Genomic DNA, 72,089 nt, shown 5'->3' on the forward strand with positions numbered 1-72,089 from the left:
TTGTCAATGCTTCAATGGTTACATTAATAAAATGGATTCCTCAATTACTAACCAATTCTTTCGAACAACCAAAACGAGTGATAATGTTCTCATATAAAAATGTTGCTATAGTAGTGGCATTATCAGTTTTTGTTGCCGTAGCCTCCGCCCATTTGGTAACATAATCGGTGGCTACTAAAATATAATGTTTCTGTCCATTCCGAGAAGCAAGTGCAATTGGTCCGACGAAATCAATACCCCATTTTTTGAATGGTGCCTGCGCCAAAACTGGTACCAATGGCATTGCAAAAGTTCCAGTACATCGACCAATTCGTTGACAAGGGTCACAATGATGAACATATTTGTGAGCATCCGAAAATATTGTTGGCCACCAATAATCAGCCATTAAAGCTTTACGCGTGGTGCTATCACCGGCAAAATATCCTCCACAGCTATCCAAATGACATCCTTTCAATATGGTACACACTTCACTTGAAAATATGTAACGTCATAAAATACCATCCCGTCCTTGTTTGTATAATGCGGCTCCAATCATGGTATACGGTGCACTTCTTATAATCAGATGCTTCTTTAATTTTTCATTATAAGAAATTGGAAAAGTCTGAAATGTGAGATATTGGATCAGGTCACTATATTCGGGTGTAATAACCTCCACATCAAATAATTGTGCATCCGGAAGGGCGTCGTTTATCGGCTCATTACCCAGTATATTAGATAAATGGGACAAGTGATCTGCATTGGCATGTGTCTTGCTAGGGTGAACATTAATTGTAAAATTGAATTCCTGGAGAAGTAACACCCAGCGAGCAATTCGTCCGCTCAATTGAAATTTATTTATCATATACTTAAGCGCATCATGATCAACGTGGAACACAAATGGGTAGCCCAGTAGATAATGGCAGAATTTTTGTACAGAATAAATCATGTTGAGGGCTTCTCGCTCGATAGTATTATAATTGCGTTCGACCATAATCAATTGTCGACTCGCAAAATATATTGGATGATCACGATTATTGTCATCCTTCTGACTCAATATTGATCCAATCGCGACATTGGATGCATCGACATAAACCTGAAATGGTTTCGTCCAGCATGGGGCAACCAGTATTGGTGCAGACACCAATTTTTGCTTTAAGGCCTCAAAGGCAACACTACATTCTATCGTCCAAACAGAACTAGATCCATCCAGTAGTGGTTTCTTTAGCAAATTTGTCAATGGCTGACATAGTACTGCAAAGGAGTGAATAAAACGCCGATAATAGCTGACATGGCCCACAAAGCCACGTACTTCTGACACTATTTCTGGCTTTGGTAAAGCCAATATTCGAGTTACTTTATCTGGGTCCGTAGCAATACTGCAGCTGGACACTATGTGGCCCAAGAGTCTTCCAGAGGGGATCCCAAATTGACACTTCTCTGAATTCAACGATATATCGAACTTATCGCATTGGTCCAGATATCGTCCCAAGCAGTTCAAATGATCAGTTGTCGTACTGAATGTGCAAAAATCATTTAAGAATATTTCTATTGACACTCGTAAATAATCTTGAAAGGCCTGTGTCATCACTCTTTGAAATGTGGCTGGTGCATTGCATAATCCAAATGGCATCACTTTGTATACAAATGTATCCCAATCTGTCGTAAAAGTAGTCTTGGACTGATCTTCCTTGGCAATTTTGACTTGATTGTAACCCGAAAAACCATCCAGAAATGAATAACATTTGTGTCTTACTACGGCATCCAATATACTATCCGTAAAAGGTAGAGGAAAATAGTCCTTCTTGGTAGCAGCATTGAGTTTCCAAAAATCTTGACAGATTCTAATCTTGCCATTTTTCTTAGGTACCATTACCATTGGTGAGATCCATTCGCTATACGGAACCCGATAAATGAATCTCACGCGCAATAATTTGTCCAATTCTTCCTTTACCATCAAGCAATATTTTGGGTTGAGACGGTGTTGTCTTTGACGAGCTAGTGTAGCATCCGGAACCAATGTAATATGATGTTCACACACCGTTTCTGGAATACCCTTCAGATCTGCATACGTCCAAGCAAAGGACGATTTATGCCGAAGGAAGAATGCTTTCCACTGACTCAATTCGTTACCTTGAATACCCTTGTATATCTTTATATTATGGGGCACGTCAGGGGTGCCTAAGTTCAGAGTCTGGAAAAGAGGTTCTTCCACAGCCGCCGATTTAAAATCGCCTGTTGGTCCATCGTCATACAAAGGAGACTGCAACTACTGATGACTCATGTCTGACCACATTGCACTCACATGATTGACATCATATCGGGTCATCCATTCAGTAATAACATGATCCGAGTTAGAGGCATCCTCCTGATGCAGTAAATATTCGCCGCGGCCACCACATTGGTAGACTCCGCCCTTTATTGTTGAAGGGGTTTGACCTGCCCCAAATTGCGATTAAACTATAGCATCGTCATCTTCCTCAATCGAGTGACTCTCGTTATCCAATGTAAATTCTGATTCGGGCAATGGGGTTTCTCCGTGATATTGTACCGGGTACATTTGTAGAACAATCTGGTCACTGCCTTTTCCAATTGTCAATGTGCCGCGGCCCCAATCATTCTTAGCCTTGGCTTGATACAACCAAGGTCTGCCCATTAAAATGGAATATGATAACGTAGAACTCTGTAACCGAAATACAACATAATCAATTTTGTATGTCAATCCCACGATTACAGTGGCAATATCGCGTAAGATTCCCATCGACTTAACTCGACTATGATCTGCCATTCGCAAAACTAATATCGTAGGGAGCAATTGCTTTAGATCCAAGTCTTCCATTGTATCAACGTTCATTAAATTCACACTGGAGCCACCATCGACTTGTACCCCTGGAATTAAAACTCCATCGATTGATACATCAATTATTGGTGCTCCGGGATCTGGGTTTAAGCTAACTTCATGTATTTCTTTAGTACGGGATCTTCGCCGTACTAACGCTGAATTCAATGTTGATCAACATTCCGGTGCTACAGCCAAAAGTTGCTTCATTGTAATTGAAGGCTGGATAACATCCAAATCCTTCAATATGTCGTAGGATTGCATATTGAGAGTAACTCCCAATGCTCTTTTGCGTTTCATTGGTTTCGTTTTGACTTTGTTCGGCAGCAATTCCTTCCTCTTAGTCGAATCTTCTACCACTAAAGGTTCCTTCAATAGGTACAAGCTTATATTGGGTTGTGCAGGTATTGGGACGGGGTCATTTGGAATTGATCTTGATGTCCCCGGAAAATTGGTACATGAAACTGAATTGGATTCCTCGTCCTGTTGAGGTCCCAATATTGGAATACGGTCCAATACTGGTATTGGTTCAGTTCGCCTCATGGACGGTGCTACTATTGTTACTTCGATTGGGTCATCCAGGTCCTGAATTGGATTCTTGCCTTTTTATTGGCCCCTGGTAAGCACTGCGTTCACCACCTTGACGCGATGTACTGGTGAGTCCTGTTGTACAGGACCTTTGTCCTCCGCCGGCTGGCTTATTTGCATCTGCTGGTCACGGTTATTATAATTAAATGCCGCGTTGCACTGCTGATAAGTATGACCAGACTGCATACAATTTCCACATATTGGGGCATAATCATCACTTGCTCTTGGATTAGGACATTCACTCGCATAATGTCTGATTTGTCCGCACCGATAGCAACAAAGTGGTTTTCTGCCAACTCCTTCAGGGATATTGGATGTCTCTACTGGTATATAACAGCTCGGTCTATTCCATGTCGGTTGACTGAAGGATCCTGGTTGACCCATTGGTACTGTAGATTCTGGCATTGGCTTTTGCATGGTTGAATATTGATGATATCCTTGCTGATTCAGTCCCAAGCCATGGGTATTGGATACACCTTCTTGGTGAAATTTAGAGTTTTAGAAATTCCTATTTTGTTTATTCGCTCGATTTCTATTCCAGCCGAACCTATTATTCGTTTGTACTTGATTTACATCCCATGAAGTTGGTTGAGTCATGGTCTGTTGTTCGACTTGTTGTTGTTTCCTTAAGTTCCAACAATTGGGAGTGGTATGCTTACCTCCACAAAAGGTATATAGAACCATCATTTGGGGTGGTGAAGAACATTCGGTTACCAAATGACCTTGTCCCTTACAATTGCTACACCAAACATTGGGTCGCATATTGGTCGGTTTATGCCTTTTTTCTTTATCTTTGGCCAAATTCACAGCCAATTCATCCATTTTCTTCATTAATGTTAACAGCAATGACTCATTGGAATCCCTTGATACCAATTCATTGGTCAATTCCTCCATAGGTATTGGTTTTTGATACGCGAAATAAGGCACATATGGTTGTGACGATGATGGTAGTACAGCCTGCAATGGAACGGCATTCACTATTCCCTGTGGAATTGTACCATAATCACTCCTTCCCGGATAACTTTTCGATGCGTCATTTCAATTTGTCATTTGATAACCGCCTTGCGATGGAATCATCGTGGCACCGACGGTTAAGTGCTGGTCGTAATGACATTCCTCTCATACTTTTGCTCGCTCAAGAGATGCTGCAATGGTAGCTGATTGGGCCTCCTTTACAAACATCTTCAATTCTGGTGGATGTAATCCATTAACCAATATGGACAACACAAACGATTCTGGCATTTGGTTCTTTAGCCATTTCCGAAGTATATCTGCTACATGACCATAATATGACTGTACCGCTTCCCCTGGTACCATTCTGCTGTTCATTAATCTTTCTCGAAGACGTTCTTCAAAACCAATTGGTCGGAAATGGGCTAAAAATACCATTTTCAATGCCTCTCAATTGATAAATTGACCTACACGTTGGCAGTTATACCACTCGAATGCTGTGTCTTTTAGTGTCGCTAGCAACCATCTCAACTAAATGTCTTCTGTCCTTCCATTATTAGCTACACACGCCGTCAAGAATTGAGACAAATGTTGATCTGGGTCCGCACCTGGCAAACCACGAAAAGTAGGTAATGGTGCAATGCTAGTCGTACGATTGCCTAAGGTACCCATTTGAACTGCAATCGAAACGGCTGGTCCTCCTATCGCCATTGAATTTTCTGTTCCTCTGAAATTTGTTTTAAAATAATCTCTGCTTTCCCTTACTCTAATTACCGAGCTCTCAGCGGTCCTTGCTTCACTGTTATTCTTCGTAAATAGTTTTGTTGGTTGACTTGCAGGTGAAAAAGTCGGATTTTGAAATATAAAATATAGTTGCCTTTATTGGCGACCAATTCATGCCAATCTGCAGAGCCCCTATTGCTCGTTTCAGCGGTACCCCCTATTGGAAAATTACCCAATGGAGTACCAAATACTTCTATGCCTCCTTCTCTTTCAGTTAACGGCCTCAAGATTTCCACTGGAATGTTAAGAAAATTTCTCGCGAGTGTTCTTGGCAATTTTTCTAACGTACATATGACTGCAAAATTAACAGTCTATCCGGTTCTTGATATGTTCGGATGCGCCGACAAGCTTGCAACCATGGTTTAATCCAATTCTGTCGATGCTTCCTTTTAAGATTATGTTCTTGCTCCTCTCTACGCAAGTTCCTTCCTTGCGCTCTTCCCTGCCTTTCTCTCAACTGATTTAATTTCCTCAATGCAATGCTCTCATTCTTATTAACCATAATCTTTCTTCAAACACTAGTGAAATCGTCTTCCATTGCCCATTTTCTCACACGTTTGTAATCAATTCCTAACACTCAAAGCTATTATCACTCCCCGGCAGCGGCGCCAAAATATGGTTGATTATTTTACTTATTCCCAAAGAAACCTCCCAGAATAAACCTATATAGGAGAATTCGAACACGGGGAGTAACTAGTTGCTTAAGCGTTCACTTTAGGGTCACACAATTAATTACCTCCAATGTATCGTCTCTATTTCCATTGTCTAAGTACACAAGGAAACTATAATCTCTCCTTTCACCTTATCAATCTCTTCCTTACAACAATTCAGTCATACCAATAACTGTTATTTCCACCAATATATCTTCACTCTTATAATCTCCAACTGTAATACAGCAATATCACAGCTTCAGCACACAATTATCCTCATTCCAATTACTAGAATTCTTCACACAGAACTACCATTCACATTACAGTGTTTCACACAACCACAGATTCACTCTTTCTACTGAAATACATTCAGATTTCAGCATTCAATCTCTCTTCTTCTCATTCAATAACATATAATTCCAATCACACTTTCATTCCATGATTCACTTCACAATATTCAGAAACTCTCAATACTCTTATTTCAAAGAACATAACAACAAAAGAAAAGAGGTAGCACCAAGCTTACCCCGGGTCACACTATCACAGTAATGGCCATTTCTTCCTCTCTCTCATCCTCCTTATCCTACCACGAGATACCAACTACAACATCTCTAATAAAAACTACTTTTTTTAACTATTCATCCATTTTAACTACTGAACTACCTTTCCAACAGTCATCTATCCCTATTTATACTATAAACTAAGTATCTACAAATCAGCAAATAACTACTTATTCTACAACGACCATCTATGACTTCTACATGAGCAGGTTTAGTTTTCTTCACTAAAAGTATGCTATATCTTTTAGCAAATTCTTCATCTAAGAAACATGTTGAGGCTACTGAATCTAGCAAGGCATAGGCTTTGTGATGTTTAGGTCCTAGAATAACATTTATCGTAAAACATAGAGAGAGTTCCGAGGAGAGAATAGGACCTTCACTAGGTGTTGTATAAGATTCTACCCGCACGATTTTTATTGTAGCTGGACAAATTTGTTTTCTGACACACTATCTTCTTTGATAGCCATTGTCATATTATATGTTGTTTTGCTCAGAAATGCACTGGGCATCTAGTTGTAAAAGGTGAGATTGTGTTTCACAAGTAGCTAAGAGACCCTATTAGGTTTTGTCCAAACAAGAAGAATATAATCTGAATTTCAAATCAAAAGTGCTTAAAATACTCTTCTTAGTAGTCTTAATCATACATAAATCCCAATTATTTCATTACTTTCATATTTAAGTAATTTAGATTTTTCTTATAAGCTCTAATCCTAATCAGTGAGCTTTAACAAGCTATAATATCCAATATGATCATCTACTTGATGTGAAATTTTGCATGCAATTGTCAATGTAAGTCTTTTATATGTTCAAGAATTTTTAGTCCAATCCAACTTATATATTGTAAAAAAACCTCCAAAAATTGCACTAATGTCACTTGGCTGCCAACTTGAAAAGTGAAGCAGAAATCCTAGCAATGATTTCTCCCTTTCAAACCATTAACTTTGTATCAAAATTGGTGTATAGCTTGATTTTCAAGTCTTTCAACACCATGCCAATTTTCACCTTAATCCAACAGATAGATCTTCAGATATCATAGAAATCCTATCCAACCTCAAACTGCCACCTTCTGAAACCCTCTTGTGCTAAAAACTAGATATTTCTAAACCACATTGTTAGATTATTACAAAATTTTCTATAGATTTAGCACATCTAATAATCCAAATAGTATTAAGTTTTCAACTATAGATGTTACACCAATTATACGAACTAACCAAAATTTCTAGCCCTAATTATAATATATAAAATCCAAATCATTGATACGAACCTTGACTTTGAACAACAATTGCTAAGTCGTCTAAAATCCTCTCAAGACAATTTTTATGTCTTTAGAAAGAACTTCAAGCTAGCTCTCAAATCCTAACCTCTAATCTTCGAATGAATCCCTAACTTGTCCTCAATAGTCATTTAGTGACCAAAGTATTGATTTCAACCTTGTCTCAGAAATCGTCGACTCCTAGGTATCAATCTAACTTATCCTAAGGATTTTTTAACCCAATTCTATTCTTAACTTGACCTTAGTATCAACCATACCAACCATTTATCTCTTCTACCTTGATTTTATTAATTTATGGTCTTTCTAAAGTAGTAGAAGAGTCTCTACAACTTAGAAGGTAAAATTACTAACTAACCTTCAACCTACTAACTATTAAGATAAGAAAATAATCTAAGAGGCTTTTATAAAAGCCATATTTAGATACTTTAAATTATAATTGAACCAATATAATTAGATATTAATTAGAAATTCAATTTTAGTTATAATTTTAATATATAGTCATATTATATCACGACACTGTACTCTTCATTTTATAGTTGCATCGCTTCTTGAGGCAATGTTGAGCAATGTGCTTAGGTTCTCCACAATATAAGCATAATCCTTTGTGACGACAATAAATCTTTTCTTGCTCAGTAAGAGATTTGAAACATACTGCATCAATTTGTATATCCTCTACTTTTGAATGTATGTGTTGAAGAGATGTTGGTGTTGCCATTGAATTATAGTAACGTTGAGGTTGACTTATATGGTTTTCACATTGAAATTCAAAAAGATGATTGTCGCACTTTACATCAAATTTAATTGCTTAACTCAATATTTGAGGATCATGTAAGTTGAGTATTAATTTTTTTACCTCATATTGTAATCCGTTGAAAAATTAGCTAACAAGTGCACCATCATCCCACTTGATATCAGTTGTAATTTGTCAAAAGTGTGAAGCATATAATATTACTGATCGATTACCTTGTTGTAAAATACAGCTCTTGTTGGTTGCAATACGAATTATATCATATTCTCCATACATGGATCAAAACTCTACCAAAAAAGTCTCCAGATTATCTAATATTGGATCTCATCATTCAAAAAAAGATGAAAACCATGATAATGTTGAACCTGAAAGAAGCATACCAATGAATCAAACTTACAATCCTTGAGTTGGATAGCTTTGAGATTGAAGTTCAATCACAAGTTGTACTTGATTGATAAATCTTCTAAACTTTGATTTGGTCCTATCAAACTTCTTGGGTAGGGAAATTCTTGATTCTCTAACACTGAAAGGGTGCTCTACCATAGGAAAAGACACATGATTTGGTACAGATATTGAAGCAGCTCCAATCATTTCTATATCTTCACTTCTTGTCAACCTTGTTGCTTCTTGTAGTGGTAAATTGACTTCATGCATTGCAAGCATTAACTCCTTCAATTGCTGTTACATTTGTGCCATTGTACTCTTCATTTTAGTAAGTTCTGCCATGATAACACTTAGAAAAGAGAAGATGTCTAATATCACTCAAGATAAATAAAAAAGAGAGGACTTGAGAACAAAGAAAATACTAAGAACAATATCAGTTTAGAAGAGGGTAATCCACAACTTCTAATATATTTATGTCTTATCAAGAGAAAAAGGTAATCCACTTTTAATCAAGATTAAATAAAGCTCTAATATTCTAAGTGCACTCTTGTCAATCTGTCAAGGACAAGAACTTAATAAAAATAAATAAACAAGTGAGACTTTTTTCAAAAAAAGATGATAAAATAGAAATAACGAAATATATATATTAAGAAAGAAACTCGAATGGCTATTGCCAAAAGACAAGAAAACAAGAGACCCTTGAAATTAGACTAGAAGTAAGAAAGGAATTGACAAGAATGAAGAAGGCTTCACTCTTGCCTCTATATATATTATTTACCTAGGAGCTATGTAGCGACATTCTATAGGACCTCCAAAATCGTGTTGATTTTGTATAACACGTATTTTAACTTACAAGGCAAGTTTTTTATGTGGATGCTACATATTTTGCTTGTTTCACAAGCTATCAATATATGTGGCATGTGGTTAATTTGTTGAATAAATTTCTAACCTATCAATCAAGTATAAATATATGTAAAGTCAAAGCAACGTTTATGAAGCTTCTCTAGAAGATATTATGAAATTAATCTATTTTTACGTACTTCTACTTATTCATATCATCTACATAACAATTACAATAAATATATATTTGTGACACAAATGCAAGAGCAATTGAAGGAGTTAATGGTTGCAATGCATTAACTCAGTTTATTGCCACTAAGAACAAAAAAAATGATAAGAAATGAAGATATATGTATGATTGGAAGCTTCAATATCTATACTTAATCACATCTCTTTTCTTATATTAGAAAATCCTTCAAATATTAGAAAACATAGAATTACCTTAATTAAGAAGTTTAATGGCATAAGATCTAAGTTTTGAGGATTTATAAATCAAGTACAACTTATGATTGAACTTCAATTCCAAAGCTATCCAATGCCAAGATCACAAATTAGATTCAGTAGTACACTTCTTTGAAGTTTGGCATTATTATGATTTTCATCTTTTTTTGAATGATGAGATTCAATATTGAGTAATCTAGATACTTTTTTGATGGAGTTTTTATCTATGTATGGAAAGTATGATGCAATTTATATTGCAACTAATAAGATTTGTATCTTGCAATAAAGCAATTGATTAGTGACATCATATGCTTCACAATTTTGACAATAAGCGACTAATATCAAGTGAGATGATACTGTCTTTATCAACCAATTTTCCTATAGATTATAATATGAGATAAAGAAATCAATGTTTAGCTTAATTGATCCTCTGACATTGAATCAAGCAATTGACTTTGTTATAAAGTCTAATAATTGAATTTTTGAATTTCAATCTAAGAATTGCGCAAGAAAAGCTCCACATTATTACAATTCAATAACAATATCAATGACCTTTCAATCTTAATATGTAAATTAATATGGTATGTTTTAAACTTCTTATTGAATAAAAAAAAACTTGTTGTCGTTAAAAAGGAATGTATTTATATTGTGGAGAAATTAAGCACAATACTCAATATTATTGAAAGAAACAATGCAAGTACAAAATGAATAGTACAACTATCAAAGTTGAGAAAATATTAGAAAATAAATTTATCTAGCTACAATAGGAATTGAGTGGCTGAAATCTTGTACAAATGAAGGTCCTATCTTTTTTTCAAAATTCTCTCCTTATTTTATAAAAGATATGCATTTAGCACCTAATAATTACAAAGCCTTTACCATGATAGATTCAAGAGCCTCAGCTTGTTTTTTAGATGAAAAGTTTGTTAAAAGCCATAGAATACTGTTAATACAAAAAACTAAACCCGTACATGTAGAAATCATAGATCATAGTCTGTTATCTTCTGGAGATATTATTTATAAAACACTTCCTATAGATATAGCAATAAATGGTCATAATAGTTGCATAATTTTTAATATAACTAAGTCTCTCTTTAATCTAGTCATTTTAGATTTATCGTGGCTAAAAAAGTATAATTCTTTGATAGATTGGATTTCTCATAATTTTGATTTTCTTCAAAATATTATTAAGAGTTTTATAGAAAGCCATGAATCTAGTATAGCCAAACTCGTACTCATAGGTGCAAAAACTTTCTTGAATGCTGCAAAAGAAATATTATCTTTTGTTATTTATGCTACACTCATTTTTCATGATGGAAAAACTTCAAGTGGCATTCCAAGTTAATATGAAGATTTTAAATATGTTTTTGAGAATATTTTCTTAAAATATCATCCATATGATTGTTCAATCAACCTTTAAAAAAAAGTTAGCCACCATTTGGTCCAATCTGCAGTCTATCACAAAATGAATTAGCTGAACTCAAAAAGTAAATTAACAAGAATTTAGCCAATAATTTCATATGCCATTCAAAATCTCTTGTAGGAATTATTATCTTATTTATGAAGAAAAAAGATGGATTACTACAATTCTACATAGATTATTAAGGTTTCAATAAGATTACTATCAAGAATAGATATTTTTTATCCTTGATATCTGATTACTTGATCAAATAAATCAAGCAAAGATCTATAAAAAATAGATTTATGAGAAGCATATAACTTGGTCTACATTAAAGAAGGAGATAAATAGAAGACTGCATTTCAAACAAGGTATGGACACTTTGAATATAATGTCATACCTTTTAGACTCACGAATATACTAGCTATTTTCAACATCTTATGAATGTTGTTTTTGTGAATTTCTAAATAATTTTGTTGTCTATTACTTAGACAATATTTTAATCTATTTTAAGAATATAAAAGAGTATGAAGTATATATTTATCATGTATTACAAAAACTTAGAAATATGAGATTGTATGCTAAGTTGAAATAGTGTGTATTTCACACTACTCAAATTCACTTCCTAAGATACATCATTTCTAATGAAGGACTTATGATGGATTTGAAGAAGGTTCAAATTATTATAGATTGGAAGATTCCAAAAATAATAAGAAATGTGCAATACTTTTTGGGCTTTGCCAGTTACTATTGAATCTTCATCAAGAATTTTTTTCAAGTTGCGGCTTTTCTTACACATCTTATATGCAAAGACAAACTTGATTGGAGCAAAGAAATTCAAGCATCTTTTGAAGTCTTGAAGTCAAAATTTATTTTAGCACTAATCTTGTATTGCATTGACTTTTTTAAGGTATTTTTTATAGCAATAGATGCATCAGATTTTGCTATGGATGTTGTTTTGTCATAGATAGGAGAAGATGACAAGCTCTACCCAATAGCTTTGTATTCCAAGAAATTCTCAATAATTGAGATTAATTATAAGATCTATAATAAAGAACTTCTTGCAATTGTCGATTCTTTTCAAGAATGGTGTCATTATCTAGAAGGCAATTTAGTCTAGTCACCATATATATAGATCACAAGAACCTTAAGTATTTTATATTAGCATGTGTTTTGAATTGTTGCTACGCTCATTGGAACATATTTTTATGAAGTTTCAAGTTCAATATCATTAATAGGTCAAAAAAACAACAAGATTTGTCTGATATCCTTTCTACATATTATTATCTTATACCAAAAGAAAGAAATGCATCTTTTGATCAATATGAGACAATTTTATTGAAGCTAGAACAATTTCATCTTCAAGTAGTGAAATCAACATTGACTATTGATTTAACTTTTTTTAAACAAATTCAAGAAATGAAGGATATCTATATATTCTACAAAGAGAAGCACATTTATGTGTTCTTCAAGCACGTCATGACTTTCTAGGGGGAAGATATTTTGGATACATCAAGACTTTGGAGCTAATATCTAGAGATTTTTAATGGCTACAAATGTAGAAGGCTATAAAAGACTTTGTTCAATCATATGACATTTATTTAAGGTCAAAAATTCCTCATCATTAATCTTATAGCCTTTTTTATCTATTACCTATAACAAAACAACCATGGTCTTTTGTTTCTATAGATTTTATTATGAATCTTTTAGTCTCAGGTTCATGTGATTATATTTTTCTGACAGTAGATTATTTTATCAAAATAGGACATTTTATATCATATACAAAATCCATCACAAGTGAAGAAACTACCAAGTTTTTTCTTAAAAATATCTATCAGTATCATGGATTGCCAAAAGATATTATATTAGATAGAGAGACTCAATTTATATTAAGATTTTGAAAAATCTTTTATAAGATTTTAAAGGTTAACATAAAACTTTCTTTTGCCTTTCATCTTCAAATTGATGGACAAACAAAGCATATAAACTAGGTTTTGGAGTAATACTTAAGGTATACTAATAATTATTAATAAGATAATTGAATAATCCTCTTGAAAATGATAGAATTTTTTTTAATAATATGATACATTCTTCTATGCAATAAATACCTTTCTTTATTAATTATGATTATCATCCATAACTTGATACTTTTAATTTTTTAAATGTTAATAATCTTATGGAGGAAGATTTGATAAATTGTTTATTAGAACTACATACAACAATGAAGATACAATTAAAGAAAGCTCTAGAATGACAAAAGATCAATTCGGATGCCTATCAAAAGGAACAACCACAATCCAATATAAATAATAAGATATAGTTACTTCTTCATAATATCAAGACTACTTGTCTTTGTGACAAATTAGACTACTGCAAGCTTGAATCTTTTCTTATTTGTAGACAAATCAATCTAGTTGCTTATCTATTACATCTACCAAAGTCAATGAAAATTCATCTTGTATTCTATGTGTCTCTTCTTGAACTATACAAGACTATACATACCAAGAAGAAGACAATTTCTTTTTATAAAAGATTGCATTCTACCTTCTATCTTTGTTTGTAATTTTTATATAATTGTGGCATTAAAAAGATGGAGAATCAATAATTAGTGGATTCAATTCAAGAACCATCATTTATTGACTTATCGAATGAAATATTATAATTATCATAGCCTTCAAGACAATATAATAAGAATGAAGACCTTTAAGAATGACATATTTTTCTTTGAATAGATGGCAAGATAAAATGCATTTGATATCACAATCTGAGAAAAGACTCTCAATGTTTGGTGATTTTATTTGAGATAGGCATGACTCTTGACAGTATTGTAAATATTTTATTTGAAGGAAGTTACAAAGTTTTCAACAATGATCAAATCACAAGGTGGTCTTCTTACCCTACAATGGGACATTATCGATGGTTGAAAAGACCTATCAATTATCTTTAAAGAAAACAAAGATCAAAGTACATAGTAAATATAATTTATTGTATCTTAGACTTCCTTAACATATGATCACTGCTCCTTATAGAACTTGTTCCTGGAAGGAAAAAGTAATGTCACAACTATATATATATATATATATATATATATATATATATATATATATATATATATATATTATAATTATTATCTAGGTAATATGAATAAGTAGAATTAAATAAAAATAGAATAATTTTATAATACCTTGTAGAAAAACTTCCTATAAGCTTTTTAGATGTTGTTTTGATTTTATATATATTTGTAGTTGATTGATAGGTTAGAAACTTGGTCAACAAGCTACCTATGTACCACATGTCTTGGTAGCTTGTGGAAAAAGCTAATTATGTAGTGCCAATTTAGAAAACTTTCCTTGCAAGTCAAAATACTTAGCATACAAAGTCAACACATTTTTGGAGGTCCTATAGAATGTTGTTACATAGATCCTAGGTAGATAATATATATAGAAGCAAGAATAAAGCCTTCTTTACTCTTGTCAATTCCTTTCTTCATTCTAATCTAGTTTCAAGAATCTTTAATTTCTTTGTCTATTAGTAATAGTCATTCCAATTTTCTTTTTAATATACATACTTTTCTATTTCTATTTCTATGAGAGAATCCCACTTGTTTATTTGCTTTTAATAAGTTCTTGTCTTTCACAATAATAAAGACTTTATTGAAACTTATGAAAATGTGAACTTTGCCTCAAGATGCCACTAATTCAATAGTTTGTATGTAAAATTCTATGAACAAAATCATAAGGGATTTTGTGCTTAAAAAGATTATTTCTTTTTTAGATGATATTTCTATTAAGAATTACAAAGAATATGATAGAAATCTGTTATTAGATGTTGATGGATGTAAAAGAATTATAAAAAATTATATTGAAGATATGGAGAAGATTTTGAAAAAGCTTAAAAAAATGGATCTAATCTTATCTATTAATAAGTCCAAGTTTGGAGTTGATGAAATTGTAGTGGTTAAATACTTATATAGCAGGTATAGTAGAAAACTTAATCTTAAAAAGGTTGATGTGATTGTTAGGATGAAAGCATGTAGTAGCATCACTAAAGTGAGAAGGTTTTTAAGAGGGTCTTCTATCAGATTTGGATTCTTTACTTTGATTATATTATTGAGGCACTATATATTCTCTTGAAAAAAAGAACTAAATTTAGATAGAAGCAAAAGCAATGACTAGCTATGAATAGTCTAAAAGAGATTTTGAAGTCACTACCATTCTTGAGGCAAGTTGAATACGATTGTAGTAAATCAGCTGTTGCTATTATTGATACAAGTTATATTGCTATTGAATGGACAATTGGTCAGGATGATATAGTAAGCAAAAGATTTGCTATCATATTTGGAACAAGAATTCTCATAGATAGATAGAGAGAATATCTATAAGTAAAGAGAGAGCTTTTGGATGTATTTACAATTATGAAAGCAGACAAAAATTACTTAATTAGAGCAAATACAGTGCTAGAAACTGATTGCTTATCATTATAAGATATGATTGCTAATTATTTTATTCTTAATATTACCATGCTAAGATAGATAGCTTACATTAAATTACTCAATCATATATTGGTGCATATTTTAGATAAGAAGAATTCTATAGCAGATTTATTATTCAAAGCTAGATATATTTCTGAAGAAGAAATCAAGGCACAAGAGATTGATGAAGATGATGAAGATGAAGACTATAGCTATGTGCTAGCTTCTAATAGAACAAGTACAAGTAGTGAAGATAAAGCATTCAAAGAAAATCTTTATAGAGACAAGTTAAGAAATATTGGCAATTATTTGAATACCATAAAGAGATAGAAGATTGGTCAAGCAAGGCCTTTAAAGATATTAGATATCAATCTTATGATTATATTTTCAAAAACAATTTCTTATAGAAGAGGCCTAAGAAAAAAGATGGAGTACCATTAATAGTAGTAGATGATGTATAAAATCAAGAATTAGGTTTTAACAAAATTTTATGAAATATTTTAGACAAGCTATAGAAGAATTAGAATCAAAGAACAATATTAGTAGAAAGGCTTTTACAATGATGTGGAAGAATTTGTGGCTTCTTGGACTAAATACCAATTGTAGTTAAAAGTTAGATTTAGAGATGAGATGAATTTTCAATTGGTGATTGATTTGGTGGCTAGCCATTTAGATTATGAGGCATGAAGTATCTTATTTTGGTAAGAAAAGAACTTTTAAATTATATTGAAAGAAGAGCTTTTATGACCAAGACCACAAAAGGAGTATACACATTCATCTTAGAGAATTCTTTTAATAGATATAAAGGCATTGAAAGAATGTAGGCTAATTGAAGAGAATTGGATACAACAAAGATTGAAGATTTTTTAAAAAAATATATAGTGTGAAATTAAAACTGATAATAATTTATAATCTTGAGGCTAATAGTAAGAATAAGAAAGAACATCATCTTATCATTAATGCTCTTATCAAGGCTTGCAAAGGTAGTAGTCAAGACTTCTATCATTTACTTTATGGATAAATTAAATTACTTATAGTATTATTATTGGTTATATGTTTATTAAGTTGATGTTGGACCAAAAGTCAATTATGCTTGTAGAAGATTTTGTGCCTATTTGGATGTTGTTAGATTGGAAGGATGGTATCATATTTGAAATATTATTGGAGCTTTAGATTCAACAACTTGAAAGATTACCTAAAAATCAAGAAATTGCATTGGAGAAACTAAAGGCTACTAAGTTCAGCAACAAAGAGAGGTTTGACAAAATCCACAATTTAAAGTCCAAATCAATTTAAGTTGAAAATTGGATATTAGTATTTGATAGTAGATTGGAGCATCAACCTAGTACTTTTAGAAAGTTTGCTTAAAAATGGTTTAAACTATATAAGATAGTGGCAATATATAGCATTATTATTTACTCACTTTATGAATTGATTAATATAATATTGAAGATACTTATGGCTGAAAAGAAAATCAAGCCATTTAAGAGAAGAGATGGCATATTTATTCCAAGTAATATTTTGGATTATGAAACATTAGATCTAGACCAAATAAAAGATGCACAAAGAAATGAGAATGATAAAGAGAATAAAGATGGTTAGATTAATACATGCTGAAGGATGTGTAGGTTTGGATGGGATGGATGTTGTATTGTAAAGTAACAAAATATATAAAAATAATATGAAATGTTACAAAATATTGGATTTTAATTAAAAATAAAATAAAATAAATACTTATCTACTTTATTTAAATTTATAGTATAAGTTTTATAATTAAAAATAGAAGTTATAGGATTTCTTAATAAGAAGTTTATAAGAGATTTGGCATCAAAAGTATAATGTTTTGACTCCAATCCATTCCATGTAGATGAATAAGATGAGTGATAAACAATTTTATTTCTATTGGTTGAAAGTCATGTCCAATGGACTTCGAGATGTTGTCTAAGACTATATTAGAGTTTGAAGCTACTTCAAGGTAGTCTATTCAAGGCAAGGTGGGCCATTCAAAGCAAGGCAATACATTCAAAGCTTAGAAGTTGTATTCAAAAATCTTGTATTCTAAGCTAGAAATTGGATAAAAAATGATATATGATTTAGATTTTGAATAGACGAGATATAGTTGTTTGAAATTAGGATGTAAATTTGATACCTATTATTATTCTTTAAAGCATATACAGAGTTGTAGGAATGTATTTAGTAATTGAAAGGTAGCATTGAAAAGCCAACTTAAAGAATTATATTTTAAATAAAGAGATTGTTAAATTTCAATTTAGAACAAAGAAGGAAGAATTATTGAATTTTGTGCTTCAAAAATAGACTTTATAAGTGAGTTTTTTTCATAGAGATTTTAATTTGAGTCATATTTTAAGTCTTTGGATGCATTTTTGGCTCAAAATTTCCATAAGTGTAGATGACTATGTTAAAAAATTGTATATAAAAAAATCATGATATTTGAATGTGGAATTTTTGAGATATGATAGATTCAATGCATGGATGCTTAGAAATTGATATGTTTAGCATGTGCTAGAAATTAGGTAATATCTAAAGATTTATAATGAATTTATAGTTGATTTTTTTTATAAACATAGTTAAAGATATAAGATAACTTGTAACGAAGTTTGAGTCTAATTGAACAAATAGATTGGAAGTTATAGGATAATACATATTTAGAAGGAATTTCCATAAGAATAGAAGTGGTTTTAGGATATCTAATCACAACTTAAGAACTCTTGTGCATGCTATACTTATATATTTGATATAAATGTCTTCATGAAGACAAGTTATAAATAAGATTTGTGTTTTATAAACTTAAAATTTGTTCAAGTGATTAGTGGCAACTAAAGGCCCAATATTTTCTTGAGGCAAATTCTTTCTACTACAACAATGTAATATATAAAGAATTAGTATGTAATTAATATCTTATAGAATAGTAACATGTAATAATCTTTACAATTGTGACATGTAATAATTATTAAAATGAAATATCATTCATGAAGAATTAAAAAACCTTAATTCAAAATAATTCAAAAAATTTCAAAACTAATATATGTTCTAATATATTAAAAATTAAAGTCATAACAACTAAAAGAGTACTAAAAATATTTAATAATTTAAAAATAAACAATAAAATATTATAAAACTTTAGAGAGAATTTTCTATTCTTTTAAAATTTATATAAAACTATAATTATTTTAAATTATTTATAAAATTTAAAATAATAATTTCTTTAAAATTTTAACAAATATAATTACATAATAATTTAAGAATTTATAATAAATCTTAAAATAAACAAAAATAAAAAATAAAATTTAATAAAATAATGATAGTTAAAGGTATGGAATGTTGAGATAGCAAGTTTCAAAATACTTTAATTATAATAAAATAATAAATATAAATATATATTAAATTTTTAAAATAATTAAATTAAAATTTTAAATGAATGATAAGATAGATGATAATATTTAAAAACATATTTGTGGTTTAATTTAATAAAATATTTTAAAACAAAATCAAAAAGACTATTATTGTAGCTTATAATGTAACAAAGATAATAGTTGATAGTATTATTTTTTTGGTTAGTTCATTATATTAATAACACAAAATACAAAGATTTATTTGCTTTCTTTGTACTAACTCACTTTGGATTATCAAATTAATTTAAATTAAAAAAATATCACATAATTTGGATTAAAAAATAATTTCAAATTTTGAAGTATCATTTATTTATATATTTATGATAAACCAAATTATTTTTTATATTTTTTATTATAAATTTAAAATTTTATTATATTTTATTTAATATATAATTTTATGACAATAATGACAATAATCATAATAATATAAAAATTTTAAGACTAATAAATTTTTATGGTTTTAATTACCAACCTAGTAAGATAAAGAATCAATTGTAGATTCAAAATGATCCTAAACCACATTAAGATGGCAAGTTTGCAAAACAATACTAAAAAAATTTGCAGTTCAAATCTCATTTATATAATTACAACCATGTATGATGGAACTTTATTCTTAGTTAATCTCTTCTTTAACAAAGAAAAATTATATATATAGATATATATATAAATATTAATGCTATTCTATATAATAAAATTGGTAATACTCCTACTAGGAAATATTCAACTTGATTATTTTTTTAATCTCTAGAAATCATTTAACCAATTAAACCAATTTAAAAAAAAATAACTAAAAAAATATTAAACTCAAAAATAAATGGTTGTGAACAATACATAGAAATAACTACAAATAAACTAAACAAGAAATATTAGAAAACATGTACTGTAGAAAATTCTTGAAACAATGATGACAATAATAGTAGAAGACAAATATAATGACAAATAATGTATCATTCCCAAATTCACAAAACATAGACTTGTAGTTGGAATACTGTAGAACATGTCTACAAAAACAATATTCTTGTAATCTAGCTAGTTTTTGCATGGACCCATTACCATGTTATGTTGTCAAAATTCCAAATGAAGTCACCACGTGAGATGACCAAGCATTTTACAATGCCACCAATTCAGTTTCACCATTGTTTATTGAGAGGAGGCATTGATTTATTTATCAACACGGTTTGCAATAGAAACCTCGGGATTCACAAACATGGCACTGTAGTGCCCACATGCTTCTTAAAAGCTTCCTTGTAATGGCGGGTTCCAACGCAGCCCAAGAAGTTGACAAATTGCTTGCTGGGGGTGCGTCCCAACCGAAGACGAAGAAGAAGAAGGACCCTAAATTCACACCTTACGGTCGTTACTGCGAATCTGTCATGGCTTGTGGGGAATGACGCCTCTCGTGTGCCCTGCATCGGTCTTGCCTACTACCGCCGCAAGGAGGACTCCCGCCCCTGCTCTGAGCTGTGAATGCATCTCTCGGAACCTCCTCCTGCTAACCCTAATTTTATCCCACCTGATTATCTTCTTGTTTGGAAGCTACACGCTCTTCTGTCGTTGTGATTGCGGTTGGGGTTGTGGGTTGGGGTTGTGAAGACAGGGTTAGTTATTGTTGTTGTTGTGTACATAGAGGGCCTCGGCAAGCAAATCCCATCAGCATAGATACCCAATTAACATGCAGCGATAGAAATAGATGGAAATCGGTGATTGAATCAACAAATGATTCCTCATTGCATGAAAAGTGTCCGAACCCACTATCATAAGGATTGTAAAATTCCTCCAGCTCAGGGATGAGAAAAGAATGAGTCAGTCCCCACAAGCACACATTCGTCTGTGTTGGTCGTATATGTAGTTGTTTATGTATTGGGAATTGTCAAATTGACCAATATATTTACTAAATAAACCCACCCATCCTAACCATCATTGAAAAATTCTCCACTGTTGGATCTGTTGGATCTGTTGAAAAATAGTTAGATCCATATGGGTGGTAAATTTAGTAAATGCCTAGGTTCAACAATCCACTCTGCATATATTTAGCAATCACAAGTGTTGAATGGTATTCCATGGTTAGAATTGTGAACTATTCTAGATTACAAGTTACAAGAAGAATATCCAAAACAACATCCACAATTCTTAGGTAAAGAGTTATAATTAATTCCATGGAACAATATACAAATGAGTAAGTAACTAATTGCAGCCCATGTGCTACGGAACCATGACGTAAAATACTCAGGGGAGAGTATATGTTCCGGTGATAAATCAATTTTGTCTTCCGTGCTTTCTAAAAGTGAAGAAAAATTATATTCCACTGCATTTAGAAATATAAGAATGTCCAAATTATTGCTGATCCAAATCATTTGGTGATGAACAAGATAAATCATAGCAATTGTCTTGAAAACTTGACAAAATTTTATTTTCTAATGTACAACTTGGTAATGTAAACAAACAATGAAGAACATGAAGTTATGGGTACCAATTTACGATTGTTATAAGTTTTAAGAATTAATATAATTCACCAAATTTAATGAAACACAAAATTAAAACATCAAATAACAAAGTTACAAAAATTTGTTAACAATTGTTTGTCCATCAAATTTTACATTGAAGTAGTCACATGTGCAAGTAAAATCAACCCTTGATAAAAATTACTTGACCCAAGAATACAACTACAAACAGACATTTGTGTGTGCATATATATATATATATATATATATATAATCTTAAATATTTAATATACTTGTATTAATAATTAATAATTATTATATATCAATTTTTACAATCTCCATGATGTACTCATTGTAAATTAATATCATGATATTTTGTTTTCTTTATTCTTTTTTTAATTAAACATTGCACCATTGTAATCATATGTATTAATTTTTAAAAATATTACATTCGTTTGTTATGAATTTTTAAAATTAATGTATAAATCAAAAGCCATTCTACAAACCCACTTTTTTCTGCAAAAAAAAGTTTTAAAAATAACAAAAATGAGGTCATGATGCATTTGCAATAATCATAACAACAAAATTAGTACAAAAGAAGAAGAATTGCTAGTTCTAAAATCAAGTCTAAAGCCACCTACCATCCCAACAAGTAATTTAAAGTAATTTTTTTTGATAAATTACTTGTTGGAATAATAGGTTATAACATCATGCAGATTGTAAAATAATTCATATGAACTGTATGTCAATTTCTTTTATTTTATTTTATTCATTTCTTTCCAGGTGGCAGTTGTATGAATTCTGGTACATAAACTTAACAAGTTTAGGACACTTGAATATGTACCTAAGAAGTATCTGAAGATGTTTAATACTTGCAACTCTACAATGTAATATGTTATTATATATATATATATATATATATATGTTTTTGATTATCATAAGTGTAAGAGATAAAATGGTTTAAGAAGTTACATAACGATATGGTCAGGTACAGGATAATTTTTTGAAGTACCTGGATAAATAATTTTAAATTACTCAATTATTGTATCAGTGTGATTCATCTGTATTTAGCATTTTAAAATGTTTAATGTTATTTACTAAACTCTTAGAATTTTATTTATGAACACATGTACATAAATATATACATATGTGCATATCCATTTTTATTTTATTTTATTTATTTGCAATTATCAATGACTAAAAATCTAATGCATAGCAACATTTCTTGTAATTTTCTCCACTCAAGGAATATTTGTATTAAATTGGATTCATCACTTTTCATAACAAGGAATGCATGTATTACATTGGAGTCATCACTGTTTGTTTACAATGAACAATTCATTTATTTAATATTTAATTTTTATAGCAAGACTTTATTTTATGTCATTATTATTTTTCATGAAATATATATTTTTTGATATATATTGAAGAACCTTTCTATCTTGCAGGAAAAAAAAAAAAAAAAAAAAAAAAGGTATTCAAATAAATAAAATCACTTATATAATGACATGATATTTGTACTTTTTATTACACATAAACTCAAAATATCGTAAAAAAAGTTCATCCTTAAAACAGTTTGAACTAGTTTTTTCAAAGATTAAAACACAAACATATACTCATCAAACTGCATCACTCCACCTGGAATCTAACTGCAATGTAGCTATTTGTGTCCAAATATGGTGTGTATCATGAGCAGCCAAAACTCAAGGTTGCAATTTGGACATGATATGGCACACTTAAGTTGGCATTAGAATCCTATATGACATATGAATCTAATGTGCCATGTCTTAAATGTGACCTTTAAATGCAAATATGACATTGACCAATGTATGCCACCTATAATTGAACACAGCTTAACATATGTTTAACCCATTAATTTTACACAACCTCACATACTGACTGAAAAATATTAGCTCTTCAAGATTCAATCATTGTGCATCTTAGAAGAGTCATTTTAAACGAAAGTGAAATCCTTCAAAAAAAATGTAAAACCATATCCAAACATCCGCATTTAATAACTTGCGTGATCCGAACTGAACGGGGGGACCATTTCCGATATTACGGAAGAGTTAATGGACAAACACCAAAATGGGGTCAGTTCAGACATTGTGCAAGTGGAAGCTGAGTCCACGTGTCAACTTCCACGTCAGCAAGGTCACGTGACATGTCACCGGAATCCCGTTTTCCCGGGAAATCTATGACGCCTGTTGTGCCCCCACAAGCGACACTCTCATGAAGTCGAGTGATGAAAGGTAGCACTAGAATTTGTTGCCTCACTTGGGCACGCTAGAGGCTAGAATTGGGGCCTGGCGGTAGATTGATGGACATGCTGCAATGGCTCTCGCACCGCAACGGTGGTATCAACGCAGAGCGTCACGCTCAATCCCCTTGCGCAAATCGAGTCATTATGTGAGAGGCTGAATTCCCCATTGCTACTACTCCGGTGAAGACATCGTGGAGGGATTATTTTTAAGAACCTCAACACGGCTTGCTGAATTGCGGGTATATAGAGTGCTAATATTGGAAACCGTCGGCAGCTATTGATTTGATTACGAGGGTCCGACATGCGTTGATTGAAAGGAGTGGACGGAGTGAGGAGACTGTGCGACGATGGAGGGTATTGGGAATCTGGTGCGGCAAGGCAGCATGTCGCGCTTGCGAGGGAGCCAGTGGACGTCGGAGCATTGCGTGTTGAAGGTGGAGGAAATGCTGAGCAAGGCAATTGTGCACCAGGAGGATCTGTTGAGAATGCTCACTTCGAACCTCCCCGACTGCTTGGCGGGGTCGCAAGATGGTTCGCCCCACATGGCTCCGGTGGCCATCACCGATGTCATATACCCCTCCGTCCTGGTTTCTCTCAAATCCAAGGTGGAGAATTCTATGGACTGGTGCCAACTCGCGCTCTGTCGTCTCCGGGAGATCGTTCTCCACACTTCATCCCTTGCTCGCTCTCCCACCGCGCAGCATTCTACTGGAAGCTCAGTAGGTTCTGGACACCTGCCCCTCTTCCCCAAAGGCAGCGATGCAGAATCAGCAGCGGTTCAGCTTCGAGGGAACCATGCTCACTCCTTATCCCGATTGTGTGTCCCTACACCCTTGAGCCCCCTCAAAGCTCTGCGCAAGGAGCCTCTCGTTCCTCACTCCTTCGCCGTACAAGACCGAAACTGCAGCGCATGGAAGGCCGGTAATCGCCTCTCCCACGACTATTTCGCTCCCCAGCTCAACAAGCCTCCCTCCGTTCCACCAGGTACTGATTGATCTTCTGTTGTGTTCTTACTGTCCGCATCACCTTCCCACTCGTAATTGATAGAAAATTGGTTGCAACACGGAACACATGAGCAAGCTGGCACACAGATGATTAATTAAGTGCTGGTTAGTGAGGAAGCTTGGTGTTAGGAAAGTAGTCTGTGCAAATTAAGGCAAGTCTGGCTCCTTGTCAATTGTGGGTAGGTCATGTAGAACGCGTGCGCAATTCGTGCCAAACTGCCAGACTCCATGACTTTTGCGGGGTTGTGCTCAAGGGCCGTCGTCAACCACCACTTGCATTCATCTAAGTTCTTGAGTTTCGAGAAGGTTTGTCGACGAAGTCTACAACAAGCCCAGTGTTCCATGGTGCTGAATGTTTTAGACGAGGCCGGTCGGTTGTAGTGCGATTGAAAGGTCGACCAGTTTGCGGTGCTCATGGAGCAAGCGCGATTGTGTTGGTGTGATGCAGGGGAAGATTCTTCGTCGCCAAAAGGGCAACATCAACAGAGGCGGAATTCTGCACGGTTGCCGGCGAGTATGCACATGGCTGTGTCGGACTGGCCGACGACGTTGTCAGACACGGGCAGTCCAATTCATTCTGCAAGTGTGCCCCGTTCTTTGCCCTCTAACCCTCAACAGTGTTCGCCGTCTTACCATATGAGTAATGTAGCACTCGAGCCGTCGCTCGATGGCGCCGAAGTCATGGATTACAAGAATCAATCTATCGCAGAGGATCAGAGCTATTTCAACAAGTTACCTCGGGAGAACCGAACAAGAAACTCATTTAGAAAATCTGAAGTCAGGTGACAAACCGACAACATTCCTTTTTCTTTTTTTTCTTTTTTTCTTTTTTTCTTTCTTTACGCAACGTGATTACAAATCAAATGGGAAAGAACGTTTTGAATGACCTACTGATGGTTTGATGGAACTGTCCTCAGAAAGTTCAGCGGGAATGAAGCAAAGGTAGAAGTTGTGCTTCAAAGATTGAACGGCAACAAGAAGGGAATCCCCGATGATGGCCACAGAGGGTGGAAGAAATATGGCAACAAATCCATTCAAAACTCCAACCATTGCAGGTTGTTGTTAGATCTTGTGCAAGAGATTACGGACTGTGCATGGAAGGCATTGTGCTGCTAGTCGTCTTGCATATCGAATCGTTCGTTTCTTCTTTAGATTATAAGATTTTCTGGAGGGTTTGCACAGTTTCTTACAATAAGTCGTCGGGGTTTCTAATCGTGACCTTCGGGAATGGGAAACAGAGGATACTATAAATGCAGTGTGAAGGAGTGTCGTGCGAAGAAGATGGTGCAACCCACCGACAAGGATCCCATGGTATTTGAAATCACTTATGTGGGCAAGCACACCTGCTCCAGCACTGGATACAAACGAAACCGGTCCACGCGGGGTTCGGCAGGCAGTCCTGCGCAACTCGAATCAATTCAAGATCACCTTCAGGGGCACGACAAGCCTGGAGTGACCATGGATGATAAGCTAACTACATTTCAGGATAGCCATATCAGTAGCACGGATTGCAAGAAACGCAGTAATGTTGAAATGGATCAGGTGGAAAACAGCAGGATATGGACAGGATCGAACTCTGTGGATGGAGGGTTGACAGAGCCTTTACACGGCTCACCTTCGGGTAAGAGGGTAAGACGGAGCAAAGATGACAAGGATTGTCCCGACAATTACAGCTACATGAATAACATGGCCATTTCGACCATCACGACGGCGTCCGAGGATCGTGAACAAGCAGTAGAAGATGAGGATGGCTCCTTGGACACATACCTCCACCAAAGCTCTCGTCACCACCAAGCAGTGTATTGGTTTCAGGAATCCCTCTCGTGGGCTGATTTCGACATCGAAGGGAATTTATCCACAGGCCAAAAATCGGTCAATATAGACAATCATTCTTCATGAGTGGGCGAGGAGGCAGAACTGATGTGAACATACCACATCTTCAGAGCTTGCTGAAGTCTTCCGAATACCTCATCTTCGCCGGAGAATCACAGATGTTGCAGAGATTTTGGCATTGCTCCTGGGAGCGTTCGTTGAGAATGCAGGAAGTAAATGAATTCACCCGGAGAGTGTTAGGAGTTCCAAGAATTTAACCTAAGCACCAACGGCAGCTTGTACTTCTCTCCAGGCTAACATCATTTTGTCACCCGCGTACTACTAAAACAGCAGCAAGTGCATGTTAACCACGTTTTAGATCATCCAAGGGATGTTGCACAGGTGCATCGCTGGCTTAGCTCGAATAATTTGAGCCAACAAGATTTAGATGGTCCGAAAGACCTCACACGTATTTAATTTCCTGAACATGGGTTTGAGCATGCGAATTGTGTTCCATGCTCCCAGTTCAGGCTGTGAGGACCTTCGCAATATGATGGTTCAGTAATGATCTGTAAAATAGCTGTAGAAGAGTTTTTTGTTTACTTGTTGGTTCTTTAGAATGATGGTCTGGCTATGGTGTGGGAGTAGATGGAAACCTGTCTGAACTGTATAGAAACTACACTACAATGTTAAAAGTGTGACTGTCCTCTTCCGATGCAAGCTTCTGCGCCAATTAACACATTTGGTCAACTTGCCAGTTTTGTCACTCAATGAGGATCTGTCGTTTTCTAAATACGTATCATAAGTTTCTAGCTAGAGAATGAGTAGTCGATTTGCTTTAAATGCGGCTACAGCCATGAAGTATCGTATGCAAGGAGGCATCTACGGTCATGTCAAACAGGTTGTGACATTACTTGTCAAGGATTTCGAGCATTCTGTGTATCAAACTCAAATGGAGCACCGTAAAAACCAACTTTCTATGGTTCTGCAGTAAAACAACAGAAAAGAGATGCAAACCAATATGCAAAGGCGCCAAGTGACGAGAAGAAAGTAATCATCTGATTCATATGCAGTCTTCGTCAAGAGTTGCAGCATTATTGTAAGCAAAAGCAGGTTGAAGATATTCAAACAACTGAAGTTTTCTCTGTTTGGACACCTTGTACTTGCGGTTGCAAATCAGAACTATTCTTAAATAACCCATGCGAATTTGGAATTGCAAAGGAATGTTTAACTTCATGTTATGGAAGAAAAAACTGTAGACAATAGCCGAAGTAGAATTTCGTGTTCCTGATTGATTGTTAAAAACAGTGTGGGATCTTTACTGGTACTTCTTGGGTTTCTCGTACACTGTATGGGTACTATCTGTGTGTGTGTGTGTGTGTGTGTGTGTATATATATGTATATATATGTAAATATATGGATATATACATCAACTACCTGTCGACAAGGAGATGCTGCTTTTTGCATGTGTTGCCAATCAATCATGCAATACTCGGTGATTCCTCAAAACCTACCATCCAGACCTATTACAATACCTTTTAAGATTCAAAACCTTTTTATATTTAACTATTTAGCAGACTACGGTAGAGGATGTGGTAGACGATGTCACAGCTTAAGTTGAGCCCATCGCTAATATTTATTTTATTTTAATTTTTAATTTTTTTTATTCCTCCCATGCTTTGAAGTGTCAGTAGAAAGTATGACCTTAAAGTACCATTGAATAGTTGGTAGCGCTGCATTTCAAACTAACACTCGAACCAAAATGAAAGTTGAATACGAATTGCTTGAGTATCTAAGAAATGATCCAATTAGCACACATGAATAAAGAAAATTAGATGTTTTTTTCTTTTTGGTCTATGGACATAATTAGATGTTTTTCTTCTTTTTGGTCTATGCACGACACCTTTTTTTTCCAACTTAAAATACAAAAAATGGTAAATAAATATACGTTTTTTTTTACCATATATGGTTTTATTGTAAAAAAACCATTTATGGTAAAAACATTTATTGTAAAAAAACCCCATTTCAGTATTGTAGCATATCCACTTTCTGAATGTTCATAGTAAATATGCCTGTTACCAACATCAAACCGACCAACATTTAAGGATATACTTTTCTTTTGGAATTCTAATATATTGTATGTCTACAATATCGTTTCTTCTTCTAAAATTATTTTTTATGAAATATCTTAATAATCCATTTTTTTACATTTTTAATTTTATATATATATATATATATATATATATATATATCTTTTTATCTTATAATCCATCTCTTGATTCCTATTTAATAATTGCTTATCTTTATTTATCCAACTGTAACAGATACAATCTCTTGGTTTAAGTCTTTGAAACTTCTTTAGAAGGAAACTTCTTTAGAAGGAAACTTCTTTAGAAGGAAACTTCTTTAGAAGGAAACTTCTTAACCTTTTTAACCACATAAACTTCTTGAATACAAAATTAGATCCTCCAAACATCAATAATAAGCTTAAATTATAAAAAATATCAACTATGACCTTAATAAATGCATCCTTAATAATAATAATTATTATTATCATAAACACTTCTAAAAAATACAATTAGTGTTTACTTAAATTTCTATGAATTTGTTGCATTGAGGCATATAAAATAATCTAAAATAATTATTTATTTATTCTAATACATAATTTAGTGATAAAAAATATTCTTAAAAATTACTTGACTAGTTCATCAGTCTGCCTCGATTAAACTACCAGGTGTTTCGCTGGGAGGTTCATTTTTAGGATGAGTAGTTTCTATCGTATAATATCTGTTTAATGTGTATTTGACGTAGATAATTTAGTGAGGCAGACTGACGAACCAAATTTTAAAATTCAGAATTTTGAGCAACCCATCCTCAAGCTTCACTGCAAAAAAATTCTCATAAACATTTGTAGACAACAGTGAAGAACGGCCATAGGCTGAACAGATATCTATCCAATATTTATGGTATGTGGAGACCATATGTGATGGTGGCATCGTTTAGCAAGCTGCAACTCAACTTTACCACAATACGTTGCCCGTTCGTACCGACTCATTTTAGCAGTGATCGCAATCCAATGAATCTCAGTCTCGACCCCAATTTGCATGTATAAGAAGAGAGTCAGCAATCCAGTTCGCCACAGGCTACGGAGAGAGCTGAACATGTCACGGATGAAGAGATTTTACTTTGCCCAAGTAAGGCTGAATCAACATGAGCTCCTATAAACAGCAGGTTTATAGTGGAAATTCAAGAAACAAAGATAGTAGAATTTTTAGCCATCAGAAGCATCTATCATCATCCTTCAGTCTGTGCCACCGTTCGCCCTTCTAATGTCTTAGTATTCTTTCAGGCATGCATCGCCCACACAAACTAGTAGAACCTCAATATTACGATAAGGAAGTAGTACGAAGTAATCACCTTACACGCAAAGAAAAGCACGGCAAAGGGAACATTTGTGATGTTGAGATCTTTTGAATGACGTAAATATTCCATCACTTCATCAGGCTAACTACACAAATTATCCATAACATGGAACTCTGATTTGTAATGTCAAAAGCCTATCGAACGGTGCACCATGGACAACAATTTCTCAAAGACATGCATGAAAGGGCAAGGATTGGGTCGACGTGGTAAACACAATTTACTTCGTCAACAGATAGACTCGCAAAAACTTGTCTCAAGACAAGAGATTCCATAGAGCTTCTGAACCTTACATAACCTCGTCAATGTCAGGTGCAGACCTAAAAAGTCTTAATTTCAGCATTCAGTGTTGTTAGTCGTGGCCTCATTCCTCTCAAAAGCTCCCCATCAATGGTGAAACACAGAAGCTCGTTCCTTTTTCTAAAAGAAAACTACATCTGACTATTGCAGAAAGCGCATGAATAAGAGGATAACCTCATACACATACTCTGCAACATCATACTCAACGAGCAAACCTAGAAGTGATAAATGTCATCCATATACTCTTGTAAAAGCCTGACTTGATAGAGTTCATTATGACGCATCGTTTCTATTCCATAGAGTCAGATCAGGGCATCTAGCCCAACCGATTTACGAACTTCAGTTACAAAATCCAAGGATGGGCAGCATTATTACATGCACAAGGATGGACCATTGCATAATGATAACACGCAATCTCTAATTGCCAGATACTGAGTTCAGAACTTCTTGATGCTTTCATTTTATAACTGCGTATTGCATATTGAGTGAATTGATTACTTGTTTTTTCTTGAATCTCTTATCCAAAACACTCAACTTTGATCTAGAAGTATACAGGTGGTGACTCATTGCCCCCGCTTGTATGAAAGTAGACCGTGGACATCGTGCACCCTGTTAATCATAGATCAATAGGAAAAGATTCCTTTACGGCAGCATGAACGATGAAACAATGCAAGAAATGACCCGAAGTTCTGGAACGATATACGCATCAGCATTCCAGCGAGGTCTGGAGATCAATCGAATGCTGGTAAGCTTTACTTTCTTAACCTTCTTTAATTTTTTTTGACTTGACAGCCTTCTTCTCTGACCAGAGGGAGTACCATAGCATCAACCACACATAGTTCTCAGTAAACGACAGTTGATATAATCCTTTAGTAGACACTTGGATGTGAAATTATTCAAGAAACTTCGAACAAAGGAGTCCGTCATATGTAAAGTCCCATCCGGAGTCTGTTAATTTGCATAGTAATTCAGCGCAGCAGTGAGATCCAGACAATAGTGCAAGGGGACTAAAAAGCAAATCAACATTATGCTTGTCCGACCTTTTAGTGCTACAAACAATCGCCATGCATGTGTTGGAACCTAATAACACAGCTCAGATCCATAAATTTTTTGCTTTCAGATCCTTCCTTACTTTTGCAATTAAATCTCTGCTCGATTAAGAACAACGCACTTAATTTCATATTCGCCCGTAATAATGAAGAATACCTGTACCCCTGCAATTCTGATTTCAATTAGTCAGCATTAAAAATCAACTTGTATGAAATTTTCTCTCGGAAAAACAAGAAAATTGCATGAAGAAAATTGAGTGACCTCTTTGACAATTAAATTCTAAAAGATGATAAAGGTCTTACAAATTTCCTTGGACTGGTGCAATTTGGGCAGAAAACTGCGCCTACGAGCTTGCTCATTCATGAAAGGTCTTCGACAAATAGAAGTTTTAAACCAATGCACTTCAAACAATTTCACAGCTCTAATCGCGAATGAGGCTCGTGACAATGGATGATCGTGAATCCGCTTTTCAGCTGAAAGTAGAGTTTGCCGCTTGAAATCACACTGCTTTCGGCCCCTCTAAATTCCATGTGTCAACAAACTCTAACCATGAGCTTGTTGACCGTCTCCGTTGCTTCTCAGATGCAGCAATTGCAACCCACGACAAATTTCTCTTCAACTAATATTGGACAGCAACAAACTTGAGCCACACTTCTCCCACGTGTCACTTAAATTCCCGAGCAGCTAATCGTCCCATGCAGAATTTCTGCGCCACAGCTTTGCAGAATTGTCACCCGCATCCTGCAATGAGACAGAGAGGATAAAAGAATTATTTAGAAAGACAACAGAGAGAGATTTTAAATAAACACAAATTTACAGGTGACAATGGAGACCGTTCTTGAAATAAAAATAATACTTAGAGTTTCTCATCGTGTCAGAAGATGTCGCTCGTGCTGAAAGGAGTTTAGACTTTAGATTCACTTCAACACGACGTACAAGCTTGTGATTAATTACGAGGTTTTAATTCAAGAGTATCTAACTCCCATCATTACAACACATTCGGTGCACGGGTCCACTATGAAGCTCCCAGATCTCAGAGGTTCAAAATTCGACGCAATGCTGAGGGTATCAAACATTTACCACACAACATTCCTTCAATGAATTTTTCACGTTTATCAATCCAAATTACGGAACGCAGTTGAATGATAAATCTATCTTTTCTAGAATCAATCAAGATCGCATGCCACAAAGAGGAAGTGACGAGAAAACAGCGTGACAAGATCGACCTGGAACATTAAAGATATTCCCCCCACCAAAAAGCACTCTCACACTAGCAACCCTGCTGTTGAGAAATTTTGCATACATACCAGCCTATTTTATCTGCTAACTACTGTGAGAAGGAATTGTGTCGAAATTCATAACTGACAGCGCACGTAAAGGGATTGGTGTAGTAGTTTGCTTCTCTCGACATAGTCTATACTGCCAACTCGGTGTTTATCGAAGCTGTATCTTCTTTATATTTCGGGTGAAAACGAGGCGAGGATACAGAACGATAAGCAGACTTCCCCCTTCACAGTTCAGTATCAAATCTGCATGGACACAGTGCAAGTGCTTCACGCTACACCGATCCAGCATCAGAGCTGCATCATGCAATGAAGAAAATGGGCCTCGCAACGCACGTCACTGCGGGCAAACTCGCCATGGTTATGGGGCACGATAGGAGCCTCGCGAACTCTGGTCCCCATTTATGAATTCGTCATGGTTATGGGACATGAGAAAGGCATCGTGGGGCTTCGGTCCCCGCGGGAAACTTGCCATGTTACACAGCCCTTTAATGTCCACCTAGTTGAGGTTTTTACTAGAATCTATTTTATTTTATTTTATTTTTTCTCAAAAAACAACAGGTGTCTAAATTTAATTTCTTTTTGAAAATTTGGTTTGGTCATATAATGCTTCCAAAAGTAGTAAGCTAGAGACTGTTGTGTTTCCTTTTAATATATGTATCCTAGTGTTGACTGAAACAATTATTTATTCAAAAAACAATTTATTCACTCCATTTTTTATTTTTTTATTTTTTTTAAAAGATCCATTATATTTCTTAGGCACGTAAAATTTAAAACATACCCTAAGTTTTTGTAGATATTCAATTATAAGCTGTGCTTTTGTTCAGGTTAAAAACTTTAAATTAAATTATTAAAAATAATAAAATTTAAATTTGTTGAAGTTTATACATTCTTATATCTTTAGTAAGATTATTCATATCTTGTATATAACTAAAATAATACACTTTCATTTTTTCTGAGATACAATTATCTTGATAACCACTATGTTATTTTATTTCTTTTATTCTTTAATTCTAAAACTATTTTAATATTTTTTTTATACAATACATAAAAAAATTTCTTAAGAATATTTATTTAAAAAATATGATTTAGAAAATTCTTTTATTTAAATTAAACATAAATTATAATTTTATCTTATTAATGATTAATTGTTGTAATAACTAAATTTGATTAAAAACATTAAGCCATTGAAAATATTATTGAAGTATAAAGTATTAAATTTTTGTAAAACAATTAATTTTATATAAATATAATATTTTTAAAATCATTTAATTTAATTTAGATGTAATTAAGCATTAATTAGTTGTCACAAATAATTCTTTGGAATCAAGATTGTAAACTAAGAAATGTTGTAGTCATATCTTGTATTTTAATCTATTTAATGTAGGTAGAATATAACAAGCTTTCTTTTCAATAATAATTGCTTCTACAAAAATTTCAAGAGAAAGCAAGAACAATGCTCTTTTGGCATTGTATTAGCCCTATTTGGTAGGTGTTTAGTATCTATTATATAAAACAAATTGGATATAAGACAAAGTAACAAAGAATCCTTGTCATTAGCCAAACATGGGAATGAGGCAACATGGATGAAAGTGGGAATGGATTGAAGGGAGGGCAAAAGGTTTTTGTATCCAATGACATAAGTTTCTACTTGTATCTAACATATAATCTTTATGAAGCATAGTAGCTCTAATATTTAGTTAAATATACTTATTACTTTGTGAATTTTTTATCAAAATTTAATAAAAAAAAACTCTATTATATATTTACAAACTTTTTAAGTTTTTATATAAAATTTACAAAATTTGTTAAATAAAAAAATTAAAATTTAAAGTGAACTTAATAACATGAAGTTAAAGATTTTTTTATTAAAATAATAGTTATTCCAACTATGCAACAAAATCTCAACCACAAGCATCTTCTAAATGAATATAGATATTTGTATTACTTTAATAGATCCTTAGAAATCATTATAACCTTCTAGAAACTTTCATGAAATTTTAAGATATAATATATATATATATATATATATATATATATATATCCTAAAATTTATATTTTTCCTAACACACATACATACATACACACACACACACACACATATATATATATATATATATATATATATAATAAATTTCTAAAAATCTTTTATAATTCAAATATATATATATATATATATATATATTTATAGCCTTCCATAAATATATAAGACCTTTATGAGTCTTATACATGTATCTATGTAAGATTCTCTATACCTTTAGAATATGATTTAGATATGAGAACCTCTTTTAGAAACTTCTATAAAATCTAATTTCCATAATATCATTAAGGAGATGAAACAAGAGACATTTGATCTTATAAAAATGGATTTTATGATAACCAAAGTATTACCTTCTTTTTATTCTTGTATTTTGTCTTATTTGTAATCTAATACCTTGTTTTTTTTTAAAATACTCATTGACATATTTATTCCTTGTCTTTATGTCCTTGACAATGTTAATAAAGTTATTTTTAAGAATATTTTTTACCACCAAATTATTTATTAAAATAAATAAATAATTCTTTAGATTATTTTATATGGCTCATTGTGAGCCGGAAATTCACCACTCAATGAAATTAATGATACATAACAAGTTTAAGAGGTGGAATATGAGAGCTCCCAATCATGTAATTGTTAAATTGATTTAAATCTTTGTATTAACAATTCAATTAACTTTAAGCCTTCTAAATAATGGTTATCTAAATAAAAATAAAAATAAAATAAAATAAAAAGTTTTAATGAGATTACTATAATCTTCAAGACTATTTGTATGATCCCCATGTAAATCTCAATGGATTCTTCAAGTTCATTTACATAATCCATAATTACTAATTTTTATGTGATTACATAAGTATAATTATTAGAGTAGATAAATAATTAATTAGTTGAAACTTATAAATTATTATCTCTTAAATAATTGATGGTAAAGACAATTGATGAAATTATTACCATTAATTCATAGTAAGAATAAAAAATCTTAAAGGTTGAGTTAAAAGTAAAAGTTTAAAGTCAAAAGTTAAAAGTTAATAACAAAAGTTATAAATTAATAGTATAAGTGAAAAGTTAAAATTTAATTAAAAGTAAAAGTTAAAAATTAAAGTGAGAAGATTAAAGGTTAAAAGTTAAAAAATTAAATTTAAAAGTTGAAATATGGAAGTTACAAATTATTGTAAAGATAAAAGTAAAAGTGGGGCTAAAGAGAGATAAAAGCAAAGGTACCTTAACAACACCCAAGAATTAAGGGTAGCAAATCCCTTTCTATTCCAAAATTTGTCAAAATTCGTGATTAGTTTATTGCAGATTTAACTTGAAGGTGCTCTTGCTTCAATAAATTTAAATTCAATCCAGTACCCAAGCCGCAAGAACTGCTCCTTCAAAGTTGACTGACTAAGACTACCCTTGCAGGTAGCCTCCCTCCACTTGAAAATTAACCAAAAATTCAATTTGTCTTCAAATTCAGTGAAATTTAGGCCACTAGAAGATCGGCTTGAAGATGCACTTACTTCCAAAATTTCACAATAATCCAATTAGGAGGCACTGAGAAATGCCTTTTCAAAGATGGTTGATCTACACTGCCAAGGTAGCCAACCCCCGTGTATTCAAAATTCTACCAAAATTCCATCCTTACTCCAAATCAAGCAATCCTTACCTTGTTGGAAAGCTAACAACAAAAGTTACAACTACAAAAAGAACTCACATCAAAACTAAAAAAATTGAACAACTGATTAAGGGAAATCCAAAGCTCTTGAATCTTTGGGGTATTTGGGAGGCCAAGAGAACTATCTTCCACAATGACATGTGTCTTAAAATGCAATGTCCATCATTCACTACTCCAAATCCATGCATATACAACTACAAGTTTACAATGAGATTAAAAACCAAAAACAAAATTTAAGATTAAGATTTAGGGCCAAAATTTGGCATGGCTTCACCCTTCATGAAAAGAGGAGAGAGAGAAAGAGAGGGCTTGGGGGACCAAGCCACTCTTATACAATTGAGTGGTGGATTGTGGAAGGGCGGCCACATCTCCAACCTTGATCTCTAAGATTCCTAATTTAGATCTATGGCCCTCATTCATCTAAGAGCCAATCTTATTACCAAGGCTGATGGCTCTTGTGAGTGGTCAAGAAAGCATTTTTTGGTTAATCTAATTTCACCATTGTGTTCAAAACACCTTTTTATGCTGAGAATGACTACTCACATGCCTCAATCCATGCTCAATTGCAATTTTCATGGAAGTTTTTTCTTACAAGGATCTTGGCAATTTTTGTAAAATTCTTCAAAATGAAAATTTCATTGCTTCACCTGTATTTTGAAGGAGAGGGTGCTGATCTTGTTTTCTTCACTCCATGGGATAAATCTGGTGCCACCATTGCATTAAAAAGGCTCCCATTAATTAGAAGAACCACCATGCGGCTTGAATTTGTCGAATTTGGAGGAAAGCTCAAAACTATCATTGCTAAACTTCACTAAATCTTTTAGAGAATTATAATCCTAACTCATTCTAAATCATGTGAAATGATTATAGGTTCACTCGTAGGCTTTTAGTCAACCCTCATAGTAGTGACTGACAACCTCTAAATTATTAAAACTAACTAAGTTGCTATTCTAATTTTTTAAACTCTTATCACTTTAATCCTAATTAATTTAATTCAATGAATTAGGATTTAATTTATACCATCAAAGGTTATAATCTTATACATTCTATAAAAAAAATTCCACTTATATAAATCTTAATCTAATATGCTCAATTATCATAAAATAGGAAAATAACAAAAATTTAAATTTTAGAGCATAATTGAAAGTTCACATTCACTGCTACAAATTTATAGCAGTTTAAATAAACACTAATTCTATTTTTTAAAATTATTATTATTATTACTATTATTATTAAAGATGCATATATTAAAGTCAAAGTTAATCTTTTGTATAATTTAAGCTTATAATTAATGTTTAGAGGATCTAATTTTGTATTCAAGAATTTTATGTGGTTTAAAAGGATGAAAAAAATTCTTTCTAAAGAAGTTTCAAAGACCTGAATTCAAACCAAGAGATTGTATCTATTATAGTTGGATAAATAAAGATAATCAATTATTAAATAGAAATCAAAAGATACATTCTAAGATTAAAAGCTATAAAAAATATTTTTTAATTTAAGATTTTTTAAAAAATATTATCAAGATATTTTATAAAAAATAATTTTAGAAAAAGAAATATTATTGTAGATATACAATATATTAGAATTCCAAAAAAAATAGATTCTTATACTTATTTTTATAATATTTTGCATAGTCATTATTGACTTTTAGAAACATATGGTATTTGTTGGTACTTTTCATAGAATCTAAAGAATTTCTATTGTATTCCAAAAGTTTTTAATAGCCTTGTATAGTCTTCTAAGAACTTATATAAAAAAAACTATTCTTGAAAAACATTCAAAGATTTGGTTTTTATGAAGAAAGCTTTGCTTATGGATTTTCTATATTGAAAGAAGTAAATACATTTATGACAAGAAATTACTGAGCGACTTCTATATTAGAACATTAATTTAACAAAGTTCAATTGAATTTAGATAAATTAGTTGAGAAGCCATAAAGAAAAAATTATAAATATATGTTAAATATAATGCTACACTTCTTAAGAGATGGGACAAATTCTACATGATAAAACACTTAATAGGATTTAGAATACACAAGATGATGAAACAAAATTTAAGAGTACAACAAAGTGGCTTGATAATACACAAAAATATATTAGATTAAGTAGTAATAGCAAATATTTTACATAGTACTCTTTACTTTGTTCTCTTGTATATAAGATGTTAAGTTGTTGATTGTACTACTTTTACTTTATTGATGCATTGGATAAATCCCATTTATGTGGAAAAAAAAAACAAACAAACAAACATTGTGTGATTTTTTTAGAGATTTGTATTAAAAAAAAAAAACTTTTTAGACTTTAAAACACTATATGGTTTTTTATAACCTCTTCTAAATTCCAAGAATTAAAAGCCTAAGTATAAATCAAGAACAAAATACATGTCAGTCTCATCAATGTAATTTGTAATAACTATTTAAGTGTTATCATATCCAATTTTATTAACAATCAAATATCTAATATATGTTATAGTTTTTTGACATTTCATTCTTTAATTTGGCATTATTAATATTGTCTAATTTACCAATAAACTTCATAGTGATATAATATTAGATTAAGAAATATAATTTATCTCTTATTCTTGTAAGAAAATATTTCAATTATAAGTGTAATAATAATTCTCTTTAATACATGTTTTATTAAATGACATTCAAATTAAAATAATCAAAATATTCAAAAATATATCTTTACTATAATATCTACAATTAAAAGATTTAAAAAATAACAATAAGATTATGTAAATTTTGAAATATAATATCAAAATTTATTAAATAAAGTAAATTCTAAATATAAAAAATATGGTTGAGAAATCTTGAAAAAATGTATTTCAAATAAAAATGAATGGAGTCCTAAAATGTTCTTTTAGATAACAGAACTTGTTAGTTCCTACATTTTATTTATTTTTATTCCAATACGAATATATTTTTCTGTTCATTATAGGAATTAAGCAGCATTATCAAAATTCCATGTTAATATTTTAAATACAGAACAACAAGACATAATTGAATTATCACACAACTGATGCCTTAATTGTTGTTCAGATATGTTCATTTTAGCAAACTATGTTGTAAAGTTAAGTCGGTCAAATACGATTACAAGTTGTAACTTCAGAATTCCAAAAGGACATAAACTCTCCTCTCTATCAATTACTCAATGTCAACTCATTTCCTGATGTTTATCCAGTGCTTAACTCAAGTCTTAATTCTCATGTAACGTTGATTTATACAAGATTTAGTAAACAGTTCAATCATATTAATTTCAAAGTTGTGTTGAGGTATGAATGTTTTTTTTATTATTTTTTTATTATTTTTTATAAATAAGTATTAAAAACTTTCAGTGAGTTAGAAAGAGTTGAAAAGTTGAAGGGCATTCGAAACTTAAAAATAAAATAATAAAAAATAAAAAATAAACTTACAAGAAAACGAATGAAAGGAGGAAGAAGAGGGGGGAGGCGGATTGAAATGAATGGGGGAAGGGCCGAAGGCATGCCAGAACCAAGAGTATCTATCTCACACGAGAGTCCGGACCCCGGGAAATCCGACGTGGACACGTGAAAGGTTGGGTGGGCGATGTCGTGGATACAGCGGGCTAATGGGACACCAGGGGAAGCAAGCATGGATGGGGTTTCAGAGAATAGAGCACACAAGGAACGTAATGAACACACACACACACACATAATAATAATAAAAATAATAGTGATGTTATTATTATTATTATTATTAAAATAAGGAAGAATACTGTTAGTATTTTCAACCTACCTGATCGTGACCGTGACTGCAGCAGGCAATGAGGAAAAGCTGGCACGGCCACCCACAGCCCGGCGCTGGATGCCATTGGAGCTCACAGTTCCCCTTGGCCGCTTCCGTCACTTCGCTGTGGGAAGGGATACGGGTGACGAGGAGCGAGCGATGGCGATGGAGATGGAATGATATCTTCTAATATAAGAGAAAAAGGAAGGAAGGAAGGAAGGGAGGAAGGAAAGAAAGGGGAACGGAGAATGGAAGCGAGCAACACTGAGCGGAAGACTGCGCGCGTAGGAATGCAGCCTGCTGCTGCGAGAGAGCTGCGCGAACGGGACAAGAGCAGGAATTAGAGAGAGAGAGAGATATGGAGGGAGTGCGAGGGAGAGGAGTAGAGTAGGAGTGTAGCGAGGGGTAGCATAGAGGAGGATGAGGGAGAGGGAGAGCGAGATTGAGAGAGAGGAGGAGAGCGAGGGAGAGTTGAGATGTTTGTTCGGAATTCATGGGCCTGCCGAGATGGCTCCAGAGGGGGGTATGTGGAGGATGCTGGAGCCCACCGAGGGGTTCCTGGTCTCGCCATGCGAGATGAAAGCCACGGCGCTTTTGGGGCGCTTTAGTGCTCCTTTTGGGGTTGGAGCTTTTAGGGCCCAGGCTGAAAAAGCCACTGCACTTTGCCAGCCCAGCAGCCCATCCCCCCCTGCCTGCCTGCCTTCATTGCCCCGACTTCTATCTAGCCTTCACTTTCAAGCTCTGCTTTGCTTTGCCCTTTTGCTCTCCTCTCCTCTCCTCTCCCTCCCCCCCTTACCCTCCCCTATCGTCTCTTCTTTCCCATCTCTTATTTTTTTCCCCTACTCCCTCGCTCGTTGGATGTGCTTGTATGGGCTCTAGCAGGTTTCGTTCGTCTCCAGTACTTGGTTCTCTAGGTACTTCACATCTTCTCGTTTTTCGTTTGTTCCTTGCAGCAAAAGTAGGACGTTTGAGGGTCTGTAGGTCTGAGGGACTTCTTCTTGCGTGACGATCGGAAGGTTTTAAGGCTGGGAGGTTTAGGTTCTACCTAGGCCAGTGGGCATGTGAAGTTAGCCGCTTTTTATTTTCGTCTTCTTCTTCTTCTTCTTCTTCTTCTTTTTTGTCCTTCGGATTATGATCAATGGATAGGTGCAAGAAGGACTTACTAGGTTGGATTAAGACACATTTGGAGGCGGGATAGGTCATTGGAGGTAGCAATTGTGGCGAGTGTGAAAAGAGAGTTAGATTGTGACGATTGTTTCTAGCAGCAGTTGCTCAGAGGTCTCTGCAGTGGACAATGAGGGAAACAGCGTGCATGACATTTAGGCGTCGGAGTGACTGTGTAAAGATCAAGTTTTAAGGTAGGGAAGGCAGTGTGTGTGGATAAGGGAGAAGTTTGAGGAGTCAAAACAGCTATGGACGGTTGTGTGTAGTGTGTGTGATTGCGTGTGCATGGAGTAATGATATTGTGCACACGGTGGTGGAGTTGATTGTGTAGCTTATTTTGCGGGCTTTGCGTGCTGATTCTCGTTGTAACGGATTCAGGAGCTGCTGCTGCGAGGATGTTGCCTCTTGTGCCGTGATTGACCGGAGGTCAGTCTTCTACTTTGACGGAGCCCTCTTCTCCCTCTCGATTTTAATTTCTAGTTTTTAATAATTTAATTTTTTTGGCTTCTTTTCCTTTTGGATGGATCATCTGCAATGAAGTTTGGGTGAAATTGCTGCGCGTTGTGTGACTTTTCACCCTCTGCATCTGCTTTCACTCTGAGGACTGTGTGGCATTGCACACTGATTGTTATTCAGTCAGCACATGGGGCTCAAACTGCTCCCCTTTTTGTAAATAGAGATTGAACTATGAGCATCGGTCTGTTTCGTATCAGTGATTAAAGTCTGTTCCTTTATCTTTCATATCCGTGATTTAAGTCTCCTGCAAACTTGGACTGGTTGAATTGAGTAGCACATTTTCCATTCCAACAATCCTCATCTGTCGTTCACGCGAAACTTATAGAATGGCACCCCTTGAGATTTCACATGTTAATATGAGGAGCGTAGAATGCGGTTATGCGTCTTAGTGAATTATTTTTGCCATATTAACTACTGAAATATAGAATTATTTCATAGAAATCAGCCCAGGTTAACTTGCCCAACGTTTGCTGATTGATTAGCCTCCAGTCATGATCCCAGCAACCGTTTGGGGTCTCTGTAGATGATCAAGGACATCGTAGTTTTGATACTCTCTGAAAGTGATTCATGATACACATTGCGGGTTTCAGTCTAGTCTTAAAAGTTTTAGAGTTGTGAACAGGTTAGTCCGTTTGTTTTCTTGGATATTGCATTCGCCGCCTTTGACTCTAGTTTTCCGTTTCCTTTTCTTTGAGGTGTACGTGGTAAGGAGCGCAAGTAGATCACCGACATGTACGAAGAAGTTGGAGGTCAAGACGACGTTGTGAAATCATGGGGTGGTCAATGGGCGATACGAAGGTTCTAAAGTAGTGACTTCGGGAATCTAGTGATGTTCTCAAGCTAGTGTTCACAGGGATAAGCAGGAAAGGAATCACTGAAGGGAAAAGGAGCTGTGTTTTGAATACTGGTTATATCAGGAAGGATCAAGAAATTCAGACGACCTCCATATTGGATCTTGAATATTATACGTTTTAAATTTCTCGGTACAGGTATTGTTGCATAAATAGCGTGGTGATACGTCTTGTCACGAACACTTCTGAGAATCTGGACTAAGAGTTGGAAAGAGAATTTGTTGGAGCTGAAGCGTAACTAGTTTTAGTTCTTTGTATCGTCGGCGATGGAGACAACGTGTGATTTTTGCGGCGAAGGCCAGGCAACTGTGTACTGCAGAGCAGACTCAGCTCTGCTCTGCCTTTCATGTGACCAGCACGTGCACAGTGCAAATGCACTGTCACAACGCCACTCTCGCACTTTGTTATGTCATGGCTGCAACATGCGCCCTGCTGGGGTTCGGTGCACAACCTGTCAAAATTGTTTTTGTCAAACTTGTGACGATAATACGCACAGTCCTTCCATGATGTCCGCTCAACACCAGCGGCACGTCTTGGAGTGCTTCACTGGGTGCCCCTCTGCATCCGAGCTTGCAGCTCTGTGGGCTTGCGACAACTGCAGTGATGTTGGTGGACCCATTTCATCAGTCTTTTCTCGGGGGTTGAATAGTAAATGGGCAGAAATTGCTGGTTCTAGTGCCACCAGGTCGACTGTAGCAAGAGAGAATCAGATGGGTGGTGCTCAAAGGATGGACTCTAGTTCAGGAGTCGCTGCTGTTGGCGTCACCAACATATCTAGTGCTGCGCCTCCTCTGCTTGCCAAGGTAGTTATTCATGTGTGTACCCTCTTCTTTCTTCTCAGTTTTCTGGGGCTCTAGATATGTGAGAGATGAAAGCAAGAGTTTATGGTTAGAAATATATGTACAAGTAACTGTTAATCAGTACTAAATTGATGTTCTATAAACATTGCATCTGTATTTCATAAAAAGGACATTCAGTTATTGTAGAGCTTTAGTTCTTTTGGGAGCTTCATTCTAAAAACCCGTAGCTCAGTTACTTCCTCTTGTAGGCATGATTTTTATTTATTTATTTTTTTCTTTTTATTGGCTACCTGCACTACATTGTTTAGGCATGGGATATGAATCATTCAAAGGGCAAAGGTTTCTTCTTGCATGTATAAGCAACATAATTCTAAGTAAAAAAAACACCATTTCTGTACCAGAGTGCAGTACTTCCGAGCACCTCAGCAGTGGCGAGGCAACAAGAACAGGGTTGTATTGAAAAAGAAATATCCCAGCAACTTCAAGTTCTCCAGGTCCAAGATCTGGCTCGTACTTCTTCAGCATCCTTGCCAGTTCAACAGGCAAAGCGACAATGTGTGAACACCCAGACTAGCAGCCAGACGCAGCAAGAGTCTGAGCAATGTTCACCCATGCCTGTTCGTAGACACTCAGACCAGCAGCCTGCGCAGAACTCTGGAGTTTCTGGAGGTGAGTCTAGCATGGGGGTTGATGATGGTCAGATGATGAAGCTGGAGGATGGACCTAATGACCTCGTTAATCAAGGTGGTCCTGACCCTTTCTGGCGGAGTAATGCCTTGACTCAAGCTACTCAGGTATTTCAGAGACACTTTGGAAGTTCTTCATTGTCATACTCGTGAATGGCCTCTCGTCATTTTGGCTAGTGTATAACCGTTATTTTTCTTCCATATGGCTGGTTGTGTAGATGTGGGGGCAGAACATGCAGGACCTGGGAGTCTGTGGAGAGGTTTCCGATCCTTGTGACGCTTTTAGTATGGCTGACGTGGATCTATTTTTTGACAACTATGAAGATATGTTCTCTAGTGGCTCAGGTCCCTCTAGATCTTCATTTGAAGAAATAAGCCCACGATGCTCTTCCATTGGTCAAGATTCAGCAAATGCTAGCAACGACCATGCCCGCATGCAGAGCATTCCCGAAGCAGAACTGTTCAAACCCATCAATCAAGTATGTTCCCATACTCAAGCAACTCTTAACACTGTCGAGGTTTTCATTCAGCCCACGACATGAAATCGAATAAGGAATCTTAAGTTACAAGCGGAGCATTTGCATTACTTGAAATGTGGATCTCGTTGATATACGGGAATGACCGGCTGAAATCAAGGATTCATTGGTTACAATTATATCATTTATCTCAGTGCTTTATATCTGAAACCCGAATTGGTTTGCTATCATCTGTAGGATGCTGCAACCACAGCCAATGATATCAAGTTGAGGGAGAACATGGTTAGGCAAGCGGGTCCGGGTCCTGGTCCTGTTCCACCAGAGCTTCATGAGATGGCAGTTTTAATGGCAATGAACGACATGGATAGAACCCCCTGCAATATGGGATCGCAATTTCCGGCAGGACCTGCTTTAACCAGTCGCTCTCTTACACTTCCTGGTCGGAGCGGTGACAGTGGTGATTATCAAGACTGTAATTTATCACCTTTGTTTTTCAGCTCTGGGGAGGCTTCCTTGGGCTCCAGGAGTCCAGACAGTGTTTCCATCGCCCAAGCACGTGACTCCGCAATGCTTCGTTACAAAGAAAAAAGAAAAATTCGCAGGTTCATACCAAATTTCTCCTCTTTTGTGCCAAACGTGCAATTATGCTCTCTATTGCATTTCTTTGCAATTTTATTGCATGTGTAGAACAGGCTTCACTTGAACATCTAAATAATTTTGGGATATCTTTGTACCATTGCAGGTTCGACAAAAGGGTTCGGTACGAGTCTCGCAAAGCCCGTGCAGATATCCGCAAGAGGGTGAAGGGTCGGTTTGTGAAGGCAGGGCAGGCCTATGATTATGATCCTTTAGCCACCACACGGAGCTTCTAGATTGTTCCTCCCCTCAGATGTGAACATGCAGCAACAACATTTTTGAGAGGTCTACATCTGTTTGGGCCCTTGAAAATGTATAAATGAACCAGGAGCATGTTGTCTCACTAGTTCATGTGGTATTACAGGTACATAGTGTGATGTTTTATGCAAGGGTGTGGCAGGTTTAGGACGTGGCAAGAAAGTCTAGCTCTTTTGATTTCAAAATTGCATTTTGAAGTTCGTGTCCCTGAGCAGGGTCCTTGTCATTATGGATCTTGCACATGGGCTCCGTCACTTGTGTGTGTAGACTGCCGATTGCGTTTACTGTGGACTGCTCAACATGTTTGGAGTTGTAGGTTTTGTCGCTGGGTGGCTCGCCGACTGTAGGCTAGATGTACCATATTAATTAATCTGGTTGTTGAACCATCTCTTGGTTTAAGTCCTCGCAAGTTTCTACATTTTAGCATAATTGCAAAGACTTGACAGGCTGCTCTCACTGCAGAGAGCAGCCTTGTTTGTATGATAAAAGGAACTCCATCGCATTGGCTACTGCGATTTTATTTGGAAAGTTCAGTTTGCATGTTGCAATCACAGCCCTTGAAACTATGGTTCGAATCTCCTTTTGCATGTAATCCACCATGTAGTTCCTCTCGTGCATCTGAAATTTCATGTCTTGCAACAGTTTTAGTAATGAAAGTTTGAAAAACGTCAACTATTTACCTGCAGTCATGAATCTGGTGACAAGTTTTGCTGTAATGGCTACTTGTCGTTGTGGATGCTTTTTTATTTTATTTTATTTTATTTTTTATTTTCAAATTTACTCTCCATTCATCTACGTGGTAACGTTTGACTAGTTGGGAAATGTACGTATTCGGAATTGTTATCACTCGTGGTAGAACTGGGTTCATTGGCTGAGAGGTGGCTTCAATAATAATAATAACAAAAAAAATTATATATATATATATATTTTCATTGTATGTAGATTAAACATGAACATAAAATACTAAGATGCACAATTTGGGCAAGGTGGGGCATCCTTGCGAGTCTCCCTACCAGGAATGTTGGGCCCGGAGTATTTGTCCCGGCAGCGGACAAATGGCTAGCCTGCTGCCCGTGTAAAGCGAGCCTCTTGTCCAGCTAGCGTTCGTCTATTGCTTGGCCACGCAGGTAGCCAAGAATTAAGCAGCCATTTTTTAGGATTTGGAAAGGGGTTGCCAGACTCGTAGAATTGTGTCGCAGAAACCTCCCTGTTCAATCGACTGGCTCCACCATCGTGGGCCTTCGGATTTCAGCATCTGCTCAGATTCAATCTCAACCGCGAATCGGATTTCTGGGAACGGAAGGAGGGAACTGAGGGGAACCAGGGGGCGGGAAGTTTGGGAACTCAAAACCCATTCCTCATTGGGCTTGCACTAATCCATATTCACATCGGTGCTGAAGTTTGTTCAGGGGATACCTCTCAATCCCAATTTGCAAACCTCACTCTTGTTTCAAACATTTATTTATTTATTTTGTTTTCATACAGAACAGCATTCAATGTGCATGATACTTTTGTTTCCAGGAAGAATTTTTTCAGCTTTAAAAATTTACTCATTATTTTTTTTTCTCAAACACAGATGTTTTATAAACGAGGATTCATCATTGATTATTTTCTTTGTACAAGAAATAAAATATAGATTGGCTAAATTTTATTTTATTTCATTTTTTTAAAAAATATTTAATTTATTCATGCTCTATTGAAAAGATTGTAAAATTTCTCTTTAAAATAGTATTCTGGCATAAGCTGTTATATAGATTTATTATTTTATAAATTATTTTTCAAATCATAAAACATTTTTTACAAGCATCATGTACCAAAGTCATTATTTAATTAAAAAAAATGCAATAAGTATTATAATGTAGTTGTAAGAACCACCACTTACAACCATATTATAATACTTATTGCAATGTAAAAACAAGTCTTTATTATATATAATGATAAATACCAAATATGAAATATCATTATATTAATTCAAATTTTTTATGTGAAGTGCCAAATTTTGCATCAACACTCTTAATAAAAATCTAAATTTTTGAAGAACAATTCTACATCTTTATCAATATTGCATCCCTTCATAATACTTTCTTCAAAATTTAGAAGGTCCTTTTGTCACAAGCTACTACCTTTGATTGCATAACACACAAACTTTTATGGAAGACCACCCATCCCAAACCATTAGGGTCCCACAGCAATTTAATGTAATATTGTAATAAAAAATATTATACAATTTAGTTTATTTAAAAAAAATTTAAGTGATTTTATATAGAAATTATACAAAATATTTTTTTCTAAAGAAATTATTAAAATAATTTTGTTTACTTGTATTTATTTATAAATATTTTTTTCTAAAGAAATTATTAAAATAATTTTTTTTACTTGTATTTATTTATAAATATTTTTTTACAAAATCTAATTTTGAATTAGTAATATTATTACACCACTATGCTCTACTCCATCTAAAATTAGACTATACTTCTATTCTCCTCCCCTTGAACCAAATCCATGGTATGAGAAGAGGGTTTATTCCTAATAGATCTTATAACTACCACATTTGATTCTAGAGATCTAACAACCATGATGCCTTCATCTAGTTGATTGAATAGGAAGGATTTTGCGACATGTAGTTACAAAGGATGGCCAAACTTTGCCTCTACTCTAGTCCAAAGAAGGTAAGGATTAGCCAACCTTAAATTTATATAATATACAATGTATATTATGTTTTTATATATGTTAGTAAACTATTCATATATAAATATTTTTTATTCTATAATAAATAAATTATACAAAATGATCTAATCCAAAAATATTTTATTTTTATTTTTTATATTTGAATTTACAATCTTTTGACTTATCTTTGAATAAAAACCATGTGAAATATTTCTCTTTTAATGTATGTGCTTATATTATCTATTTTTATTACAAAAACTAAATTAGAATAAATAATACCATTTGTATTTCAAAGTTTTCGTATAAGTGGTATTCAATTAATGTTCTCCAATAATCATTCTTTCAAATTGGTTCTATAATACTTTGTATAAAAGTAAAATATGCTATATTAATCTTTTAAAAAATAATTTCTTCTACTTTTAACAAAAATTCTCTCTCTCTCTCTCTCTCTCTATATATATATATAGATTAAAATAGAAAATAATAAAGTATTTTTAACAAATTCAATTAGTATTTAAATACTAACAATAATGTTTATTATGAAAAATAAATTATTAATATTTAATATTATTAAATTATCCTATATTATAATAATATTTACAAAAAAAACTTTAAGGCTTATATTTTAAAATAAATAAAACATGTTTCTAAAACCCAATTAAATTATTATATCTATATCCATCCATTAAAAGATAAAAATAAAATAAACAAGTTTTTATTCAAAAATATATTTTAACGCTATAAATATTTAAATTAAATTTTTTATTCTTAAAAAATAATGATTTTTACTTTTAAAAATTATTTGAGGATATATATATACATATATATATATATATATATATATATATATATATATATATATATATATATATATTAAAACATATACACACATACAAACACACACATACACACACACACACACACACACACACACACACACATATATATATATATATATATATTGATACTTTATAGAATTATTTTAATTTAAATCTATACTATCTTTATGATTACTTTTATAGATTTCTATGAACATATGAACATATTCAATACTTGTAGTATTTTTATTTATATATTTTTTATTTCTACATAGTAATTTTATTTAGTAAATCAATAATTGTTTAAATTATTTTTTTGATCTTATATAAATTATTTTTAAAAATATTTTACTAACATAAAGTAATATATAAAAATATAATGCTTTATATATCATTACTTAATTTTTAATGTAATTTTATTTTATTTGCTAATTGAATTTCATTTCGGTAAAATAAAATTCATAAGTGCTTTAACTTGTGTATATAATATATCTTTAAAACTATATATATTATAAAATATAAACCATGCTCATAATATATAAATTTGCATGTACTCAAATAATATTAGATAGTTATGGCCAATTATTTATTGTAAACTTATAGAACATAATTTAGTTCATTGTATAAATGATTCTAATTCCAAAATATATGTCTCAATGACTTATATTTTTAAAAACACTATATATCCTTTCTTAAGTAAAATAATTTCATTATTTTATTTTGTTGTCATGACTCTTTTCATAGTATTAAGCTATTAAGCTGATTCTTGTGAAATTTATTGTTTTTTATTTTTATATTTCTTTTCTTTCCTCTAACTATGTCTTAATGAACAACTTAGAAGTCTTGTTTAATCCTTGCTATTATCTTTTTTAATTATACTTTTATTATTCTATTATTCTCACTTTTTCTCTTCAAGATAGGAACTATAAGTTTAATAGTATTAAAGGAAGTAATGCTTTAAGGCCCTAGAAACCTCAAACTTTGAAATTTAATGTTGAAAAATATTCTTTTTAGAGATGATTTGTGGAATGTAATTGAAGGAAATATAGCTCAAATTGCACTATCAAGCTTGCAAAAAATAATGTCAAGTGCCACTAATAGTCAATCTAACTCATCAATATCCATAGAGAAAATATTGAAAATAAAAAAGTCATATCAATTACAAATATGACCTCTTAAGCACCTAGCTTAAACATAAGAGTATTTAATTTTTGACAAGAGAGTAATGGTATGTAGTTGTGAAAGCATTTTTAGTCTTGTGGAAACTTTAGATAATTCCAACCACAAGATTTTTAGGCCTTTATTATTTTAAGTGGATCTGCAATATGTAATTTTTTTTGCCTTAAGGGCAAAAAATCTAGAGACTTTTCACAATACTCTTCCACTCATATTACTTTCTAAGTCTAAATTTTAAGCAATTATTACTTAAGAGTGTACAAAAATTCATGTATTACTAAAGCTTTAAAAAGATATAGCAAAATTAAAGCTTATGAAAGCACTTCTTTCTACTATTATCGAAAAAATATAATAGATGACACTTTTGGTGAATTTTATTTATTAAAATTATATTCCAATGAATTATTGGAAGCAAATTTTTATGTCCTTGACCTTAAAAGACCGTAAGAGTGGATACTTAATTCTAAAGTATTGATATAATTTTTTATGGTCGTTTGTAGGTAAGTTCTACTTTGATAGCAAATTCTAAAAATATTAAAGGAAGTGGTATGAGTTTTTGAGCACCCAAACATATTGGTATGGTAAAGCAACAAGAAAGATTATATGATAATATAAGATTTTTTTTGATTTTTGAAGTAGAAGAATCTAGCCACTATTTTTATTTTTTACAAAGTGTTTAGAAATGTGATTGCATTTTTCTACTTATATTTGTATCAACACTTTTTGTGGAAATTATCAACCTTATTGTTGAATTCTCTACAATACAAACACAAGTTGTATTCTCTTCAATCCTTCTTCTTGTGCTCAAAAAAGATTTGAAGTAAATTGAACAATTTGTATATCTTCTACTTTTGCAATATTTTTTAGAATTAAAAAATATAGAAGATACAAAATCATGTCACGGACACAGAATACAGACTTGATATCTACCAAGAAGATCAAGAAGAACTGACAAGAACTAGATTAATCAGATGAAAACAACACCAGAGAGGTGAACTAGAGCTCCAAGAGATGTATTGTCGACACTGAAGAACTCTTCAGCCTCGATCCCAATATATACTCCTATTTAGGAAGCTTCTTAAGCAACTTCTACCAACTAGGAAGCTTCTAGAAGGTTCCAGAGACTTGCTTCTAGAAGGTTCTAAAAACTTATCTCTAGAAGGTTCTAAGGACTATGTCCCTAACATCTTCTACCAACTAAGAAGCTTCTAGAAGGTTCTAGAGACTTGCTTCTAGAAGATTCTAGAAGCTTGTCTCTAAAAGGTTCTAGAAACTTGTCTCTAGAAGGTTCTAAGGACTATGTCCCTAACATCACCTCCTCCTTTAGCTTCGAGGTCTCTGAGAAGCAATGTTGTTGTCAATCAGTGCCAATGCAAGAAAATGAAGATCTGTCGCATAATGTCTGTTATGAACTCCAACTATTGTTCACGAGGTAAGTGGTTCATCGGCCCTTGAAGCCAACGGTAGTGGCCCACTCCTTCAACTTCTGACCAAGCATGAACTTCCATGTCTTCATTGTGAAATTGTCCTGCAAATATGCCTTCTGGTTGACCATCGTAAGCAGGCTCGGACTCAAATACAATCACCAGTGATCGGTTATTTGGTATCCTCCGTCGTCGTCATGGTGCAGGTGGTTCTTCATCTCGGGGTCACCTTCGTGAACTAGTTGGTTGAGATAATCTGACTGGCATAGTATCTATCTCTTGGCTATCTATATCAGAAGACCAAACTATGGCTACTGAAAAAATTCTATTTTATCTTGGAGAAAATAATTACATCAACTACGAATTTTGGTGGTGCTCTCTCCCTTTCTTATATTCTTGGGTGAGCAAGCTTCAGAAAGAAGCTATTGTCGAACCGGCTTAGGTTTATGAGGATGTTGTTGATGAAACTCCTGTACTTTTTGCGGCGCATTGGTGAGATTTTCAGCTGGCTCCCACGTTCGCTCATTAATGTCGTAGCTGTATCAATGAACAAGATACTCCAACTTGCCCCACCTTCGTCAAGAATCCAACACCTTTTCAACCTCGTATTCCTCGTGGTTCTCGATCTCAACACTAGGTGGCGGACATTGCACTCTTCCAAGAAAAGATGACTCTCAATAAGGCTCCAACAAAGAAACATGAAAGATTGGATGTACCTTCATAGAAGCCGGTAATTCCAGACGGTACGCCACTGAATTGATTTAATTTTGGATGATAAATGGTCCCAATCTTCGATAGTCCAACTTATCACATGGTCGCTTGGTCTTGATATTCTGTCGAAGAAGCCATGCTTTATCTCCAATTTTGAAAGTAGGTGCTTGATTCCGAAATCTATCTGCAGATGCCTTGTAGGATTCTTGAGCGGATTGTAATTGAAACTTCAACATATTTTGAAGCTCTGATAGTTGTTTCGTAAATCCTTGAGTTGCTGGATTGTTATTTATTGATGGACTCAATAAATCAAGCTTTGGATGATACCCATAGTTGGAAAAGAATGGTGTGTATTGAGTCAACGCATGGAGGGTGTTGTTATATGCAAACTCGGCTAGCGACAGATATGTGGTCCAATCGTCTTGCTGATAGTTGATGGTGCATCGGAAGTATTGTTCCAAGACTTGGTTCACCCGTTCCATTTGACCGTCAGTTTGAGGATGAAAAGCCGAAGAAAGCTTGATATCCACCTTCAGTATCTCAAAGAGAGATCTCCAAAACTTTGATACGAACTGGGTTCCTCGATCTGATACGATATCATCTGGTAGTCCACGATATCGATACACATTATCGAGAAAGAGCCTTGCTGTGACTTCACTCGATGATGTCTTCTTGCAACGGACAAAGTGTGCCATTTTTGTAAGTCGATCTACCACGATAAAGATGCTGTCAAATGAGGTCGATGATGGCAGGTCCGTGATGAAGTCCATGGAAATTGAAGACCATGGTCGACGTGGAATCAGCAATGGCTGTAGAAGTCCATAAGGGCGATGCCGAGGATTCTTGGATCTTGAATAGATGTCGCAAGAGAGGACAAAATCTTTCACATCCTTCCACATTTGGGGCCACCAAAAATCTCAAGAAATAAGCTCCAAGGTCTCGTTGAATCCAAAAGGTCGTGTAGCTCAAAAATCGTGGCGAGATTGAAGAACTCGGAGTCGTGCTGGTCCTTTTGGGATATATAACCGCTCTTCAAAGTATAAAAGATCTCCCTCCACCTTGAACTTGTCGTCATTGGCACGCTGCTTAATATCAATGGCTACTGAATCTTCAATGGTTACGGCATGTACCTGATTCAGGAAGTCAGCATCAATTGGCATAATAGTAGCGCAAAGCTGAAATTACTCTGGCTTCAATAATGTCATACATTGTTGATCAAACGCTGCTTTTTCAGCCTTTGGTACAAGATAGGATCTCCTCGATAAGGCATCAGATAGTCCTTGCTGCTTTCCAGGTCGATAAGTGATAATAAAATCAAATCTAGATAGCAATATACTCCATCGAGCTTGACGTCGATTTAGAACTCGAGCCGACATGAAATACTCCAAATTCTTGTGATCTGTGTATACGGTCACTGGATGTGTAGCTCCTTCAAGAAAGTGACGCCATTCTTGGAAAGAATCCACTATAGCAAGAAGTTCCTTATCGTGGATCTCATAATTGATTTCAGCAGCAAAGAACTTTCGAGAATAGAATGCAACCAGATGGAGCTTCTTATCTTCTCCCATTTGTGAAAGTACAGCTCTCAAAGCAAAACCCGAAGCATCAGTTTCTAAATAGAAGGCCTTTGTAAAGTCTGGATGTATCAAGATTGGTGCCGTAGTAAATGCGGTCTTCAGGTTTTGAAATGCCTTCTTTGCTAGAGGTCCCCATTCCAGCTTATCCTTGCATGTCAACCGAGTGAGAGGAGCAGCAACTTGAGAGTAATTCTTGATAAAGATCTGATAGAAGTTGGCAAAACCAAGAAAGCATTGTACATCTCTAACCGTCTTCGGAACCTCCCAGGACACGATTGCTTCCACCTTCTTGGGGTCTAGCTTCAAGCCTTTCGTAGTCGCAACGAACCCCAGAAACTCCATCTCTATTTGGTGAAATAAATACTTCTCCAACTTCGCATATAGTCCTCACTCGTGTAGTTTCTCCAATACCAAACGAACGTGTTTTTCATGCACTTCGTCATTTTTGGAGAATATCAAAATATCATCCAAATAGATGACAACAAAATCGTCAAGGTACTCTCGGAAAATGTCATTCATCATATGTTGAAAGACCGTAGGAGCATTGGTAAGACCAAAGGGCATGACATTATATTCAAAATGGCCATACCTTGTACGGAACGTTGTCTTCCACTCATTTCTTTCCTTGATTCGTACAAGGTTGTAAGCTCCCCTTAGATCAATTTTTGTAAAGATCCTTGCACGTCCAAGTTGTTCTAAGAGACCAGAAATCAAGGGTAACGGGTAACGATTCTTCTTTGTTACCTTGTTGAGGCCTCGATAGTCCACGCACATCTGCAATGAGCCATCTTTCTTCTTCACAAATAAGATGGGTGCTCCAGCTGACGATTTTGAATGACGGATGAACTTCTTGGCTAGATTCTCGTCGATGTACTTCCGCAACTCCGCCAACTCCATCTGCGATAGATTGTAGATTGGGCCAAAAGGCGGTTGTGCTCCTTCCTGTAAGTCTATGGCGCAATCATATGGTCTGTGTTCCGGTAGCATGTCAGCATTTTTCTTTTGAAACACGTCTTTAAAATCTTTATATTGCTCCGGTATACTTGCTGTCGAGATCTTCTCCCCGGTAGTTGGAGCCGCATAAATGACAAACGGTGTGCCTCCCTTGGACAATCTTATAAATGTTCTTGCTCCAATAAATAAGAATTTCTCTATTCGGGGTTTTCTACTAGGCTTGCTCTTGGGTGGTTTTGTGGGAAAGGTCATCTTTCGGAACTTCCAATCTATGGATGAGTTATGCTTTTCCAACTAGGAAAGACCAAGAATAACAGGATTTGATGGGATTCTAATAATATTGAAAATAATATGACTACTATGGTCCTTAAACGTCACTTCTATAGGTTCTGATTCATGGGTGACACTACCAGACAATAAAGGTCGTCCATCTATGACCTCAACGTGAACAGGTTTGGATTTTTGTACTAAAAGGATCTTATGATGCTTTACAAATTCTTCGTCTAAAAAACAAGCAGATGCTCCTGAATCTAATAATGGTAAATTTCTCAGTTTTTGAGGGCCAATAAGCAAAGGGATTGTAAAGCAAAGGGCAGGTTGAGCGGAAAGAAAGGAACCTGGTTGTTGTTGCGATATTTCACTGTCCAGCCGCACGGTTCGTATTGTGGCTGGGCATCCTCGTTTTCTTGAATAAACGCACCTCTAGTCTTGATAATACGTCGATTTTGCTTCTTGGGGCAGTTTCCAACTTTGTGGCCTTCTTCACCGCAATACAAGCATAGACCTTCCTCTGTACGCTGCTTTTTTTCTTCTAGAATAAGAGATTTGACACGTACCGCATCAATTTGCATGTCTTCTACCTCTGAATGTGAATTCATGCTGCTTGCCGATATAGTTGGGGTGTGGCGAACCGTATGTTGTCTTGAACGTTGGTCTTGGCGACGTTGAAATAGGCGGTTATCGCACTTCACAGCTTGGGTAATAGCTTTGTTGAGCGTTTGCGGATCAGGAAGAGTTAACAGCAAATCCTTCACATCGTCCCTTAAACTCCAATAGAATTGACTCATCAACGCTTCTTTGTTCCAATTGATGTCGCATGCTAATTGCCTGAAGTCCGATGCATAGACTGATGTAGAACGCATCCCTTGTCGTAGTGACCGGATCTTTGTTGTAGCCCATCGAACCTTGTCGTGTTCACCAAATGGTTCCGCAAATGCCTCCAAAAAGGTTTCAAAGTTGTTTAGTATGGATGATCGTTTCTCAAACAAAGGAGCAAACCATGATAGAGCTTATCCTGTAAGTAAGGTTCCAACAAGCCCAACACGTGAGTCCTCCGTTGGATAGTGTTTGGGCTGTAAAACTGTTATCAACCTGATTTGGTTGACGAATCCTCGAAACTTAGAACGTGTACTATCGAACTTGTCTGGAAGGCTAACTCAGGGTTCCTTATGTTGTAGAACCAGCAGTGCTTGTCGAACCTGAGGCAAAGTTGCTTCTCCAAGTGTAGAAGTTTGAAGCTGGTGCAACCTAGATTGTGCCATCCCAGATACTCCATCATTATGAAGCCTTGCCACGACTCCTTCAATCTCTGTAGTTCTTTGCGATAACGTAGCGAGGGCATTTATGATAGCATCTAACTTGGACTCTGAACTTTTTGTCATACTAATGTCTTGGCCTCCGACCATTCTAAGAGAAGGACAGAAATGACTCTACTAGAAGACAATATTGGTTTAGGGGAGGGTACTCCGCAACCTCTAAAATCCCTTAAGAGCTTCAAGAAAAGGGGTAATCCACTCTCTCCAAGAAGAATAAGACTCCAATATTGTAACAAAAGAAGTATCAGTTTAGAGAAGGGTAATCCGTAACCTCTAAAGTGCTAGTACACTTCCAAGTAGAGGAGTAATCCATACTCTAACAAAGAAGAAACTAGCTCTGATATCTGAGGTGAGTGAAGTCTCAACAAACTGTCACGAACACAGAAATACAGACTCGAGATCTAACAAGAAGTTCAAGAAGAACTGGCAAGAACTAGATTAATCAGATGAATATAAGAACAACACCAGAGAGGTGAGCTAGAGCTCCAAGAGATGTGTTGTCGACACTGAAGAACTCTTCAGCCTCGATCTCAATATATACTCCTATTTAGGAAGCTTCTCAAGCAACTTCTACCAACTAGGAAGCTTCTAGAAGGTTCCAGAGACTTGCTTCTAGAAGGTTCTAAAAACTTATCTCTAGAAGGTTCTAAGGACTATGTCCGTAACATCTTCTACCAACTAAGAAGCTTCTAGAAGGTTCCAGAGACTTGCTTCTAGAAGATTCTAGAAGCTTGTCTCTAGAAGGTTCTAGAAACTTGTCTCTAGAAGGTTCTAAGGACTATGTCCCTAACAAATCAAGTCATAGCATAAAAAAAAAAAATTATCTTGCTAACATTTAAAAAGTTAAAAATTTTACTTTACAACACATACTAATTGTTAAAAACTTGATATATAAACTAATGTTAAATGCTTCAAATCTTAGTTGTTGCAAAAAATAAATATCGTCATATTTATTAAATGCTTCTTCAAATGCCACCAAAAATATTTTAAAGTTATGCAGTATGGAATAATTATTTTCAAACAAAAGAGTAAATCAAAGAAAAGCTTTACTTAAGAGCAAAGTTTCAGCCAAAAAATTAAGAAATAATTTTTTAGAATATTTTTGAAGATGGATCAAAGTAATAAGTTGTATTTGATTTATAAAGCCACAAATGTTTTAATAAATTCCATCAAATTTCTCTAGAAGACTAATTCTTAGTTCTATTGCTATTATCATTTCAAATATAGACATATTTTCCAATGAGATAGACTTTAATGATGGAATTTCTAAAATGACTTGTAGTAGTAGCAAAAGTATTTTTATTCTTTGACTATCAAATGTGGTTATATGAAGTTCTTTGTTTTGCTTAGATAAGAACTTTGTCTTGATTTTTAATATTTTAAAGTCATTTATAATAAAATCTAGTTTACCTTCTTTAAAATTTTTCATATTTAATACTTCACTTTTTGCCATAGAAATGAAACAAATAGAAACAAATAGAAGAAATCAAGACAAATATTGGTCTACAAGAAAATTTATTTTTTTCTATCTAAAAAGATCAAATTTTAATACTATAAAATATTAGCCTTATTAAATTTTAATAAATATACCACTTGAATAGAAAAAGACTTTAAGAATTTTGGCAAATGAAACAAAAGAGATCCACTTCATACTACAAATAAAGAGCTTCAACATGATACAAGATTTAGACTAAAAGGCTTAAACTAAGCTACAAGGATTATATTGTTGAGATAGAAGATCTCTTCAATTTCAATTTCCATATACACTAGATGCAAGAAAGCTCCTTGACAAGTTTTTTTGATGCTTGGAGGTAAACCAAGCCTCCAAAAATATTCTACAATCATCTAAGTTTTCTTGAAAATTTATATAATATTTAAAATATTTTTAGAATCTATTAGAATCTTTTAAAATCTTCTTCTATTATATGTCTATGGTAGTAATTACAAAGGTATAGTTACAAAATTTTAAACCTAAAACTTTAATCTCTTTTAGTTCTTTTCTTCAACTAGAAATTTTTTAAAGTTGTATGTGTCATAAAATCATTTTTTAGAAGACCAATTAGTAGGATTATGGTTTTTTTTTAAGTCAATCATATTTCTTCTATTCCTTCTTTTATATATATATATATTCTAAAATCTTATTACCAACTTTTTACCATTTTTTGAAGGAAATAAATAAATAAATAACACATCTTAGATTTAATGTTTTCACAAATTATAGTACTCCAATTTATTACTAAGAAAGAAATTCAACAATAAGGCTCAAAAATAACATATCATTCTTTTATTATTTTTTTTCAAACTAAATACATCAACTATTTTATAGCAAAAAGGTATGTATTAAAAACATAATAGATACTTATATTTATTTAATTTAAAGGAATTAGATAGAAGTAAATATAAAAAAATAAATTTGATAATATCTTATGGTATAGCTTCTTAGAAGCCTCATAGATGTAGATTTGACTTTATATGTATTTGTAGGTGATTAGTAGGTCAAAAACTAGACTAACAAGTTGGCCACATTGTCATATTATGTGTATTCTTGCTCAAGAATGCACCAAGCACCTAGCTATGGACGGTAAGTAGAAATGCAATAATAATGCCACCATATAATAGGATATAGATAAGATAATTGTATAGATACATAGAACCATGGAAGTTTCTAGAATTGACGTTAGGTTAGTAAATTACATAGGATCCATGATGGAACATTCTAGAAAGAGTTTAGGACAGTTATTAAGGTAGGGTCTATTATGGAACCTTCTAAAAAAGACTTAGGATAGTTATCTAGGTTGGACCTATGACCTAGGAACATTCTAGAAAGTCCACGGTGATAGGAGAAGATATAAATAGGAATGGCCAAGGCCTTTTGGGGCATCTGGTCTATTATGGTTTTAGATCCTTTCTCTTAGTAAATTTTGGTTTTGCATCCTTTAGTTTAGTTGTGCTTTGTTCTATTTTCGTTTGTTTAGTTTTTATCTTATTCTATTTAGTTCCATTCAATTTAATTCAGTTTTGTTTTATCCTATTTTGTGATGAGGTTTTATGTTGTTGTGGAAAAGAAGGACCTTGGATTTTTGAGATAGTCTAGTCTTGTTTCATACCAAGTCTAATAGAGACTTAAATAAATTTTAAATAATCGTTTATAATTCTAATCAAACTTTAACCAATCTAAAGTAAATTTAAAAGAAGTTACAAAGAAATACTAAGAAGTCATAAATTAATCTTAAAAAAATAAAAAATAAAAAATAAAAAATAAAATCTTAAAAAAAATCTAAAAAAAACCTTTTAAAAAATAATAATAATCTTAAAGAAATATTAGAATTTTTTTAGAAAAAATAATAAATAAACCTTTTAAAATATTAAAAATATAAATTTTAAATAAATCCTAAATAAAAATTTAAAAAATCGTAATTTAAACCTAATCAAAATCCTAATTGAAATCTTAATAAATCTTAATCAAATTCTAGGTCAAATCCTAATGGAACCATAATAACTAATGATTGTACTATTGATTTTGATTCAAACTTTGCATACCTTGCAATAACTTAGTTAGTAAGAAGCACAAAAAATTCAAAGAAGATTGCACATATTAAATAGACAAAATTTTCAAAACTTTGCTTTGAAGTTAGCTGGCATTTTTTTCCAACCTTGATCTTGATATAAAATAATATTTCAATCCAACAAATAAATTAAAAAATATTTTAGAAATTTTCATCAATCTTTTAAACTTCAATTATTGAGATCATTATCCACAAAAATTCTCATATGCTTCAATCTAACTGCTTAATTGAACTTAAATTTTTCACATACATTGACAATAAGTACATTAATAAACTGCTCAATTTTTACCTCTAAACATGCTACAAAACTTGCAAATTCTTGAAATTTATAATTTTTTCTTTTTTTCTTTTTTTTTTAAAATTCTAAATCCACCAAGTACATCATTATTTTTGAAAATCCTTCAAAATCTCAATATTAATCCAAATAATATGAAACCAATCCTTACAAATTTTTCCTCAAGTCTTCTCTCAAAATCTTTAATTTAATCTACAAAAAAAATTTATAATTGCCATAGGTGCATGATTTTGTGCCTTTAGATTTGATTTCAATGCAAGTTGACAATTGGTCCTCTCTAGATATCAATTTTTGGTAATTTGAGGTAATTTTTTATTTAAATCTATTATTAATTTTCTCTTAATTATACCTATATCAATTACTTATCTCATTTATTTTAATTTGAAGTATTTATGCTCCTACAAAGTTAATAGAAGTCTCCTCTACAAAAAGCAACATTAAGACTAAACTTTTTACTACCTTCCTATCATTTATCTTTATTTTTCTACTATATCTTTCTACTAGATTATTCTATAATAACATCATATTTTTATTTTTTATCATATAGTTATGTTATTATATAAAAATGTATTACTCATATTACTGACTTATGGTATAAGTTGGTCATGCAGCACACAAATAGGATTCTTGTATTGTAAGTCAAATACATATCATGCATATTAGTGATTTGTAGTATAAGTTAGTGTTGTTCTCATTGTATTCAAGCTTCAGTATACTAAAGTAATTGAACTAATAGAGGTGGGTTCGAACATGGAGAAAGACTGGTTATATGAATTGGGTCTGTTAGTGTCACAATTGACTATACTCTGGCTATCTGAAATCAATTATCAAACTACAAAACACCAAGGCTTACTTCTTCCATTTTGATACAATACATAATCTATTCTATGACTATCAATTCAAAAATACTTCTCTCAATCATAATTCTTCATAACAAAATAATAAAAGCAAAGAAAACAAAGAGGTAGCACCAAGCTTATCCTGGCTTATGACTCTCACAATCTGGCTCTCGGCTTACAACTCTTACAGTCTGGCTCTCAACTTACGACCTTCACAGTTTGGCTCTCGGCTTACGACTCTCACAGTTTGTCTCTCGGCTTACGACTCTCACAGTTTGTCTCTCGGCTTACGACTCTTACAGTCTAGCTTTGATCTTTCTTTCCTCAACCTATTTATCCTACCCAAAAAGATGATTCGTCAGCCAGCGGATTCCAAAGGTTATGACCCTTTGAATTCTTAATCATTTATTCCACTAACAACCTATTGTTACCGACTAAATGTCACGGCCATAATCATGTAAGCTAATAATTACATATAGAAATAGGTAGAAGTAAGTAAAAGTAAGTAAAAATAAGTTAATTCTATAATATTTAATATGGAAGCTTCCTAGAAACTTCTTAGACGCTGCTTTGACTTCATAGGTGTCTTTAATTGACTTTTTGGATTAGAAACGTGGTCAACAAGTTGGCCATGTGCCACACATGTTGTTAGCTTGAAGATCAAGCTAACTATGTGGCCTACACAAAGAAAAACTTGCCTTGTAAGTCAAGGCATGTGCCCTACAAAGTCAACACCTATTGGAGGTCCTATAGAACGTCGCCACGTAGCTCTTAGTTAGATAGTATATATAGAGACAAGAGTGAAGGCTTCTTCACTCTTGTCAACTCCTTTCTTGCTTCTAGTCTAGTTTCAAGGGTCTCTAGTTTTCTTGTCTTTTGGCAATAGACATTCCAGTTTCTCTTTCAATATATATATTTGTTTATTTACCTCTCTTTGAGTGAAGGCTCACTTGTCTGAATTATTTTTCATCGAGTTCTTGTCCTTGACAGATTGACAAGAGTACACTTACAATATCAGAGCTTTGGTTTTCTTGAGTAAGAGTGGATTACGCCTTTCTCTTGACAAGACATAAGCGTATTAGAAGTTTGCGGATTACCCACTTCTAAACTGATATTGTTCTTAGTATCTTCTTTGTTATCAAGTCTTTCTTTTCTTTTGTCTTGAGCAATATCAAACAAATTTTTTCTTCTTAGTATCATTATGGCAGAGCTTGTTGAAATGAAGAGTGCAATGGCACAAATGCAAGAGCAAATGAGGGAGTTAATGCTTGCGATGCATCAACTCAATTCACCAACTTAGGAAAGAACAAGAATAGCAGAAAGTGGGGATATAGAGATGATCGGAGCTGCTTCAACATCTGCAACAAATCACGTTCCTTCTCCAATTGTACAACACCCTGTAAGCACTAGAGAACCAAGAATTGCCTTACCCGAGAAATTTGATGGTACGAGATCAAAGTTTCGAGGGTTCATCAATCAAGTACAATTGACAATCGAACTTCAACCGCAAAGCTATCCAACTCCAGGATCACAAGTCAGGTTTATTGGTACTCTACTTTCTTGTTCTGGATTATCGTGGTTTTTGTCTTTTCTTGAACAACGAAATCCAATATTGGACAATTTGGAAGCTTTTTTGGCGGAGTTTTGATCTATGTATGGTGAACACGATGCAACTCATGTTACAACAAATAAGATCTGAATTCTGCGACAAGGAAATCGCTCAGTAACACTGTATGCTTCACAATTTCGACAACTTGTAATTGACATCAAGTGGGATGATGCTGCACTCATCAGTCAATTTCTTTATGGATTGCAATACAAAGTAAAGAAATTGATGCTCAACTTACCTGATCCTCAAATTTTGAGTCAAGCAATCGATTTTGCGGTAAAATGTGATAATCGACTTTTCGAATTTTGATCCGAGAATCATTCACGGGAACCTCAACGTTATTACTCAATGGCAACATCAACATCTTTGCCAAACATACATTCGAAAGTAGAAGTCATGCAAATTGACGCGGTACATTTTAAACCCCTAACTGAGCAAGAAAAGATTCGTCATCGTCAAGAAGGATTATGTTTATATTGCGGAGAACCTAAGCACACTACTCAACATTGTCCAAAGAAATGACGCAACTATAAAATGAGGGGTACGATGGTCAAAGAAGACAACATGTCGAAAAACGGATTCGTCCAGCTACAATAGGGACCATGCAGCTGGAACCTTGTACAATTCCTAATGAAGGTCCTATCCTCTCCTCAGAACCCTCTCCTTGTTTTACAATAGACTTATATTTAGGACCTAAGAATTACAAAGCCTCTGCTATATTAGATTTCAAAGCCTCAGCATGTTTTTTAGATGAACAATTTGTTAAAAGTCGTAAAATACCTTTTGTACAGAAACCTAAACCAGTACATCTAGAAGTCATAGATGGTCGTCCCTTGTCTTCTGGAGATGTCACTCATGAAACTCATCCTATAAAAGTAACAATAGACGGTCATGATAGCTACATAGCTTTTAACATAATTAAATCCCCATCCAATCCAGTTATTTTAGGTTTATCTTGGCTAGAAAAATATAACCCTCGAATAGATTGGAATTCACGTAAACTTGACTTTTCCCAGAGCGTTATTAATAGTTCTACCAACCAAGTAAAAAATTATAAGTCTAGTATAGTAAAACCCGTACTGATAGGTGCAAAAGCATTTATACACGCAGCAAAAGAAGGATCAACTTTTACTATTTATGCTGCACCTATTTCTGAAAACGTAAAGACTTCAAGTGGCATTCCAAGTCAATATCAGGAGTATCAAGACGTTTTTGAGAAAAAAAATGTAGATATTCTTCCTGAGCATCGTCCACATAATTGTTCAATCGACCTCAAGGAAGGAACTCAGCCACCATTTGGACCAATTTACAGTTTATCGCAAGATGAGATGGCTGAACTCAAGACATATATTGACGAGAATTTAGCGAAGAATTTCATACACCATTCAAAATCTCCAGCAGGAGCTCCAATTCTATTCGTAAAGAAAAAAGATGGATCTTTACGAATGTGTGTTGATTATCGAGGACTCAACAAGATCACAATCAAGAACAGGTATCCATTACCTTTGATATCAGGACTCCTTGACCAGTTGAATCAAGCTAAGATCTATACAAAAATAGATCTAAGAGGAGCATATAATCTAGTACGGATTAAAGAAGGAGATGAATGGAAGACTGCGTTTCGAACCAGGTATGGACATTTCGAATATAATGTCATGCCCTTTGGACTCACGAATGCATCAGCTGCTTTTTAACATCTCATGAATGATGTATTTCGTGAATTCTTAGACAATTTTGTTGTCTGCTATCTAGATGATATCCTGATCTATTCTAAGAACGTCGAAGAACATCAAATACATGTTCGTCAAGTATTACAAAAACTTAGAGATGCAGGATTGTACGCCAAGATAGAAAAGTGTGTATTTCACACTACTCAAGTTGACTTTTTAGGATACATCATTTCAAATGATGGTCTCATGATGGATTCTAAGAAAGTCCAAATAATCATAGATTGGAAGATTCCAAGGATAGTAAGAGATGTCCAATGTTTCTTGGGATTTGCCAATTACTATCGGATCTTCATCAAAGATTTCTCACGAGTTGCAGCTCCACTTACACGCTTGACTAGTAGAGATAAATTCCAATGGAATCAAGAAGCGGAAGCAGCATTTGAAGCCTTGAAGACATCGTTTGTCTCTGCACTAGTCTTATATCGTGTTGACTTTTCCAAGGCATTTTTTATGGAAACAGATGCATCAGATTTTGCCTTGGGTGCAGTTTTATCACAAATGGGAACAGATGACAAACTTCATCCAATAGCTTTTCATTCAAGAAAATTCTCAGCAACCGAGATCAATTATGAGATCCACGATAAAGAACTTCTTGCGATCGTGGATTCCTTTCAAGAATGGCGTCATTATCTAGAAGGTGCTTCTAGTCCAGTCACTGTATATACAGATCACAAGAACCTCGAGTATTTCATGTTAGCACGCATGTTGAATCGTCGTCAAGCTCGTTGGAGTATGTCTTTGTCAAGATTCGAGTTCATTATCACTTATCGACAAGGAAAACAACAAGGTTTATCTGATGCCCTATCTAGACGTTCTTATTTTACACCAAAAGAAGGAGATGCAGCTTTTGAGCAACAAAGAATGGTCCTCTTGAAACCGGAGCAATTTCATCTCCTAGCAATGAAATCAACATTGACTGTTGATTCAACTTTTCTCAAGCAAATCCAGTCTAGAATGTCCTCAGACCCTCTTGTTCATGATATCGAGAATAATTCTTCGAAGTCTCATGATCTTTCTAAGTTCGAGTTCAAGAATAATCTATTATATTTTGAAGGACGCCTATATGTTCCAGAAGGAGAAGCACGTTTACGTGTTATTCAAGCACGTTTACGTGTTCTTCAAGCACGTCATGACTTTCCAGCAGTAGGGTACTTTGGATATAATAATACTTTGGAACTCATATCAAGTGATTTTTGGTGGCCACAAATGTAGAAGTCAGTCAAAGACTTTGTACAATCATGTGATATTTGTTCAAGATCAAAAATTGCTCGTCATCGACCTTACGGACTTTTTCAGCCATTACCTATACCAGAACAACCATGGTCTTCTGTTTCTATGGATTTCATCACAGATCTTCTAAGCTCAAGATCTTATGATTCTATATTTGTGATAGTAGATCGTTTCACCAAGATGACACATTTTGTGCCATCTACAAAATCTATCACATGTGAAGAAACAGCTAAGCTTTTCATTGATAATATCTATCGCTATCATGGATTACCTAAAGATATCATATCGGATAGGGGAACTCAATTTGTGACAAGATTCTGGAGGACCCTTTTCAAGATATTAAAAGTGGACATAAAGCTATCTTCGGCTTTCCATCCTCAAACTGATGGACAAACAGAGCGCGTTGTCGTATTACGTGCTTTCCTGCTCGAGAACGTGTCGGGCGTCTGGCTGTAGAAGGTAGTATGGAGATTCATCGATAGTCAAGCAGTCTATCAGTTTTGACTGCTGGAATATAAACGACTGCAACAATGTACCGTAAATCTATATGGATGCTCTTCGACTGCTTGTCGAAGTCCTTTTTGCCCCAGCCGGTAGGTCTCTAGACGTTATAGAGAACCCCGAACAATCCAAACTGTTAATCTTCAATACCGCTTTGTACTTACGATCTTGTATCCACTGACTGTCTTGTTAGATTAACCCAATAAATTTCATTCACTCCGCATACTCAATCCTATAGACACCCTTTTAATCCTTCAATCACAGACGTAACTCGATTTCACAAAACAGTCAAGAGTATTCAAACCCACTTCATTAAAAATCCCGATTCACCATTACAATACTGACTTCAGCAGCGATTGCCTCAGTCTTTCCAAAACTCTACGAAGAAGAAAAATCCAAATTCTATATCTTTCCTTCCCCGACCCGAAGCATGAAGCTCCTCTTCTCTAATCCCCTTGATCTTCAAAAACTTCCAATGAAAACCGAACTAGTAACCTTGCAAAAGCTTGAAACTAGCTCCCCCCGATTCCCAGAAAAAAAAAAAACCCCCCCTTCAAAATTATATCCCCCCTAACCTTATCCTCTGAATTTCTTCAATCTTCCGTCTTAGATCCGGAATTGGCTCCCACCGTCAAGTTTGGATCCAAAATTAGTTCTCGCCGTCAGAGCTTTCTCTTCCATTTTTACCTTTAAGAGATCCATTTACCAAAAATAACGTTCCCTGAAACGGTACAGAGAATAGGACAGCCTGAAACAGAATCAAACCCCGTAATCGGGACCACATTGAGTCGCCCGACCAATTTAGGTCTCATATTGGATAAGAGTCCAGTAGTAACCTGGATGTTCTCGTAATTGGGTCAAATTGGTCCTCGCGTTGGATTAGCTAAGACCCGTAGTAAGACCTGGATTTCCCGTAATTGGGTTGACTGGCCAATTCAGGTCTCATATTAGATAAGAGGACCCGGATTGGATTCTTGAAATTGGATCCAATTGGCTCTTTGAACCAGTCTCACCCGTCGCGTGAATTGGTCCTTTCCATTCCTGCTGACTCCCGTTATTGGAATCAAATGGAGCATTTCAGTATCCCCCGGCTGACTGTAACAGGGTGACTGAACCTGACCACTCAGTATTTGCACTAGAGTTGGTCGTTGCTCCCAATATTCGAGGTAACTGAATATTAATAAAAGTCCCTTTTCTTTATATTTTCACGGTATATTCGTGTTACAACACGACATCCACCCCTCTAAACCTGTGCATCCTCCGGTATGCACCAATTTACCCAATTGCTGTTTGATTCAGAATATATCCTCTACGTCTTTGCCCAATTCGTCTTCGTCACCTTCATTATCCAAATCACTTTCATCTTCTTGCTGCTGAATCTCTATACCTTCATTAAGGTCTTCCATATTCATCTCTGCATGTCTTCGTTTAAATATTTTTACTCGCTTCCCTGCAATTGGTATTTTCAATTTTGTACCATCTAACTCTCGTAATGAGTAAGTCGCATTATCATAAACAGTTGTTACCACATATGGTCCAAACCAACGTTTTGAAAATTTCCGCAAAGTACTATGTTGATTATCCAGACTATTGTCATAAACAAGTACCCAGTCACCTTCCTCGATTGCTTTTGGTCTCAATCGATGTTGCTTATCGAATCGCGCCTTGTTTTGTAACCTTGCTCTTTTTAACCTTCCCAATGCTATTTGGACATCTTCCGTTCTTTGCTCCAATTGTCGAATCCTAATAGCCAGAAGTTCTTCTCTTGTCAATCCATCTTCCCATGGTAGCATACTCCAAGTAAGTACCTTTTCTTCAATCAACATAATTGGTTTTTGACCTGTCATAAGTTCTACTGGCATATATCCTGTCACCGAACTATGTGTTGTTCGATCAGCCCATAATGCAAATGACAATAGCCGTGGCCACTCTTTAACTTTCCCATTACAAGCTTTAACCAATGCTTTCACAATCGGTGGGTTACCGCGTTCGCTTTTTGCATTCCCTTCCGGATTATAAGCAGTAGTCAGTGATAGTTTAACTCCACATCTTTCAAAGAACTTACGAGCTTCTTGTGCATTTAATTCTCCATGATCTGCAGTGATTTTTCCTATGCACCCGTAATGGCAAATGACATCTTTGAGCAAAAACCTACAAATCCTCTCTGTAGATTTTGTCCTCAATGCTCTTCCTTCTACTTGATTTGATAAATCTTCACGAGCTAAAACCAAATATCTCATCTGCCATAACCCAACCGGCATAATAACTAAATCAACAATCCATTTAAAATGAATAGCCAGAGGATACGTAGGATGAAGACCATCTCGATGTCGGATATTAGAATACGATTGACAGATTTCACATGACTCTACAAATGAGAGCACATCTCGATACATATTTTTCCACCAATATCGTTCCTTGAATTTAGCAAAAGTAGCCCAGATTCCTCTATGCCCTGCCCATAAACTATCATGAAACTCGTTTAATAATTTTAGTTTTTCTTCTTTTTTGCCTATCACTCGTTGTGGCATCCCAATTCCTTTCTTCAGTCTCTTCCATAAGAATCCATCTCAAAGTAAAAATCCATATGTTTTTTTTCTTATTTATTTGAATTTTTCTGTAGACCAATTCCCTTGCTTAGTCAAGGTATTCAAGTAATGACCAATATCCAATAATTCTCCTTCATAAGATTCTTCAAGAAATAGCTTGTCTTCTCTGTTGAGATTTGATATTGAATAGAATTTCAATCCAACGTCATCAATGTCTTCAACCATTTTGTCCTCCCTCTCGTATCTTGCTCGAGATAACATGTCTGCTACTAAATTGTCCTTCCCAGTAATATGCTTAAATTTTGGATTTAGTGACTTAATATAAGCAATCCATCTCAACATTGCAATATGTGGCGTTGAACAGTTAATAATCATTCCAAGCAATGGCAAGCAATCTGTTTCAATTACTACTACTGCCCCAATTAAATAGTCCTTTTTAGCTTTTATAGCTGAAACGACTCCCCAAAGTACTCTTTTGACTTGCAAATATGCACGCTGACAAATACTTAAAACTTTAGCCCCAAATCGAACTGCAAATCTACTCCCATATGAATCATCTTGACCCACAGCCCATCCAACGGCAATTGGACTAGCGTCTACAGTAAGAATCACTGGTCTATTGCACCTATAATCAACCTTCCTCAATATTGGAGGTGACATCAATAATTTCTTCAATCTTTGCATTGCCTGAATATGCCTTTCTTCCCATTTAAATCGGTAACCCTTGCGTAACAGTTCATATAATGGATCCGCTATGTAAGCAAAATGAGGGATCCAGATTCGATAAAATACACATGCACCCAAAAACCTGCGAACCTCTGTTAAAGAATCACAATCCTCTTTCATCCTTCCAATTGCATCAACTTTAGTCGGATCTGGTTTTCTTCCATAAGATCCACATAAATGTCCAACAATTACAACCTCTCGTACTCCAAATACGGACTTCATACCCGATAATGTAAGATGAACTTCTCCAAGCCGAGTTAAAATCTTTTCACAATCTTGTATATGATCAACAACATATCTGCGACACCCCCTCGTATCTAAAGTTTCATCCTTGTCTCCTTCTCTGCACCTTTTTATAGGAACATCATCCAGAAAAGGCATAGTCTTTTCCGGAATAAAATCTCTCAATACCTTATTCATCCCATTCATCATATGCGCAATTGAGTTGGTCGCGCCTTGAGGAAGAGTGCACATTCTAACCAATCCAAGTGGTGTCCTCATCGTTGTCATATCTCTACTTCCTTCGGCAAGTTGAAATTGATCATAACCTGAATACAAATCATCGATTGAATAGATCGCCCTTCCAGCAAACGCCTCAGCAAATTCATCCACAATAGGTCCAATTCTTGCATTCCTGACAGTTACAGCATTCACCGGCTGCATATCTTGAATAAACTGTAGTGACCCATTCTTCTTAGGTACCGTAAACCATCGACTAGAATACGGCGCAAATGAAGGTTCCAATATTTTCATCTTTATCTTTTCTTTCAATAGTTCCACCAATTTAGGTAAATGTGCCCTCGATACTGGAATCGGTCTTAGATTCCAAGGTACATGCGGTACAGTGTTTAGCCAACATTCTTTTGAAGCAAGTAATTTCCTCCGGCAATAAAGAACCATCAGAACCAATCTTCAATTTTTCAAAAGTCTCTTCAGTAAACTGATGTCCAATACTCATTGGATCTCTTAAACTTGCTTCTTTTGATGCTTCTCCCATTTGTTCTTTAGAATCCTCTAGTACTGGTCCGGCAACAGGCTTTACCTTCTTATCTACCGTTTTATATCTCGTCTCTACTGTGACTTCTGGTGCTTGAAAAGATTCAAGCATGGTATAAACCTCTCTTGAATGAATCTCAACAATCTTATCATTATCCCCTAACCCAATAGATGTAATCAATTCCAATGAATCTTCCAGTCCATTTTCTTCATAAACACCCAAAATCCTCTCATCATCTTACAATGTACCTATCTTGCGTAATTTTCCTTCAATATTATATAATCTTTTTCTTTCTTTTCTTTTAAAATCATCAACTTTCTTATACATAATATTTCCATTCTCCAATATACCAATAAAACTCGCATCAAAGGCACCTTCATCTCGTGAGAGTACCTCCTCTTTTGTACCTCCATAATCTCGCTTTACAGTGGTACCTCCCCAAAATCCTTAAATCCTTCAACAATCTTTGGCAATGGTTTCTCTCTCAACCTATCTCGATTCCGTTCATGGTTAGGAGGTACTGTTAGAAATTATACAGCTTTCCTTCCATCTTCGCTCCGTACCCTTGCATAAGCAGAACCATCGTCAAGTACTTTTGTTTCCATCCGTGTTGCCGTGATATAAGGTTGTCCTAAAATCAATGGATAAGACGTTGTATCTTAAACGAAGAAATGTTGCTCCGTCGCAACATCCCCAATCCAAATTTTGACATCTGGACAAGCTCCATATAATTCGCCCCGTGTGTTATTAGCTGCTCGTATTGCCCATCCATGTTCCATATCAATTGGCCATTTTTGCTTCTTATCAAGATCTTTAGACATGAGATTTATTTTAGAACCATGGTCCACCAAGGCAACTATTGGTTCTTCTATATCTCCTACCTTCACCAATACCTCAGTAGTTGCCCTTGCCCAATGCTTTCGAGTATAATGGCTCAAAGTTTCCATTTCCTTGTCACTAGAATCTTCGAAACGTACTCGCTGATTATACCCATTCTTTTCATTTGTTGGTTGCTTGTAACCAATATCAACCTCTTCTTCATCTCTACATATTCTTGCATCAATAGCATGACTCATTCCAGTTTCGCCCATTAATTGCCTCTTTCGCTTAATGCTGTCAATGATAACATCATGAAACTCCTTCTTTGCAATTCCCAAGACTTCTTTCAATGTGAATTCCACCTTAGCGTTTAATATACGTTCTTCCAACATCCCTTTCAAATTTGTTGCCGCTTCAATGTCAGAAAGTAGCTTATAAGCAATTGATTTGCCCTTATCTTTTGTCTCCATTGTTTTTTCTCCCAATGATACTGAGGTATCCTTTACAGGCAATTTTCGTGAAGCTGCCTCCCGAGCCTTGTCTCCTCGAGTTTGCCTCTTAAAAGAATTTTCTTCTCTAGTATC

General features: G+C 34.4%; 2 protein-coding genes and 1 long non-coding RNA gene across 5 annotated transcripts; 2 read left to right on the top strand and 1 right to left on the bottom strand.

Annotated features, from left to right (window-relative positions):
* Nucleotides 1-23,246: 23,246 nt before the first annotated feature.
* Nucleotides 23,247-27,556, top strand: LOC112282291 (uncharacterized). Its single transcript, XM_024519722.3, has 4 exons — nt 23,247-25,004; nt 25,473-25,806; nt 25,942-26,079; nt 26,263-27,556. Exons 1-4 carry the CDS (start codon nt 24,368-24,370, stop codon nt 26,921-26,923), a joined length of 1,770 nt encoding a protein of 589 aa, XP_024375490.1. The 5' UTR covers nt 23,247-24,367; the 3' UTR covers nt 26,924-27,556.
* A 3,862-nt stretch (nt 27,557-31,418) lies between these two features.
* LOC149989259 (uncharacterized) lies at nt 31,419-33,251 on the bottom strand. 2 transcript variants are annotated; one of them, XR_016502938.1, is made up of 2 exons: nt 31,909-33,251; nt 31,419-31,770 (listed from the first exon to the last, which is right to left on the bottom strand). It is a non-coding gene; the product is annotated as an uncharacterized LOC149989259 (long non-coding RNA). The 2 variants fall into 2 exon arrangements; XR_016502937.1 differs by having other exon boundaries at nt 31,419-31,778.
* A 7,228-nt stretch (nt 33,252-40,479) lies between these two features.
* Nucleotides 40,480-46,250, top strand: LOC112282518 (zinc finger protein CONSTANS-LIKE 10). 2 transcript variants are annotated; one of them, XM_024520188.3, is made up of 7 exons: nt 40,480-41,249; nt 41,831-41,925; nt 42,711-43,669; nt 44,068-44,460; nt 44,571-44,831; nt 45,066-45,430; nt 45,571-46,250. In XM_024520188.3, exons 3-7 carry the CDS (start codon nt 43,133-43,135, stop codon nt 45,698-45,700), a joined length of 1,686 nt encoding a protein of 561 aa, XP_024375956.1. In that variant the 5' UTR covers nt 40,480-41,249; nt 41,831-41,925; nt 42,711-43,132; the 3' UTR covers nt 45,701-46,250. The 2 variants fall into 2 exon arrangements, with proteins under 2 accessions (XP_024375956.1, XP_090106544.1); XM_090250418.1 differs by having other exon boundaries at nt 41,078-41,249; nt 41,878-41,925.
* The last annotated feature ends 25,839 nt before the right edge of the window (nt 46,251-72,089 follow it).

The sequence above is a fragment of the Physcomitrium patens genome, chromosome 5 (genome assembly GCF_059467195.1).
Source record: "Physcomitrium patens ecotype Gransden chromosome 5, ASM5946719v1, whole genome shotgun sequence".
Classification (NCBI taxonomy): domain Eukaryota; kingdom Viridiplantae; phylum Streptophyta; class Bryopsida; order Funariales; family Funariaceae; genus Physcomitrium; species Physcomitrium patens.

Coding starts and splice junctions, on each gene's coding strand:
- LOC112282291 (XM_024519722.3), top strand. CDS start 24,368: ATGGAGGGTATTGGGAATCTGGTGCGGCAAGGCAGCATGTCGCGCTTG. Junction 25,807..25,941: donor TTTAGAAAATCTGAAGTCAG/GTGACAAACCGA, acceptor AACTGTCCTCAG/AAAGTTCAGCGGGAATGAAG. Junction 26,080..26,262: donor CAAAACTCCAACCATTGCAG/GTTGTTGTTAGA, acceptor AATGGGAAACAG/AGGATACTATAAATGCAGTG.
- LOC112282518 (XM_024520188.3), top strand. CDS start 43,133: ATGGAGACAACGTGTGATTTTTGCGGCGAAGGCCAGGCAACTGTGTAC. Junction 43,670..44,067: donor CGCCTCCTCTGCTTGCCAAG/GTAGTTATTCAT, acceptor TTTCTGTACCAG/AGTGCAGTACTTCCGAGCAC. Junction 44,832..45,065: donor TGTTCAAACCCATCAATCAA/GTATGTTCCCAT, acceptor TATCATCTGTAG/GATGCTGCAACCACAGCCAA.